This window comes from Dipodomys spectabilis, unplaced genomic scaffold, assembly GCF_019054845.1.
Source record: "Dipodomys spectabilis isolate Male_0828 unplaced genomic scaffold, ASM1905484v1 ptg000131l, whole genome shotgun sequence".
NCBI lineage: Eukaryota > Metazoa > Chordata > Mammalia > Rodentia > Heteromyidae > Dipodomys > Dipodomys spectabilis.
Window position 1 is genome coordinate 1,898,278 of NW_024870808.1, and position 72,089 is coordinate 1,970,366.

At 38.7% G+C, this 72,089-nt stretch overlaps 1 long non-coding RNA gene across 1 annotated transcript; it reads right to left on the minus strand.

Moving 5' to 3' along the window:
• Positions 1–29,640: 29,640 nt before the first annotated feature.
• Positions 29,641–51,801, minus strand: LOC122116337. The gene is made up of 3 exons (XR_006148942.1): positions 51,361–51,801; positions 40,023–40,026; positions 29,641–29,651 (listed from the first exon to the last, which is right to left on the minus strand). It is a non-coding gene; the product is annotated as an uncharacterized LOC122116337 (long non-coding RNA).
• Between the last annotated feature and the right edge of the window lie 20,288 nt (positions 51,802–72,089).

Here is a 72,089-nt window from a genome sequence, read left to right on the forward strand (position 1 = left end):
TGTGAGGTCCAACCTAGGAAAGTGTGGCAGACTCCTCCCTCCTCTTGGGCAATCTCAGCCCAGTTTCTGCATCAGGACAGTTGACTGGCTCCATGTGAGCCAGTTACCTAAGTGGCACAGGTACTTGGCAGAGACTTAGTCTCTTGTTGTGCTGAAATTAATGGCATGCTTCAACATGATCCACTAATTTGTTGAGATTGGGACTTCCTAATTTTTTGGTTAGCCTATGTTCAAATGGTGATCTATTTATTTCTGATTTCTAACCAAGATTATAGATGTGAACTAACACATCAGACCACTCAAAGTCCTTTATCACACATGGAAGATATGAAGTTTATTTTCCCAAATGACATACAAGTTGACAGACAGCAAAAGTAAGCCCTTAATTTTGGTCGAGATGTGTTTTTAATGTGAAATAAAATTACTTAGCAAAATATCTGACTACTGTGATTATACTTTCAAACTTACTCTACATTTTTATATCAAATCACCTATATTAATCAATGATTAACTCAAATTACCTGTAATCATTTATTTCTGTCATATCTTTTAGAAGTAGGCAGAACTGGAGCTTACACCATAAAATAAAGTGGTAGAATTTGAGAGGATCACAGTTCTGAATCAGTCTAGGAAGGAAAAGAAACACTCATATCAACCTACTAGGTAGGGATATTGGAATGCAATCATAATCCCTGCTTTCTGGGATGGGTGCAAAAATTGCTACTCTAGGAGTAAAGTAACTTAAATGAGAAAGGATTGATGGAGTGGCTCCAGTGTTGGAGTATCTGTCTGGCAAACAGAACATCAAAACTCAAATCAACTTCCTAAAGATAAAATAAGAAAAAGAAAGAAAAAACAACAATACTGACCATGTGTTCAATATAAAGATTTACACTAAATTATCATAGTAATAAATGCCATCATTTATTTCTAGGGCCAAACATATTTTGTGTCAAGCCTAAATGGAAAAATAGCACACTATATAAAGCTTTGGTAAAACACAGGTCTAGCTTACAATGATGAACACTTAAGTTTGCATGTGCAGTGGTGTTGCAGGGTTGTTAAGGTTTATGGAAGTCCATCCTTTTGATGAACTTGACATGATGAAAGTACCTAACCATACATAACCAGACAGTTTACTGGACAGATACTGCTGATACACACACACACACACACACACACACACACACACACACACTTGTATGTATTTATATATTAACATGTAAATAAAAATAAAAAATTTGTAATGAATAAATTAATTGAACAGATACCTTTCTCAAAGAATTATTTTATATGAACCAATTCATGTCTTCAAGTCTCCAATGCTATATCACATTTACATGGTTGCTGATCGCTTTCAGCTTTTTTAGGATATTGTTTTTTCTTTGTTTTTCAGATGAAAAGAGCCTGCCAATATACATACTTGTATGACATTCCTTTCTTTAGAAAATGAAAAGCACGTTGCGTTATGTGGCTCTTTATGTATCATCAAAATATTTTTTGATTATTTCAAGTAGGTATTGTCTTAGACTTAAATCTCATTCATTTTCTTCCAATAGTATCTATGGGAAGGAGAAAATGAAGGATCATACTGTTACTTTGGGAGCTTCGATTATTAATCACTGAAATAAATATTATGAAAATGAAAAAAGTTATTTAGAGAGATGAATTGAAAGTTACCTTTCCACACACTCATGCTACTCGGTCAACTATATCATATAACTTAAAATAAGTACCATTTTAGCTGTGTGCCAGTGGATCATTCTTGTAATCCTAGCTACTCAGGAGCTGAGATTTGAGGATGGTAGTTCAAAGCTATCCCTGGCAGGAAACCTCTGACACTCTTACCTCCAATTAACCACCAGAAAACTGGAAGTGGCTCTGAGCCCAGGGACAATGCCCAGACCCAGAATTCAAGCCCCATGACCAAGAAAAATAAAAAAAGCAAAAAAGGAGGAAAAAGTAACATTTTACAATTAATGTGCACATATAACATATACACAAAAATTTTCTAGAAAGAAAACTATAACAGTCCATGGACTGGCAAAGAAAAAGAGATTAAAGTGAAATTGCCTTTAATCATTCATTTAGACAATCTATACTGAGGGCAGGCTACTGGAACTCACATCACTAATTGAAGAGCTAAAACTTGAGAGCATCACAGCTCAGAACCAGTGCGCAAGGAAAGTAATAAGAGTCTCATATCATCCTAAATCCTGGCATGTTGGAATGCATTTGGAATCCCAGCTACTTGGCAGACAGAAATGGGGAACTTAGCCTCTGTTTGGCCCTCAGCAAAATTGATAACCTATGAGCAAAGTAACTAAATCAAAAAAGAATGTTCTAATGGTAGTATACTTGTTCAGCAAATACAATATCAAAATTCATACTCATTTCCTAAAAGAGGAAAGAAAAATGAAGAAAGTAAGGAATAAATAAAAGAAAGAAGGAGGAATAAAGAAAGGGAAAAAGAGAAGTATAAACAAAAACCTCACCATGCGTTAGATGTTAATAATGACTTTAAGTAATTTTAGCTATAAATGTCATCATTTAATTCTGGGCTGAGACATTTTGTATCAAGCCTGAATAAGCCATAGCATGCCACATACAAAGCTTTGGTAAAATACTGGTCTGGCTTACAATGTTGGACCAATAGGAATGTAAGTCTAGTGGGTGGGGTCTTCATAATAATTGTGTTCTAATCTCAAAATGCGTCTTTATTTCTGGCATTTTACCTGAGTAATCTCACTTCAGTCTTTTCCAAAGGGCACTTTAGTGGAAGGAGGAAAATCATTGATTCTGGTATACAATTTCTGTTACTAAAAACTCCAGTATATTGTAAGGGAAGCAACTCCAAATTTATTCATTAGAGAGATGAGTTGAAAGTCATCTTTATACACACTAACTCTTTCCTCAAAAAAGCCAGAGGATTTAAAATAACTAATATTTTTTAAGTTAATGGGCACAAATGTGCATGAATTTTCCAGAAATAAAATGATCACTCATGAAATCTTACTAATACTTCAAAGAATGTTTTCCAATTAGAGGAATCATCTTCATACATTTTCACACAATGTGTATCTGCTTGATAACAGAACCTACAACTAGACTAAGGCATCTAATAAAATTTATGAGGTGGTGTGGGGTTTCTGGTGGAGCCCTGTCTGGTTCAAAGGAGGAGTTGGTATCGGCACAGTCCCTGTGGTGGAGCAGGGCGGGGCTTTGAGATGAAGGCCAGTCTGTGTAGGACTTTGAGATAGTAGGGAGGGGACAGGAAGGACTAGACTTCTGGAATAGGTGGAACTTTAGGATGGAGGCTGGCAGGTAGACAGGTTTTCAGTGGAAGAAGACTGGGTCCCTGGGGAGGAGGCTGTTTGGGGAAGAGCTTTGAGAAGGAAGAACAAGGCTACAAAGGAGGAGGTTATTTAGAGGAGGGGTTCTGGTGAAGCACTGTGAGTTCTAGTAGGATATTTAGGGTGGGGTTTCCTATAAGGCAGGGAACAGAATGGAGGCAAGAGGCTGACAGAAGGTGGGGTTTCTGGTTCAGGAATACGGATCTATGAGGGAGAGGCTTTTCAGGGTCTGGCTTTAAGACGGCAGGGCAGTGCTAGGAAGAAGTGGGCAAGTAAGAAGCATGGTTTCTGGTGGAGAATGGCAGGCTTTTGGGAAGTGTGTTAGGGTGGAGGTGGGGTTTCTGGCAGAGCAGGATGTATTCACAATGTATAGAGAAGCTTTTCAGGACCAGGGCTTTGTTAAAGCAGAGTTAGGATCCAATGGACTAGATTAGTTAAGACGGCTTTCTGGTGTAGCCAGTCACCACTTCAAAAAGAGGAGTACGGTTGGGTGGGGATTTCAGTGTTACAAGGCAGGACAAGGACTTTGGACAGGGTTTCCAGTAGTGCAAGGCAACCTTCAAAAAGGGACTACGGAGGGACAGGGATTTAGAGTTGAGCATGGTGAGGCTTCCAGAAGGAGGCCAACTGGTGCAGTGGTTTCCAGTTAAGCAATGTGGGTGTCGAGAGATGGGATAGTGTGGTGGGGTTTTTTTAGTGGGGGTTTTGTAGAGAAAGTCAGGGCTTAGAGCCCTGGGGCTAATTGGAGGAAGGGCTTTGAGAAGGAGTAGAAGGTCTACAAAGGTGCAGGATAATTATGGGCAGGGTATCTGTTGGAGTACGGTGTGGATCTGAGGGAGGATCCAATAGGGTTGGATTTACCTGGGGAGCAATCCAAGGCATTGAGAGAGTAGGTATGGGAGGTGGAGAGACTTGTTGTGAAGCAGAGCTGGCTTTCCAGGCAGGAGATGGGCTATATGAGAAGCTTCTGGCCAACCAAGGCTGGGCTTCAAGGGCAGTTATACGGAGGTGGAGGGTTTTTGTGTAGCATGATTGGCTTTGTGGGAAGAGTTCGGGGCTGTGTTTGACAAGTTAGGCCACTTAGAAGCAGACAGAGAGGGGCAGAGTTTCTGATGAAACCAGAAGGGACTGGAGGGAGAAGTCTGGTTGGGGGGTGGGGTATGAAAGAGAAGGGAGGAGTTTGGAGGTACTAAGATATGGGATCAATGGGTTTATGAGGAAATAGTGTAGTTAGGGGCTGGGTATCTGGTGGATAAGTGAGGATTCGAGGGAGAAGCCCGATGTAGGCTGGGTTCTTGGTGGAGCAAGGAGAGACATAGAAGGAGGAGATATGGATGTGGCCTGGTTTCTGGTGGTACAGAGCAGGGATTCCAGGAAAGGGTGGAGTTGAAGAAGGCTTTCCCTGTAGCAGAGGAGGGCTTTCAGGAAGTAGTCTGGTTGCAGTCAGGCCTTTGAAAGTTTACAGCAGGACTACCAGTGGGTAGGTTAGTTAAGGTTGGACTTTTGAATGAGGAGGCTGACTGGAAGTGGGTTTCCAGTGGATCCAGTCATGTTTTATGGGAAGGGGGATAGGAAAGTGGAAAGACTTAGTGAAGAGTTGGTCGACAAAAAATAAACAGTTACTCCAAATAGGAACACCATTTTCTGTCAGTATAGAATTGTATTACTTTTATGTATGCGAGAGATATTGGAGAAAGTAACCAAGTAATAATTCCTTCCTAGTGAAAAGTTTCTTTATTCCAGTTGAGCGAAAACAAAACCATAGGTCACATCAGGCTCAGAGGCACACAGTAGACTAAGACACATGAAGCACTGGACTTGATTCCCCAGAACAACTTTTAAGAACCACAAATAAAAATTTTTAAATGTCTCACTTAGTAATAATGGACACTCTATTGTCTTAAAATTGTAAATGAATGAAACTTTTACTCTAACCATTTTAGAAATCCTAAACCTATGTAAGTAGTAATAATGTTTTAACTTTTTATAATATTGGAAGGTATACTAAAATTAATAGGAAAATATAAAATTGTACACAGATTGTTCGTTCTCCAGCATCAACGTTAATCTAAAAGAATTTAAAACAATAAAATTGCCATATAGTGAGGTTGCAGCATGGTTTTTTTCCAGTCATCAAAATGGTGGCTTAAACAATGTGTATGTATCTTTGGATGCATCGCTGTTAAAACATATCTAAGAATGTAAAGCACTTATATAGAGACCCTGAAGAGACTCAAAGGATCTGTGAAATGATGTTGGAATAAAATTAATGACTAATTACAGTAGGAATTGATTTTCTCTAGGCCCAAAATTATTTTCCAGAAGAAAAGGCTGCATTGAAAAATAAACAAAACAACGAAAAGGAAGCAGGTAGGCAGACCTTGAAGTAAACATTATCCAATGAATAATATCTATTGAAGCATGATTGCAATCTTCTTTTATTTAAGTTACAATTACTGACCTATGTTCTTCCCTAATGCCAAATAATAAAGCCATGAAAATGCAATAATTATTTTCAAGGCCTTATACTTTACAAAAAAATTTCGATGAAAGTATTGGTAGAAAGTAAAGATAGATGTCTGAAATAAAGAGTGAAGAACACATCCCCAATTTCTGGCTCTTCAAGATGAGAGGGATACAAGCCAAAGCACAAAGGGAATGGACAGAAGTATATTACCAAGATGCAATAATTAATATAACAGGGGAGAAAATCAACATGACCATCACAGGATTTAACACTGGAGAGTAGAGTGAAGAACAGTGAAAATGAATGGAAAATTACAAAGGATGCCCTTGCATATTTGGCAGAAGAGTGCGTGGCATTGAGGTCTAAACTATGTGGAGGTTTTATAGGAAACTACCTGTGCTCATATGGTGCCACAAGCAGTGAAGAACTTATGATTTACAAGACATTGAATAATCATAAAAGTCTTGCTTCAGTAGTACAGAGTTAAACCTTGATAAATTCTGTTTGGAAACACCTAACAAACTATAAAACCAAGACCAGAAGATTCAAATTGTATATAAGTAGCTTGACTGTTCACAACAATAGAGTTCAAAAAATCAAATCATATAATGTGGATGCAAAAGCACAACATTATTAAGGTAACCGTTAAACCACACACATTTTATGGGAGTAGTCCTTATTACAAAAGATTTGTTTTCCTTACACATTTTGGATGTACAAAACCAACAAAAAACAAAAACAAAACAAAGAAAAGACAATTGGCAATAGAGCTGGATGCCAGTGCTTCCTCCCTATTCCTAGATAGTCACGAGCCTGAGATTGGAATATCATGGTTCACAGATGGCTGGGGTAGCAATTCATGAGACATTTATGTTCAATTATTCAATCAAAGATAGAGTTAAACCTTGGTTCAAATACTACAGACTCAGTCAATCATGAGTGAAAAAAACCAAGCAAGAGTTTGAGGCTCTGAGTCAAGTTTCATTAGTGTACGTGTGTGGGCGTGTGTGTGTGTGCACACACACAAATGGAATAAGAGAGGAAAAAGGAGAGAAAACAGGGAATATTAAGAGTTTAAGGACTATCCTAAGCATATATCAATTAATAAAAATGAGGGAAATCATGGAACCTAGGTTTCTTTGAGTCTGGCTTCCTTCACATAATATGATTGCCTTCTAAGTCTTTCCATTTTATTATGAAAGGGGCTGTGTCATTATTTCTGATAGAAGCATAAAATTACATTGTTTATATATACCACATTTTCCTGATCCATTCATCTCTTCAGGGGCATCTTGATTGGTTCCAATATTGCTCCCAAAAACATAGTTGTAGATTTAATGGGTTTTAGCTTGAGATCATTTCTACAAATGCCCAGGAGTGGGATTACTGGATCCAGAGGTACGTATATTTGACCTTACAAAATGAAGCTAATTGAAATGTACTCCAAAACATGGAAAAAACCGTCTTTTTTCAGATGTCAACCTTGATGTCGGTAGAGTATCTAGATCTTATTTTATTTCATTTGTCTTTTACCAGAGATTACCTGGCAATCTCTGTCTTGATTCTGGTTCCTTCCATCTTGTATATACATTTACTTGATTTGGAGAAGGAAAGGGAAAAATATAATGATGAAAGAATTAAAAAGAGTAACTCATTGCAACAATGATATTCACAAGATATTATATAACGGAAATGCACTTTACAACTTTGGAGTGGGTGGGAGGTATAGGTGGTGGGAAGGGATAGGAGAACAACAATGGAGTGGGTAATAATATTCAGTAAGGAATGCAACTTACTCATGTAACTGTAACTACTCTGTCCAGTATTTTTGAAATAAAATAAAATTTTAAAATTGAGCATATCCTAGAAAAAATATTGTTTTCAAAATAATACATCTGTCACAGACCTTGTGAGTGATTCTAAGTCAAGCTGTTAGACTTGGAAAAAGATAGATTGGGAAGCCATCTCAAATAGCAATTGAAAGGCTGAGAGCTGTGCTCTTGAAAGGCCAAGCAGTCAAGGGAACACAGGGGTATGATTTATTACCTCAAGAGTATTTAAGTTCGAGCTGTTGGACACTAAAATATTAAGACTTCGGAGACAAGATGGATGTCTGTGTTATGGTTGGAATGACTATTATTCCCTTCTGTTCCCTAACAATAAGGGATTCAATTGTCACTATGTCTACAAACAATATTTCATGTTAATAGTTGTAACCACAAGCTATATTGATGTCTTTGTTTGTGGACATACCTGCAGCCACTGACCAGCCCCCCCCCCCCCCCCCGTCAAGCAGGATTTAGGGATCCAGAAGTTGGCAATGACACTTTGGGTCCTCTGGTGATTTCTTTCCTCTCACTTCCTGTGATTTCTTACTTCTTTGTCCAGGTATCCCATCATCTTGGTTGTCGCATGGTTGCAGTTAGTGACAGTACTGATATTCTGAACACTTCAAAACAAACCATGAAAAACACTTCCTCAAAGAACATTGACAAATGTATAGGAGCACCTGGAAAGATACCAAACATCAGCAGCCACCCTATGATCCTCTAGCAAGAAAGTACAATTCAGGAGTATCTTTACTTCTGATAATATGAGATAGATAATTGTCCCTTTTGGTATTTGGTATTGCATACATTTTTCAGAAACACATATACATTGTGAAACAATGTCATTTTTTTCATAGGTCACAGGCCATGTGACTGGAGTGATGACCCTAATACCTTATCTCAGTTTCCTGATTCAGAATTAGATGAGTGTGAATTGCCTAATTATGAGCATTTCTCCATGAAACTCAAGACACAAAATGAAGTGTCAGGGTCAGGCCATTCCATACCTGTAAGGATTTTACATATATTAGAGTAATATATGCCTACACTGCTCAGCATTCATGGCACATTGGTGTGTTATAATGGTCTTCAGATCAGAAATATGCTAAAGCTTAAAGTAGAATGATGGGCTATACATTTTCAACGCAAGAGTGATGATCACCCCCTGCAATTATTCTCAGTGGAGAATCCTTCCTATACATTTTACTGACTTAGCATCTATTCTGGGCTTTACCATTATCAGGCAGGGTCACACTGGATTGAGCTACAATACTGCAGAAACCTTAGCTGCCTTTGAATTTTATCTCCAATATTGATACCAAGGTCAAATCTGCAACTCTAATCACATAGTTAGTGAACACCTGAACTTTTCAAGCGTGGTTAAATATTCAGCTATCACTGCTCATTGCCAGTGTTAAAGATCTCACTCCTTCAGATTTATTGTGTATCTTCTTGTATTTCCAACACTGCTTTAGATGTTGGATTTTTAAATAGAGCTTTTAGTTTGCATTTGATTTATGGAGGTGCTAGTGGTGCCAGTTGAACTGCATATATTATAATGTAAGTAATTTGATGTTTTGACTTATGAATTTAATTTTGGCAAATGAGGAAGTGAATATACATGACTCACAAAAGTTTTTTATGTGTATTGGTATTGCTATATTGTGAACTTCCTAAAAGCCATCCATGGGAACACCTGTCCCTAATCCCATCACTTCTGTCACTGAGATAAGGCTTGAAAGGTCCAGACCACTTAGCGCTTCATAGTCAGAACCTTTCTACAAAGAAGGGGGAGAGAACAGCGAAAAGAGAAAATGAATCTTCCAACTGTTTTCATACATATTCTTTAGACTTAGCCATTGAGACCACCATAATAGTATTGTTTATGACTTCTTTCCTACATTTTTCCTGTTCTTCGCTGTTTTATTTATGGATCTCTAAAAATCATATAAGAAACACATAAGAAATGTATATAAATCATATCAGAAATCATAAAAAATAGTTTGTTAGGGATATATAATCCAAAAAGAATAATTTTAGGAAAATAATAAGCACATAAAATGTAATGCATTGACATTGTTGAAAACTTCAGCAGTTATATTTTATTTACTCTGATAACAAAGTTTATACACTAAGTTACAATAGTATTCCAAATGGAAAACAGAACTAGGAACATGAAGGGTAGCACTAAAGAATGCTACTGCTACCACTAATAGAGTAAGAATGAAATTTAGGCAAAATTCCTTCAGAGTAAAAGCCACAGGACAACCCCAACATTACTTTCATTGTTCATATGAAGAAAAGAACTTTTTTGGTAGTAAAGACAAATTTTCACAGATATTAATATCAATTGGGTATATATTTCTTAAGGCCTTCAGGAAGGATACTGTGACCATGTTGGTGGAAACTGACTTCTTTGAGACCTACTTCACAATGGGCAGACACCATTCCAAGCACTGCAGTTGCATTAGGGTAATTTTAGTGCTCATGTGTGTTCTTCAAGTTAGGAAATGAATTAAGTATTTTATTAAAAACAGAAGTAGGCAAGAAGGCCAAACAAATTTCCCAAGTACCTAAGACTGATCAGTTGTAGACCTGTAATTCAAATCCAGGCTTCCACCAGGCATATCTGAGGCTATTCTCTGTAACATTCATTATCTTTAAAGAGTTATGGAGCAGATGAACTCACATTATCTTCCTAATTATGGTTATAAGGGCAATAACAATGCTACAGAATATAAGCATTTTTAAATGAAAAGGGTGTGGATAATGAGAGTGTAAGTGATCTTTATACCAAGTAAAGATCGGTTTAATTTCTACAAAAATACCTGAATGAACATCACTAACCGTCCACTGTTTATTATTCCTGGAGTAATTCCTTAAGGAGAACAAATCCACTTTTTCTGATGATCATAGGTTTTTATCATTAAGTACCTTGAATACACAGGGAATAGTTTTTATGGATATATAATCCAAAAGAAATAATTTTTGTGACTAGTTACTTTCTTGTTGTACTAAAGAAAATCTATTCCCTATTCTAAAACTTATATCAATTTAATGGATATTAGTTTTATCAGTATAAATTAGGTGTGCATAATATATGTAATGTATTCTATTACATAACATATAAATGATATATTTGTAATACATGTATCATTATTGATATTCTATAAATAATATTCTATAAATATTCTATAAATATTATGAATAATATATGTATCAAACTGGTTTTAGTATTATACTGTGAAGGATACAAGGAATGACAACTTTATTTAACTAAATATATTTGTATGTTTTAGTCACATAATTTATTTTTGTGCCAGTACTGATACTTGAACTATGGTCTGGGTCTTGTCCCTGAGCCATTTCATTTAGACTGGCTTCATATAGCTATCTTCAGATCTCAGCCCCTAAGTAGCTGGGATTACACATATGAATCATGTTATATATTTTTTATTGTGAAAATACTGTACAGAGGGGTTACAATTACATGGGCAAGATAGTGAGTACATTTCTTATCAAGCATTGTAGGCTCCTCATTTGTTTACCCTTCCCATTCCTTCCCATCCTCCCTCCCCCCACACCCAATCCTTCACCTCTCAAGTTGTAAAGTTCGTTTTTGACATGACAACTTGTACTTCTCATTGTTGCAACAGGTCCTCATGTTATATTTTTTGAATTCCATCCTTGGCATGTTCCTACATAATTATTTCTGAATGTTCAATTATGTTATGATATTCCATTTCTAAACCAATTCTGAATAAATAACTACTTATTGGGTAAAACGCTATGTTGCAATCGAACTTGTAAGGACCCTACTTTACTATCAATTTTCAAAGACATTTCTAATTTAATTCCTGGACAGATGAGCAGAGAAATTAAATTATGTATGCATAATATACGTAAAATACTATATTACATAAAATATAAATGATATATTTATAATATATGCATAATTAGGGATATTCTGTAATTACTGTAAATAATATATTATAAAACTGGTTTTATTATTATACTGTTAAGGATACAAGGAATGTCAACAACCCTATCTTAACTGTCTCATTTTCAACAGTATATAAATTATGCTAAGAACATATACCTCAAGAAAGCACACCTCTGTAATCACATATTCAATTTCAAATATTCTCCTCATCATTATGAGGACAAGAAGTGGCACTGTGGCTCAAGTGGTAGAAGGCTTCCCTTGAGCTGAAGAACTCAGTGATATGTTAACACTCAGGTCCTGAAATTAAACTCCAGGACCGACAAAAATGCAATTTGAAGAATTAAAGCATTAGGGCTGGGAAGGAGACTCAGTGGTAGAGTGCTTGTCTTGCATTCATGAAGTCCTGGGTTCAATTCCTCAGCACGACATAAGAAGAAAAAGTGGAAATGGCTTTGTGGCTCAAATGGTAGTGCACTAGCTGGAGATGAAAAGCTCATCAGGGACAGTGTTCAGACCCAGAGTTCAGGCCCTCCTACCACCACCACCAACAACAACAAATTAAAGGATCAAACAACCTGAAGTTCTTGTCCAGAATAATGAGGGCGGCATTATCCGTTTACATGACTTAGTGACTTTAAGCCTAGTTTACCAGGGGAGGTAGTGGACAATTGTGTGTTTACCAAAACCTGCAAAATTCTTTTGTACTTTCCCAAGGAGGGAGCAAGTAGGGAATGTGGGGAGAGGGGAGGTGTTTGGTGACCTTGCCTTTTGGTGCAGTGATTGTTTTCTGGAGTAAATTCAGAGAAATTCTGCTTGCAATCCTAGTTGCATGGGGAATGAAGAAGCCATGCCCTGGAAGTGTTTTTATCCTGTCCTTGGCCTGGTTCCAACCACCACTGTATAGTCCAAGTACCACTTCAGGCCCAAGAAGCTGTGAAGACTACTGATCCACTGGACAGGTGGACCTAACCACAGCCAGAAAAGGCAAAAAATGCAATGCCTAGGACAGCACTGGAAATCTACACCAGGAAAAGATTTTTTTATATTTTTTTATTGTAAAAATGCTATACAGAGTGTTTACAGTTACATGAGTAAGGTAATGATTACATTTCCTATTGAGCATTGTTACCTCCTCCTTTGTTTTTCCCCTACTACTTCACTCCCCACCTCTCCAACTCCTTCCTCCTTGACTCCTGCCTGACATTATAAATTCATTTTCGACACAGTGTCCTGTACAACTCATCGTCACAATGAGTCAACCTGCATCCCCATTTCAGCATTCTGCTATAACCTTTCCACTCCCCAAATTACAAAAATGTATATAAAAGATGCAGAACGCTAGAATCAAATGCAGTGAAAACAGGAATTATACCATGGGGGTATGAACCTACAAAAGAATCACATAGTGCATTATAAGTTTATTAAAAACAAAAGGCAAGGAAGATAAATCCACTTGTGTCTCTGATTTGGGGTATATTTCGCTTAACATCATCTTATATGGTCATATGTACATAGCCTTTGATCTTCTGTGCTTGTTCTAGACATGTACTAGTCCTTCCAAACAAGGGAAAACATGGGACCTATGTTTCTTTGGGCCTAGCCTTACTTCACTTAATATAATACTTACCAATTCTTTCCATTTCCTAAAAATTGCGGCAATTTCATTCTTTCTAATGGAGGCATAGAATTCAATTGTGTGTGTGTGTGTGTGTGTGTGTGTGTGTGTGTGTGTGTGTGTGTATCACATTTTTTTGATCCATTCATGTACTGAGGAGCATCAATGTTGGGTCCATATCATAGTTACGTGGAATAATGCTGCAGTAAACATGGTTGCACTTGCAACTTTGGTATGACCTTGTTTGTGATCATTTGGGTAAATGCCTAAATGCCCAAAAGTGGGATTGCTGGGTCATAGGGAAGCTTTACCTGGAGTCTTTTCAAGAACTTCCATACTGCTTTACAAAGTGTTTAAACAAGTTTACACTCCCACCAACAATGCAATAGGAGTCCTTTTAGCTACATCCCCTCCAACATCTGTTGCTATTATATTTCTTGATTATAGCCATTCTAACTAGAGTAAGGTGCAATCTCAATGTTGTCTTGATTTGCATTCTTTTGTAGCTAGAATAGTTGAGCATTTCTTCATGTGCCTAATGGCCATTTTTATTTCCTCTTCAGAGAACTCTCTCTTTAAGCCTTTAGCCCACTTAGTTATCGAGCAGTTGTTTCTTTGAGGATTTGCTGTTGGAGAATTTAATTTTTTGAGTCCTAAGTATATTTTAGATGTGAGACCTTGTCCGTTTTATGTCTCATGAAGATGTTCTCCCAGAACGTGGGCTTTCTATTGATCTTGCTAACTATGGCCTTTGCTTTGCAGAAGCTCTGATGTTTCATGTAATCCCATTTGTCCAAATTTTCTTTGATTTCTGTTTTTTGACTATTATAATATGTTTATTGTATACAGACTCCATTAGCACTTGGAATTTATAATTCCATCGCATCTTGTAATAGCAAATTACTAGTTTCATAAAGAGATAAATTAAAAAATGAATTTCTTAATTTATCTTTCTTTACTCTTTGTTTCTGACTCTCTTTAAATAAATTTCAGCCTGTACTAAAAAGCTCTAGAGTTTATCCTATTCCTTCATGCAATGTTTTCATGGTGTCTTCTTTTATTTTGAGGTCTTTGATCCATTTGGAGTTGATTCTCGTGCAGGGTGATATATACAGATCTAGCTTTAGTTTTCTACAGGTGTTTAACCAACTGTGCCAACATCATTTACTCAAAAGGCTGTCTTTCTTCCATTCTATTTTTTGCTCCCTTGTCAAACATTCAGTGGCTATAGGTCAGGGGTTCATTTCTGAGTCTTCAGTCCTACTCCATTGGTCCTCAGGTCTGTTCTTGTGCCAGAACCAAGCTGTTCTTATTACTTTTTGCTTTTCTTATTACTTATTGCTTTTTAGTAGAGTTTGAAATTTGGAACTGATATTGCTCTAGTGCTGTTCTTTCTTCTAAGGATTGACAAACCTAAAGCTATCATTATACTTAATGGTGAAAAGTTAAGGACATTTCTTATAAATTCAGGAATGAGATAAGGATGTCTGCTCTCTCCACTACTCTTCAACTTAGTATTAGAATGCTAGATGGGGCAATAAGACAAGATGCTAACTTACATGGGATCCAAATAGAGAAAAATGAAGTAAAACTCTCCATCTTTGCAGATGACCTGGTCTTGTATTCAAAGAACCCCATGTACTCCACTCCCAAGTTACTTGAGCTGATCAGAAACTTTGGCAAACTAGCCGAGTATAAAATTCACCCTCAGAAATCAATGGCTTTCCTGTATTCCAATAATGACACGAGTGTGGCTGAAATTAGGAAAGCAACCCCGTTTTAATACCCGCACAAAAATAAAATACCTAGGAGTTAACTTAGGAGGTGAAGGACCTCTATGATGGAAATTTAAAAACCTGAAAAAGAAAATGAAAGCAGAACTCAGGAAATGGGCAACCTCCCACGCTCATGGATTGGGAGGATTAACATCATGAAAATGGCAATACTGCCAAAGGCTATATCCAAATTCAATGTGATACTTATCAATATCCCAATCTCACTCTTCAATGAAATAGAAGAAGCAATCCAAAAAATCATATGGAACAATAAAAGACCCCTAATAGCAAAGAGGTCTTTTGTGATAACCCTGCCTGGAGCTCACAAAACACTTAAGTCTTAGGTCTGGACGATTGTACCTAGATAGTGAATTACTTAATTGTAATTTGAACGCATAAAACATGCATACAAAAATAGCACATTTTCATCTCATGAGAAAACAACCTTTGTTCCATCTCAAATTTATTTCCTGAAAGGCATTTTTAGAGAGAATCTATTTTCATTTTTAGAAGAAAGACTTGTAGGAAACTATGTTCATAATCTGGCTCCTCCTCCCGCACCTCAATACCTAAAACACCAATTTCACAATGAATTTACAAGAAACAATAAAAAAAACCAAACACTGGGAATGCTTAGATGCAGAACGTTTTTACAAAACCCAGAATATAACTCTGCTGTCTGAGGGAGGGGTTCTCTGAATAAATTAACAAGCAAACAAAAAAAGCAGCCAGGAGTACAAGATGTGAGTGTCCCTGGCTGCTACTCCATGGACAAGGAGGATGAAAGGGCTTCCTGAGCCTGCTGGAGAGAGCATGGAAGAAAGTTTCCTTGCCAGCCTGAGTACAAAAGTTGGCATCACCCCTCCTGGGCCTGCCTTTCTTGTCTTCTGCCCACAGCATAACAGAATATTCTTGTGCTCCACGAAGGATAAATATTGTACAAGCTGATCCACAGACTGGCTTCTGTTCAATCTGTACTCCTTCCTAGGTGGGCGGTCCCTGCCCTGTGGTGTGTGTGCTCCCAGGGGCTGATCTTCAGGGCCCAGGCCCACGGGCAGGCATGTGCTAGATATGAGTCAGTGACATTGTGTCATTCAAGCAGCAGCTGCCGGGTTGCTGCCCTAGTCTGACAGCAGGTGCACCCTGATCTTCTCCTACAGTCCCAGGAGAGGTGCACACAAGGGTCCCATATGAAGATGCTGCAACTAGCATCCTACTTCACCAGACAGACCAGCATGCCAGATGAAGTGGCTGCCACCTGAATTACTAATTAGTTTATGGAGCAGTATTAAACAAAGCGATACATACTACTGTATGATATGTAATGCTCTATCCTTGAGTCTCTAGTTCAAAATCATTGAACTTTTTGCTAGCAAGAATGGATTTTATTGTTTGTATTCATAAGGCCATAATGGAAAACTGAAATAAAAGTACAACAAAACTCTTACCCGTAAACACGTGATTAAATCTCAGAATTTGAAAAAAAATTGTATGTAAGTAGTACAAATAAAGTTATACTAGAATAGTAAAATACACACAAAATATATAACATTAGTTACATTCAAGTGTAAAGTAAGTAATTACAGACAGAATTAGTACTGGATTAAAAAATATTTCAATGGTTTAACAGGTGGAAGTGATATAGTTTATATATTTTGTTTTTATAAAACTTATTTTATCTCCCAGTTCTGTTTTTCTCAATAAAGGAAAGTGTTAGAAAGTAGATATTATATGTGCCACCTCTTGCTTTCAGTACCACGAAGGGGAGTGGCACTTCCTATTGGGAGTCCTGGGATGAAACCCACACCCAGCCCATGTAGACCCATCAGAGGTCCATGTGGTGACCCTAAGGGGGCCCAGGACACTGCATTGCTGCTGCAGCAAGTATAGCACTTGTTGCGGTGGGCTGTAGCCAACAAGTCTCCATTAGTGACCAAATCAAGCAACCCAGACTCAGATGTCAAAGCCAAGGGAGAAGGCAGGGCAGACGCCAAGTCCTGCCTTCCATCTGTGCAGACTACACTGCCAAGGCCAGGCCCATTCCCCTGCTTTGGAGAAAAACGAGGGTAGGGGGTGAGCCCATTGCCTCCAAATGGAGTATCCCTGGAATGGTACCCAGAGCTGGGCCCATATGGGCCAGAAGGTTGACGGAGGAGACTACACAGCAAAGCCAAAGGGGTTTCAGTCCCTCGGTGCTGCAGCTGGTGTGCTGCAAATCCAGGCTCCTCTGGCATGGATGGGCATATGTAGGGTTGGACCTGTATCCGACTCCACAGGGACCAGAAAATGGAGGTCCACAGAGATGCTGAAGGGGCTCGAAATTGCTGAGCTGCTGCAGCTGTCACAAGCCGGCTGGCAGAGGGGCCAGCACATGGCTCCAGTCCCCAGACTCCCTTAAAGCCTGATGAGGTGAACCAAGGTTGGGCTACCTGGCCCCAAGGAGGCAGACTGCATGCTCAGCCTTCCTTTACCCATGGACTGTGCAGTGTACAAACATGGTTTCCCCCACCCCGCACTCATGGGGACAGGCAGTGACTCCAGAACAGAGTCTCCGGAGGATGGGCCACGCACTCAGGAGCACAGAAGACCAGTACTAGCACAACTGGAGGAGGAGAGGGCAGCAGTGGCCTCAACTCTAGCCCCATAGCTGCCAGTTGCTGGGTGAAATGGAGCAACTGAGACTGGGAAGTTAAGTGGGAAGTGTGGGCGGGGTTCATCTAGCAATACTGGGGAGCATGCACACACATCCACTCACAGCACATCCACCGTAAGGGAGTTGGCCCCACATTTCAACGGGTGACCTAAGAAGGCACCCACACCCACAGGGACTACAGAAATGGAGTTTCACGTAGTGACTTGGAAAGGGGCTTCAGGGCACAGCCTTGGAGCAATGAACAATTGGCAAAAAAAAAAAAAAAAAAAAAAAAAAAACGAAAAATGTCCAGGAAAACTATTCATTAATGATAACCTATTACACTTTAAAAACAGTTTTGCTTTCCTCTTGTCCTATATTTTTCAATGGGGACCTCTGAATTAACCAGAAATCTCCAGGATTTCTTCATGCATAGTAACACCAATACATATAGCTTCTATTATTTTTTAATTAAGAGAAGTTGCATTTAGTCCTTTCCCATGTTTGATTCATGTAAAGAAATCCTGAAGTGTATCTGTAAAACACCAAACTCAATATTTCTTCTGAATACCTCACTGAAGAAAGAGAATAAAATGACCAAGCAACAGGTATCACCCATATTGTCACCTATCTAGCTATTTCTCTGATTAGAAAATAATCCTGCCTGCACATGTAGATCGCTTATGCAAAATATTTTCCAACAGCTCTTGTTGTTATCTTACATTTATCTTCCTCTTCCTGCCTCCTCTCCTGCTCCTCATCCCTAGGTTCCTGTTTCCCTCTTCCTTCTCTCCTACCTCTATTTTCTTCCTGTCCCCTCCTCTTCTCTCTCGTGCTATGCCCTTTCTCCTCTCTTACCCCTTCCTCCTCCTTTCCTTTCCTCTTTCTCCTACACTTTCACTTTCTTCTACATCTTTATGGTCCTGGGGGTTGGACACACACTAAGCAAATGCTCTGCTGCTCACTACGGCCTCCTGTCTGGACTTCATTTCAATGACACTCTATTTCTTTGCTACAAACCCAACAAAGTGTTTTGATTCAGGATTTAATTCATTGTACATATTCTACATCATGAATAAGTGCTACTTCATACAGTGTGGCTAATAGGTTTGGATTATACTTTGGGCTTCAGTTAAACTCATCAGAAACAATGTTGAAGGCAAGCTAATGTGATCCTGTTACTCCCACATTAATGAACTGGTTACTTTGTATCTTGCACAAGTACTTCCATATTGCTCCCAGTTTAATGAACTGTCACTTTGTGGTAGCACCCACAGTAATACTAACCCAAGGATTGCTGAGGATCAGAAGATTAAGTCCAGACAGGAAAATCCATGAGATATGCATCTGAAATTAAATATTAAAAAGCCAGAAGAAAACTTGTGACGACAGGGCGCCCCCGCCACACACACACACACACACACACACACACACACACACACACACACACACACACACACACACAATTTCCCAGCTAGAGCAAGTACAAGATCTGTTTTCCCAATGATATATCTGAGTTCCAATCCTATGAGTTTGGATATTTTTGAAAGCTGTATCATCAACTTACCTAATTTTAATAAATGACATCCTGCTCACTATTATTTAATGCTGGTTGGAAAATATTTTAAGACACATTTTCATGTAGAAAATTGAATTTTTCCCCAAATCGTGACTGTCTTAGTTTATAAGAAAGAAAGAATTGTGCCTTTAATTCTTTAGTTCATAAATTAAAAAAAGTAACCCTAACCCTAGAACCACTTGCCTTTGCATTCAAAAAGCCACACAAATATATTAAATTTATACATCCTATCTTTGATTCAACTCATCTTTCTTAAAATAGTTTCTAGTTTTATTCAATATCTTGTCATTTTTCTAACACGAACCCTAACTGGAACATTCAGGCTAATCCTCACACTAATCATATCCCAATCCTAATATTATTAGCAGTTTTGTATTTCATATTCATCCTAATTCTATCTTGACTTGTTATACGAAGATTTACTTTCAGTTTGACCCTAAATTTTCCATTTCCCTAACACTAAGCCCAGCTGGAACTGAAACCTAACTTTCAACCTAATAATAGTCCAAAATTAATATTAAAAAATACTCTAGTTTTTATTCATTGGAATGAATATTCCAGTTTTCACTCTGGAAAGGAGTTTCAATTTGCCCTAATTCCAACAAATTTCCTGACTCTTTCTCTGAAGTTATCTTGTTCCCTAACATGAACCATTATATTACTTGTCATCAAATTCTCTTATCAGAAAAAACACTGTAGTTTCCATTGATCCTACCTTTTCCTGAACCACTGTATCCTAAAACAATTTCATATTTACTTATCCTCTAGTCCATTACTCAATGCTAACTCTCAACCTAAACCTGGCTGGAAAACTCTCATTAATCATTACAAGAATGATCACTGAGAAATATATATATATATATATATATATATATATATATATATATAATGGTAATGTTCTAGTTACTATTCAGTCTCACATTTTTGTTTTTACTTGATAGTGAAAACTCAATTTTTACTAAAACTTTCCTATTCATAACACTAATCATAATCAGAACAAAATACTGACACTGATTTTAATCCAAATTTTATGTCAATACTAACACTTACTAGTTCGTTTTACCCTAGTTTTCATTCATCCTAACTTGATTCAAATATGCCTTCCAAACATAGGTTTCAATTTTTTTCCAATATCTTAGTCACTTTCTAACCCTAAACTTAATCTTAACTGGAATATTGAGAATAAATATAAGCCTAATTGCAAGTAGATTCTAATATCAATAGCAATACTCTAATTCAAATTCATTCTAATTCTTACCAGACTTATTCCAAAATTTACCATCAATTTGAGCTTCATTTTTTTTTCTCCTGGAATCCTAACCATACCCTTAACACAAATGGTATCGCAATTCTAAAATTTATGAAAAATACTGGTTTTGTGCAATCCTAACTGAAATTCCACTTGTAATTCTTGAAATAAATTGCAAGTCTTCCTAAACCCTACAGATTTTCTCACTCTTATTTCTGAACCTATCCTGTTCCATAAGAGGAATCATTAAACCAATTGATCTCAAATCCTGATATTATGAAATACATTATACGTCCATTATCCCAGCTTTTCCTGAATTCCTAGAACCTAAAATAAGTTCAGATTTAATTAACATTTATCCCATTCCTTTTTTTTTCTTTTTGTTGGTTGTGGGGTTTCATCTCTGGGTCTGGGCTTAATCCCTGAGTTCTAGGCATGGGCATGATCCCTGAGTTCTTTAGCTCAAGGTGTGCACTTTACCACATGAGCCACAGCACCACTTTCTGGTTTTCTGGTGGTTAATTGGAGATAAAATTCTCACAGACTTTCCTGCCAGGGCTGGCTTTGAAATGCGATCCTCAGAAATCAGCTTCCTGAATAGGTAGGATAATGGACGTGAGCCACCAGTTTAATATATTTCTTTACTCAATCCTTAACCTCCTTTAACCAGAAACCTAATCCTAATCACAACCTGAATTAACACCAAATGGTTAATGTAAGGAAAATTGTCTGGATTCTATTCAATCACACATTTTTTTGCTTCTACTTCTTAGTGGAAAACTAAATTTTACCCTAAAGCTTATCCTTCCCTAATCCTAACAAGAACTAAAACAGTAACACTTTAAACCAAATTATATATGAATGTTTAAAATAACACCCACGCTTGTTTTCATTCATTCTAACTTTGATGTTATTCATTCTTCTTAAAATATGTGGCAGTTTGACACAATATCTTACTTTTTTTTCTCATCCTAAACCCAGCTCTAACTGGAACAACTTGCCTAATCCTAAACCTACATATAACCGAATCATAATGTTAATAGCAAGCGTCCATTTCACAATTATGCTATCTCTTGCTCAGCGTGTAGGTCTAAATTTTATTTGCATTTTGACCCTAAATTTTAACACTGTTTTTCTATTTCCTGTCAAGTTTTATTTTTCATTTCTTTTTAATTTTATTTTATTGTAATGAGGCTTACATAGGGATTACAGTTACATGTGCAAGGTAATGAGTACGTGTCTTGTTGAGCATTGTTACCCCCTTCTTTGTTGTTGTCCCACTATCCCTTCCCTCTCCAACCTCCATTACTCTTCTCTCCCCATGGTGTAAAGTTCATTTTCAGTCCAGTGTGCTATGAGTATTATTGTTGCAATAGGTCATCCTGTGTTGAGCCTAAATTTTCTATTTCTCTAACCCTAATTCTAATTCTGTCTGGTGTCCTAACCCTAACCATAATAATAATGATAACTCAATTCAGAAGTTAACTGAAAATACCCCTTTTTGTTCAACCTGATAATCCACTGTACGTCTTGGATTAAATTGCAGTTTAGCTTAAATCTTCCAAATTACTTTATATGTGCATATAAAAAGCTGTAATTTTATGTGAAAAACAGAAGATCTTTGGAGAAAGGAGTAACAAAAAGGAAATAGAGGGAGTAAAATCAAATATTTTAATATATTATGGAAAGAGCAAAATTAAACTGCCACTTCTGAAAATGAATAACCATTAACAAAACAATAAAATGTTTCCATTCTTAAAGTGCATTATACTTCAATATAAAGTTTATCTCAAAATAGAAATTCTGCATCTAATCTAATGTACGTTTGCATGCACAAAATTCTGTGACTTCTAGTCTTATTATGTGATATTAATTATATTTTTATTGTGAAATGATCCCTACTTATATTTATTACAAACTTCTGTAATTATACAAATCATGCCTGTACATGCTAATTTACGTAATTTAATACACAAACAAAAGTATCTTTTTTCTTGTCTCCCACAGGGAAGGATGAAGTGCTGAAATATACTAAATAGAAGCACTCTAACAGAGAGTCTATAGGGAATGGAAATTTGCAACGTGAGGATGGGAACATGAGCACTTTCTACTTGGCTGAACAAGAATTCTTGTTTCTACAGTACTTTCTTGGCATTTAGTCACACAGGGAAAGCCACAAAATTTGAAGTTCATATGAAAGAATTACATTCCTAAAAGTTGTGTCAACCCTGCTCAAAAGCTCAATTTTATCACTAGTTCTTCGTGCTTGCTGGCTGATCAGTTTCCCTATCATATTTACATATTATTAAGCATATTAGTCATTGAACTGGCAGTACATGGCAGAAGACTCCTGAAATCACATCTATTGCAGTGTAATATTTAGAAGAGAAGAAAAAGATTATATTGATCTCCAATTCCTCCCTTTGGCCTTCAATATAGTAATTAATTGTCAAAACAATCACATAAGATGTTAGTCTATTTTCCAAATTTAATTAGAGATTAAGCAAGTGTTTTTTGCAGTAAAGTGATGACAGTAGTATCACAGCTCTGATATGGGCACCTCCTTCCTAACAAGTAATGCTCTATGAAGTGTAAATATGGACGCCACACTAAATTCTCTCTCTCTCTTTCTCTCTCTCTCTCTCTACACACACACACACACACACACATCGGAGATCAGTTCCATTCCTCTGTAATTATAGTTGATTGATGTTTGTTCCCTTGCTTTTCTTTGATTCAGGATCTTACTTGGACCTGTATGTTTCCCCGATATCAAGTCCCTTCTTTGTATACCGTGTATCTTTGTATGTTTCAGGTCAATTAACAGTACCTTGAATACAACATCTTCAAACTTGACATTCAAGTCAAACTCCATGAATTCATATTACTATTCCAAAATACTAAAATGTATTGGATCTAGGGACAAAATGCCCACCTTGTTATTTTAGAAGGAATTGACATCATGAAAAAGAAGAATATTAATCAGGAACCGAGGTAAGAGAATGGGAGTATGTGGGAAAATGTAGAATACTGTATGTGTGTTAGAGATACAGAATAATAGGCTCATTTATTGAAAATTTGCCATCCTATATTGAAAGCTCAATTTAAGCATACAGTTTTCCAGTTACTTTGCATACCTATCACTTCTGATCACAAATCCTCTTATGAATGTTTATATTATCTTTGAATAAATCACACAATTTGCAGGTACTTATCATCATAAGGAAAGACTGTCTGCTTCTAGGTTTTTCATTATATGTGACAAACCCTTATTTTTTGTTTCCCTGTTTGCTGAATAAATGTATTCCTGGAAACAGGTATTGACAACAAATCTGAGTGTAATTTTCATTTTATAAATTTCGAATATAATATAAACTTCGTATTGACTAGTAATTTTTTTAAATGACTGATATTGATGAACACAATATTTTGGTGCCTTTAAGTCAATTGAGAATTGCTGTGGTAGTTCTTATGTCTAATTGACTTAACCATTATGTTATTCATGTATAAACATTGCATTGCACTTTTTTATTTTTATATATAAAATAATCCCTAAGGGTTTTCTTTAAAGTGATAATGGGGGGAGATTGTCTTCTTGTTCCAAACTTTATATTTACGTCAGTAAAACTACTAGAAACACATTCTGTTTACTGGAGCAATATAAAAGATGAGAACATATTTCTAAAGAGAATGGATTGATTGATTAAAACATAGAATAGAGTAAAATAGTCAGGTTTCTTGTTTGAGACTCCATAAATTTCATATGAATGTAGCTCAAGATAAGAATCAAAGATAAATTCATATTTATATTACTGAGATTTACGTCACAATATAAGAAATATACGTATTTTAAGGAATTGGTTATTCAAAGCCTTAGATACCTAATGGATGAAGAATGGAATTGAAAAAAAAGCAGAGGAAAACAATTCAACATGCATCTATTATGATTTTATAATACTAATATGAAAGCAATGGAGCTTTTGCCTTTCTGAAGAAGAACATTTAGGCAGTAATTTCAATGTAAGTTAGCAATTGCAATGAGTCTAAAGCCTTTTCTTCCAAGATATCCAAGAATACTATACTCATCCTTTGAAGAGTAAAAAAGTAATTATTTTCATTAGCTTTGCTTAATATGAATTTATTTGTAGTAAATAGGTTAAAATGTCTTCTTTCTCTCAATGTAATAAGATACATTCTGTCTCTTTCTGTTTCTTCATACAAGCCTGAAATCACTACTTCAACGTAATATAAGCAGAAAAACAAAAATAACCTGATACAACAATTACAAATCCTAAATTATGTGAAAACATACACAATATAAAAAATAAATCTGAGGAAGAGGAAAAACAATGACAGAATAACAACAGAAAATTACCCTAGCAATCTCTAATGAAACAGAGGTTTATAGTCCTAGGAGATACTCCACTTCTAGAGGGTCACATCAAATCAGCTATAATTATAGATATGCAGCTATAAAAATTGACATAACTATAAACATATAATTCATAAGAAGATTTTATACTGTCTTCACAAGAAAACAGAATTCTATGAAAAGGTGCCAGCCAGGTAGTTGACTGCTATGACTGTGTTGGCCAACACATTCAAAAGCACATCTGCAGTCTGGAAATAAATGGGCAACATGGAAAAAAGCAGGAACAGAAGCATACATCAGAGAAAGCCACATCCGTACACATAGACAATTCACCATACCACTGGACATTCCGAACTGTCACTGGAACCACAAATATTAACATCACAACATCTCACCACAACTGATTTCTATTACTACACTTAATGGACCTGACAAAAATGCAATTCCAGAAAAACAAATCATAACAGGAGACCAAACAAAGACCTGGCAAATCAACCAAGAACATAGAGAGTCACCTATTAAGGTCATAGATCCTCCAAAGAAAACCTCCAAATGGACAAAACAAATCAGAAAAATACAAGAAAAGTGACCTCAAGGTAGTATAATTCACACAGTAAATAACCAGGCATTAAAACAGACAATCAAGGACCTAGAAGAGAGTTATCAAATGTATTACAGATACTGCTGAAAAATGTGATTAATGGAAAGATAGAAAACCTCTACAAGGAAATTTGTGAACAAATGAGACCAACCAAAGATTAGCAAAATAATTCATGAAGACTACAAACAGAAAGATAAATAAATTCTGAGAAGTCAAGGGAGTTCAAGAAAAAATGGATGCCTAGTTAAAGATATGAGAGAAGACACAGCTAAGAAAACAACGCTTGCAACTCCCCCACCCAAAGAAAAAATGTACAGAGGGCTGGGAAGGTGGCTCAGTGGTAGAGCACTTGTCTTGCATGCCTGAGGACCTGGGTCCAATTCATCAGCACCACATAAGCAAAAAAAAGAAAAAAGAAAAAAAGAAAAAAGAAAAAGAAAAAACCCGGAAGTGGCACTGTGGCTCAAGTGGTCGAGCGCTAGCCTTGAGCTGAAGAGCTGAGAGACAGTGCCCAGGCCCAGAGTTAAGCCCCCATGACTGGATCAAAAAAAAAAATGTACATAAAGTCCATAAAAGACCTAAAACAAAGGTTTAATAGAGAGACAGAACCCCTAAAATATCACCAACTAGAAGACGGGGAAATCAAAAACAAAGTAGAAAGTCTCCACAGCAAATAGATGACATAGAAGATAATCTCAGGGCCAAATTACAAAATAGCTCTAATAGGGAAGAGGAAACAATCATTTAGAACAAATCCAAGAAATAAGAAATGATCTTGCCACAACGTCAAGACTCAGTTAGAAGATCAAATTTTGAGGAGATAGGTATCAAGAAGGAGAAGAGCAGGAAACTAAATGGATGGGAAACATATTACAGAATTCTAGCAGAGAACATGCCAAACATCCAAAGAGATAGGCTCATTCAGAGAAGAGAAGCCTTTAAACAAACACAGAATTCTAGAACTGAACAATCCACCATGACATCATAATCCATTAGAGGATCATTAACGATCAAGGAAAGGATTCTTAAAGCTGCCGTAGAGAAAAGATTGATTATTTATAAGGGATATACAGTCAGAATAGAAACAGATTTCTTAGCTGATATGGTAAAAAAAAGGAGAGCCTGGAATGATGTATGACAAACACTAAAGGTAAACAACTACCAACCGTGAATACGGTCCCAAGCCAAACTTTCCTTTACATTTAAAGGATAAATAAACATATTTCATGACAAAGACAACTTGAAACAACGTATTTCCATCAAATCAGCATGATAGAATTTAATCAAATATATCCTACATAGAGAAGATCAAGAAGAACAGGAACTGGTTATATAAAATGTTCCCTACAAGAGTTCAAGGTAAATTTATTAAGAGTACATCAGGCACAGCTCCTAACAACAGGTGTATAACATAGCAGGACTTATCAGATATTTCTGCCTTAACTCTCAATAGCAATGGACTTAAATTTCCAAATAGAAGACATAGATTAGATAGCATTTAAAAACAAGATGCATCCATCTAGTATCTATGAGAGACACATTATCAAACACATTCTATGAAGCTAGAATTAGACTCTTCCCCAAATCACGTAGGGACTCACCAAAGAAAGAGAACTATGGACTCAACTCTTTGATTAGCATTAAAGAAGAACTTCTTAATAAAATTCTCACTAACCAATTTCAGCAACTAAAAAAAATCATATGGTATGATCAAATAGGATTCAACTTGGATAAAAGTCGATTTAATATTCTTGTGAATAAACATAATACAAACTATCAGCAGAAGCAGGGTCAAGAAACACATGATCGTCTATAGGGATGTAGAAATAGCTTTTAACAAGCTCCAATACCGCTTTATGATTAAAAGGTCTGAGAAGCTAAGAATGCGTGGAACATTCCTCAATATAACACTGAGTATGTATATGACACAGATAATTAGCATTTACCTCACGGTGGAAGCCTGAAGACATTAACATCAGGAATGAGACAAGATGTCCACTCTCTCTACTACTCTTCAATATGGTAGTGGAATTTCTTGTAAGAACAATAGACAAGAGAAAAACATCAAGCAGATCCAAATATGGAAGAAGTAAAACTATCCCTTTTTACAGATGAAATGTCGCTGTATTTAAAAGACCCTGTGGCTTCCTCCCTCAAGTTAGTACAGGTGATGCTAACCTTCAGCAATGTAGCTGGGTATAAAAATCACAAGAATCAGTAGTTTTTCTGTTACCAACAATGGGAAGATCCACGCTGAAATTCAAAATACAACCTATATGTATTAGCCTCAAAAACAAATTAAATCTACACAGAACAAAACAACAACAACAAAACTAGGAATTAATTAAATTAAAATTGTGAAGGACCTATATGTGAAAACTTTAAAAATATACAAAGGGAAATTGAAGGAGATTCAAGGAAATAGAAAGTCTTTCAATGTTCCTGGTTAGAAGAATTAACATTTTAAACATTGCAATATTTTCCCCAATTTTGCAATGCAATACTCATCAAAATCCTAACAATATTCTTCCATGCAGTAGAGAAAGCAATCCAACTTCAATATGGAATTACAAAATTTTAGATGATACAGAATGCTTAGAAATGAATTCATGTGCCTATAGTCATCTTACACACACACACACACACACACACACACACACACACACACACACACACAATGGGATTATATTCACCCATCAGAAAGATGACTTTTCACCAGTGGTAAGGAAAATAAAAAGTTTGGGAAAATTATATTAATAGAAAAGAGAAAGGAATGCAGACACAGAGCAATATAGGTTTCATGGATTCATTCATTTATTGAAACTAGAAGGTGCATACAAATCTATAAGTAAACAAGACAGATTCTACCTCGTCCCAGTTAATATGGCCATTACCAAGAAAATTAAGACTAGCAAATGCTGGACAATTGGGAACTCTATTACACTGTTGGTGGGAAATTAAACTCGTTCAACTATTGTGGAATGCAGTACGGAGTTTCCTGAAAAGACTAAACCTATATCTCCCTTAAGACCCAGTAATTTCCCTCAGGGGCAGTAATCCAATCAATAACAAACAGCCTCACATGAAAGCTACAGTATATCCATGTTCAGGGCCCAGGCCCAGAGTTGAAGGACTGGAAAAAATTTACCACTGCTGGTGTTTGTTTCCGCAAATATGAACAGTTTGATATAAGATACCAAATCAATCTATTTCCAGTAGCTAGTTTAGGACTTAAAGGTAGTGGGGGATAAAATGGCTCCTTTGTTGAATGTTAGGAGAAGATGTAGGCAGTCCATGAAATGAGGATTTGTTGTTGTTGTTCGAGGTGCTTGAAGTCTGGGCTTGGGAACTGTCCCTGAACTCTTCAACTCAAGGTGAGTGCTCTACCTCTTGAGTGAAAGTGCCTCTTCTGGTTTTCTGGGGGTTAAATGGAAATAAGAGTTTCAGGGCTTTCTTGCCCAGGCTGTCTTTGAAATGAAGTCCTCAGATCTCAGCTTCCTGAGTAGCTAGGATTATAGCTGTGAGCCACTGGCACCAGGTAAAAATGGGGGATTATTAGAAAAGAAAATCGCCCTCTTCACCTGTATCTAAACCACAGATACTATTATTAGAACACTTCACCTTTAACTCATTTCATCAGACATTTGTAAATTTTCTCTTTTCCTTCATGTGGGAATACTGCAGTCAATATCAACTCAGCTGAGGGACTGGATCAATTGTATGGTAATTGCTAGCACCTAATTTAAGAACTTTTACATCAAAAGAAATAAAACCCTCATTTGGAAGAATTGTGTTTTCTTTTTATTACAAATCTCTGCTAGATTACTTATTAATGTGATATTGGACCTCCTAAGAGAATGATGACATTTTCTTTCTCTTCAGCCTTCTCCCACATATGGTCAAATATTTAAGAATTCAAAGATTTGTATTGATAGTTGATTAAGCTGACTACTAAGAAAATGTGCATTTCTGGAATTTGATCTGCTGTCTTGTTATTACATGCAAAGGCTTTCTATGATTTATTTGTTCTACAAGGCATTCTACTTTCCAATCTTTGTGTGACCAATTTTAGTGTCTCTGATCAGTCTTTCTTACTCTCTCTCTGGAGTCACATTTGAGTTTGCCTCATAAAAAATATTTTAGTTATCAGCTAAATGACTCTCAGCTTCTGTTTTTTGCCTGATTTCATTTAGGCTGTGATAGTAACCCTGCCTGGCTGTGCTTACTGGAGTGCTTTTTGTGTATTTGTTAGTGTGTGTGTGTGTGTGTGTGTGTGTGTGTGTGTGTGTGTGTGTGCATGTGTGTGTGTGTGTGTTTTGTTTTAGAGGTCTAGGATTACTATTCAAGGTAGTAGTTTGTCTTGGCCCCTGTGATCCCCTGGCCTAGAGTCGATGGGTTTTTCTAAAGATACAAAGAGCAGCTTACTAAATTCCTGTTTTAATTGTCCCACAATGAGGCAATCAGGCATCCTTGCAAAGCCATCAATAATGCTTTGTAACCACTTACAGAAGTTGTCTATCAAGTTGGCGTTCCAAGGTTGACTGTGAAAATTGTTCATTTCCAAGCAGGCACCATAAAGCATATCACATTCCTGGAATCAAACATTTGGAAGGAAGGTTCCCCTTCCTTCCTTCTCTTATAATAGATCAAACCATAATATTCTTCAGTTGTAGAGCCTGGAGCACATTTTCTCAAGAATATTCTGTAGTGATAAAAAGGACCAACTTTCAAAATAAAGGTGAAAATACTTGTCTACAACAGACTGGTTTATCTTGCTTATATCTGTTGTTTTTTTCATTAAATCAAACACATGGATAATTTATATTGGTATTAGACAAGTGGCAAAGGATTAATGGGATAAGCATTCAGTTTACTTTCATATATCCAATATAATACACTTAGCCCATCATGAAAAATTAACTACAACTGTAGAAAAAATGTCAGGAATATAAAATAAGCCTCAAGATAAGGTCAGGAAGATGGCGGAGAAGAAGCTGGAGGCTAAACAAGCTCTAGCATAAAAAAGCAGTTTTAGTGTTCCAGTGAACAGTACTAGGCCAGAGAATTACACCAAGTGTGCCATCACAGTACAGAGAGTTTTGCCAGAGAGGGAAAATCAAGGCAAAGAGACAGATCTGAGCACTTGCCGCTCCTGGCAAGTGCTCAGATGTGTCTCTTTGCCTTGTGGCAGCAGCAGCGGCGGTGCCCGTAGCCGTCATACCTGCAACACAGAGGGTCTGGGACAAAGGCACCAGATGCAGCGGGCAAGCTGATTCTACACAACACCAGCAAGAACTGACAAGGAGCAGATATCTTCACACTGCAGATCACAGACCAGAGACGACCCAGGAACCAAGACTCCGGCAGCGTGGAGTAGAAGCCTGACATCCTCACTCCTTCTTAGGGATCAGAGGAGGGAAGGCATTCATGCCCCACCCCATTACTGGAGATCTCCATCTTTGATACTGACAAAGGCTTGGCTGAGTTGCCAGTTCCAATTCAGGCCTTGGGAGAAAACAAGACAGCTATTTGGCAGGTCACATGAACCTGGCCAGACCTGCCAGGTTCAACTCCACCCAGGAAAAAGTCACCCACCCCAGGCAGAGTAAATCTGCCCCCTGGGAGTGGCTTTCTTCACTGGGTAAACAGAGCCAGAGCCTGTGCCTCCCTAAAGCAGCTTAGACATTCTATTGAAATTCAGTAAACATAAACTCTGAGAAAGGCTGCAGGCTGTGCTCTGTGAGTGTCTCAGAAGCTAGCCCCTCAGGGAAAAGCTACTGTTTGCTGAAAGGCCTCAACTCTACCCAGAACCTAACCTCATCAAAGCATCTCCAAACAAGAGAAAACAGACATCTCCCTCTTTTGCAATACTCAGAACAGATCCCTCTCCCACTGAACTAGCCTGAAAGGAGGATCACAAAGCAGAGCATTTTTCGGCTTGCCCAAACAAACTGCCTTAAGTAACAAATCAAGCCACAGGAAAACCAAACACCACAAGCCGACCAGGGACTCCACCAAGAGTCTGGTTACTGACACAAGGGAAATACAGAATCTTCCTATCCCCCAGCCCACAAAAAAAAAAATGAAAGAACTTTCTTTTTGTTTTTGTACGTTATTTTTAATTTTTTGTTTTTTTAATTTTTGTTTTTATTGTTTATTGTTTTCTTCCTCATATAATTTTTATTTTAGGTGAATATGTGTGTGTGCTTATTTTTTAATCTCTACTGAACTTTTGTTCCCTTTCTTTCTTTTTTTCTTTCTTTCTTTCTTTCTTTCTTTCTTTCTTTCTTTCTTTCTTTCTTTCTTTCTTTCTTTCTTTCTTTCTTTCTTTCTTTCTTTCTTTCTTCCTTTCTGTTCTCATTCTTTTCACTTCTCTTTTATTCGTTTCTGCATGACTTAATTTCTGTTGTGGTCAACCTCAAATATACCCGTCATCGATTATTAGATCTTATCCTACATTGTGTACATACTTAATCCAGAAATTTATTACTCAATTCAAAACCTCTTAGAGATAAATTCTTTAATAGCAGTATTACCTATTTATACCCATATAATATTTTAAAACATCTTTATTTTTCGTTTTTCATGTCTCTTTTCTATGCCTCCCCTCCTTTCATCCCATCCCCATTCTTCTCTGAATACTACTTCTTCAAACTCACAGTTTTTAAGGGTTTCATTTTTTAATATTAAATTTGTGTTTTTCCATTTTTTCTTGTCTTTTTTCCTTTTTCTTTTTTTTCTTACTATTTTTTCTGTAGCTGCTATCATTCTCTCCAATCAATTTCCCTCTTTGAGATGAGGAAACGGTTAATTCCACTCTCCCTCACTTTCCCACATCCCTCCAATCCTATTGTTCCCCAAATTTTACCTAAACCTAATAATTTCTGGTTGCCAAATTCTCCTTTGCTGTTCTTAGGCCATAAAGGCATAGTTGTTTGATGTTCAATAGATTGTATCTCTTGAACCAGATTGTATCTGCAGACTTTTGACTGTGCAACTACGGACTTTGGTTTATGCTTACCTTAAAATCGTGTTCTAGCAAAAAACGTGTTATTCTCATCCCAAATGGGCAGAACAAGCCGGAAAAACACAAGAAAAATGTCAAGCCAGGGGTTCTCAACTCCCATTCATGACAATCAGGGGAGAAAAGAGATAATGAGTAATCCAGAGGAGAGTTCTCAAAAAGCTCTACAAACACTACAGGTAAACATGGTAAATGAAAATAGTTAAAACCTGCAAAAGTCTCAATGTGAGCATGATAGGGAGAAAGAGGAGGCAAACCAAAGATCAATACAGGAGAAGCATTAGCTTGAGGAAGCTACTCAAAGATTGATACAGGAATTTCATGAGCAGATTGAGAACACTCAAAGAGAAATAAAGGAATTGTGTGAGCAGGTTGAGATCAGTCAAAGAGATAGACAGCAATTACGTGAGCTGGCTGAGCACAGACAAAGAGAAAGTCAGGAATGGCGTGAATAGGCTGAGGACACTCAAAGAGAAATTCAGGAAATGTGTAAACGTGGGGATGCTAATCAAAGAGAAATACAGGAACTGAGAGATCGGGATGAGAACGGACAAAGATCAATGGAGGCATTAGTGGAATACAGAAACAGAGAGCTGAAAGAAATCAGTGAGATGGCAAAGGGAATGCTCATTCGAAAACAACAGAAGGAATGCGAGTCCTAGGAAACCATAACCAATCAACTAAGTGATTTGAGAATAAACACTGAGCACCAAAGTAAGGAAGTAAAGAAGTTCTTACAAGATCTAGAACAAAGTTCCAACAAAGAATTTGAAGTCATCAAAGTCAACCAATTAGAAGAAATAATAAAAAACGAAGTAGAAAGTCTTGACAGTAGGTTAGACCATGCAGAAGATCGAATCTCAGGGATTGAATACAGCCTAGATATTATAGAGAAAGAACATAAAACCATCCAAGACAAATCCTAGAAATATGATATATCTCCTCAAATCTATTTGGAAAACACCATCAGAAGGCCTAATCTGAGGATAATGGGTGTAGAGGAACACCTAGAGACAGAAGTTAATGGTCTAGGAAATTTGTTTAACAAGATCCTAGCAGAGAACTTCCCAAACATGTAAAAAGACAGGGCTATTCAAATACAAGAAGCTTTTAGAACTCCAAATAGACCAGACCAGAACAGGACATCCTACCGTCAAATTATTATCCGCACAGGATCAATTCAGACCAAGAAAAAAATCTTTAAAGCTGTCAAGGAGAAAAGATCAATAACCTATAAAGGGAAACCAATGAGAATCACCTCAGATTTCTCAGCAGAGAAAATTAAAGCAAGAAAAGCCTGGAATGATGTATACCATCCCCTAAAGACAAGCAACTATCAACCAAGAATACTGTACACAGTTAAACTCTCCTTCATATCCGAAGGTCAAATAAAAAACTTCCATAGTAAAGAAAAATTGAAACAATATATCTCCACCAAACCAGCTCTACAAAGACACCTAAAGATGTCCTACACATAGAAAACCTACAAGACCACAATAAACACCAAGAAACCGCACCCAAGGTGAGAATCCAAGAACCATAGGAAGTACTCAGTTGTGGCAGCCTTAAAGAAGGTGAATAAAATGGCAGGAACTCCCAAATACCTCTAAGTCCTATCTCTTTACATTAATGGGCTTAACTCTCCAATTAAGCGACGTAGACTAGTTGGATTAAAAAGGAAGATCCTTCTACCTATTGCCTTCAGGAATCCCACCTTGTCCATAAAAACAACACATTTTGAATGTGAAAGGCTGGAACAAAATCTACCAAGCAAACAGCTCCCTATAAACAGGCAGGAGTTGCAATACGAATATCAGATAAAATAGACTTCAAATTAAAATTAGTTAGAGGAGATAAAGAAGGTCTCTCAATACTAATTAAGGGATCTCTACTTCAGGAGGTTATTACAACTCTAAATCTCTATTCGCCAAACAATGGATCATCCAAATTTATGCAAAAAACACTACTTTCTCTCAAATCTCATTTAGATCCAAATACATTAATTGTCAGGGACTTTAATACACGACTATCCCCACTAGATAGATCAACTTGGCAAAAACTCAACAGAGAAACCGGAGATATAAACAACTGCATAGAGCAACTACATTTAACAGACACCTACCAAATATTTCACCCAGCATCATCAGAATACACGTTCTTCACAGCAGCACATGGAACATTTTCCAAAATAGACTACATTTTAGGTCCCAAAGCAAACTTTTCCAAATTCAGGAACACTGTAGTAAAACCTTGCATTCTCTCAGATCACAAGGGAAAAAAATTAGAACTCAACATCAAAAGCCACCAAAGAAAGTCCTGTAACATATGGAGGATGAACAACACACTGTTGAACCACCAGTAGGTCATGGAAGAGATTAAAAACGAAATTCATGTGCTCAAGGTATTCAACATAAATGAGCACACAAACTACTAGCTCCTCTGGGACACAGCAAAGGCAGTACTCACAGGCAAGTTATATCTTTGAGTTCTTACATCAATAAATTCGAAAGATCCGAAACTAACAATTTAATGAGACAGCTGAGCCTCCTTGAAAAAGAGCAAGATGAACCCCAATCTTGTAGAAGGAAAGAAATAATTAAAATTAAATCAGAATTAAATGAATTAGAATAAAAAATAGAAAGAATCAACAAAACAAAGAGATGATTCTTCTAAAAAATCAACAAAATAAATAGACCCCCAGCAAATCTTATCAGAAAAAGAAGAGAATACACCCTAATAAATAAACTCAGAGATGAGAATGGAAATATCACCACAGAAACAAACAAGATTCAGAACATCATAAGGGAATACTTCTCAAACATTTATGCTAATATGTCTGAGAACTTGGCAGAAATGGACCTTTTCCTAGCAAATATCAACATGCCAAAACTAAATCAAGATGAGTTAAACCATCTTAACTAGTGCATATCAAGCATTGAAATAGAAACAGCAATGAGACCTCCCATCTAAGAAAAGCCCAGGACCGCATGGTTTTACAGCAGAGTTCTACAAGGAATTCAAAGCAGAACACACACCAATACTCTTTCAAATTTTAAATGGAATTGAAAGAGAAAGTTCACTACCAAATTCATCCTATGAAGCTATAATAACCCTCATCCAAAAATCAGGCAGGGACTCATCAAAGAAAGAGAACTATAGACCCACTTCTTTGATGAACATTGATGCAAAACTTCTCAACAAAATTTTGGCCAATCAACTTCAACAATTCATCCAAAAAATCATATGCCACAATCAAACAGGATTCATTTCAGGGATGAAATGCTGGTTCGAAATCCACAAATCAAATAACATAATTCATCACATCAACAAGAGCAAGAATAAGAACCACATCGTTATCTCAATAGATGCAGAGAAAACATTTGACAAGATCCAACACCCCTTTGTGATGAAGGTTCTGCAAAGACTAGGAATCCATGGAACCTTCCTCAATAAAATAAAGACTGTATATTAAAACCTCTAGCCAGTATTATGCTCAATGTTGAAAAATTAACGCCATGTCCTCTAAACTCAGGAACGAGACAAGGATGCCTACTCACTTCATTGCTCTTCAATCCAGTATTGGAATGCTTAACGACAGCAATAATAAAAGATACAAACATCAAGGGGTTCCAAATAGGGAAAAAGAAAGTAAAACTTTCCCTCTTTGCAGATGACATGATCTTGCATTTAAAGAATCCCATGGATTCTGCTCTCAAATTCTTCAAGGTGATTCAAAACTTTCGTAAAGTATCAGGGTATAAAATTAGCCTTCAAAAATCAATGGCTTTTCTATATGCCAACAATGAGAAAAGGGTAGCTGAAATCAGGAAAGCAACTCCATTCGTAATAGCTCCACAAAAAATAAAATACCTAGGAATTAACCAAACAAGTGAAGGACATCTATGATGAAAACTTTAAAAACCTGAAAAACGAAATCAAAACAGAACTTAGAATGTGGCAAAAACTCCGATGCTCCTGGATTGGAAAAATCAACATCGTGAAAATGGCAATACTTCCCAAGGCTATCTACAAATTCAATGTGATACCTATCAATATTCCAATTTCATTCTTCAGGGAAATAGAAGACTCAATCCAAAAATTGATATAGAACAATAAAAGACCCCGAATAACAATAACAATCTTTAACAGAAAGAACAGTGGTACTGGCACAAGAGCAGACTGCAGGACCAATTGAATAGACTTGAAAACCCAGAAATGAACCTAAAGACATGTAGCCATCTAATTTTCAATAAGAGAGCTAACAAAAATAGAATGGAAGAAAGACAGTCTCTTCAGTAAATTGTGCTGGCAAAATTGGTTAACTACTTGTGGAAAACTAAAGCTAGATCCTTATATATCAACTTGCACCAGAATCAACTATAAATGGATCAAAGACCTCAGAGTCAAAGCAGATACTCTGAAAACATTATAGAATGGAGTAGGAGAAACCCTAAGCCTCCTTGGTGCAGGCCGAAATTTTTTTAATAGAGACCCACAAACACAACAAATGAAAGAAAGGGTGGAAAATTGACATTGCATGAAATTTCAGAGCTTCTGCATGGCAAAGGATAAAGCTAGCAAAATCAATAGAAAGCCCACGGATTGGGAGAAGATTTTTCACTAGCCATACAACAGACAAGGGTCTCATATCTAAAATATACCTGGAACTTAAAATTTTAAATCCCCACAAAACAAATCTTCAAACAAACAATTGCCCAATAAATAACTGTGCTAAAGACTTAAAGAGAAACTTCTCTGAAGAGAAAGAAGGATGGCCAATAGACACATGAAAATATGCTCAAGCTCTCTAGCCATAAAAGAAATGCAAATCAAAACAACAATGATATACCACCTCATTCCAGTTAAAATGGTTATAAACAAAAATTCTAATAACAACAGCTGCTGGAGGGAATACGGAGAGAAGGGAACCTTACTTCATTGTTGGTGGGAGTGTAAACTTGTTCAACCACTTTGGAAAGTAGTATGGAGGTTCCTCAAAAGACTCCACATAGAGTTCCCTTATGACCCGGCAATCCCACTTTTGGGCATTTACCCAAATGATCACAAACAAGACCAAACTAAAGTTTCCAACACGACTATTTTTATTGCAGCATTTTTTACCATAGCTAAGTTATGGAACCAACCCAGATGCCCCTCAGTAGATGAATGGATCAAGACAACGTGGTATATATACCCAATGGAATTTTATGCCTCCATCAGAAAGAATGACATTGCCACATTTGTTAGAAAATGGAAAGACTTGGAAAAAATTATATTATGTGAAGTAAGCCAGACCCAAATAAACATAGGTCCCATAGTTTCCCTTATTTGCAATATCTAGTATATGTCTGAGTCAAGCAGAAAAGTTCAGGTAAGTTGATATTAGTGGAATGAACCCCAAGATAAGTATTCAAATTTTTTTGTTTTTTTTTCCTTTTATTCAATTGTTTCTATCATATTTATAAGATGATGTTTGTCTTGAGCTTCCCTCCCTTTTTCGTGTTCTTTGTTTTGTTGAATGTTGCAGATCTGATGGGAGTATTCTTCTGCTGGTGTTCTTGTAGTTGTTCTTGTCCTCAGCTCTCTCACGGAATCTTGTTGTATCAGACATCTGAGAGCTGTGATGGGAAAGATGGGATGGCCACATTCCCAGGCTCTGGGAAATCCTTTCTTCTCTCACTCAGTGACTAGGCGTCAATATCCTAACCTATTCCAAAGTTTCCTCGAATCTCTTGCTCACCACTCAGCTACCTCTACTTTCCTCAATGGCCAGTAGTGGTGTCAACCAACAGAGGGAATTCTGGTGCTACAGGGCAGCATGGAATGTGGGCGTGGCCAGCATTCTTGAATCCCATTTGGTCAAAAAGAACCATGAAAGAATGGGGTTGTGGCTGGAATCCTGTGATGCAGGCAGCATGGGCGGAGTAAAGATGACACCAGCTTCGCCAGACCCTTTCCCAGGGAACTCTGTCCAATTCAGTTGGGGACAAAAGGGTGACCTGCTTTATCTGGATGGCTGCACAAATTGTTGTGTATGTCTGTTTGTTGCCAGTCTTGGACCTTAAACTCAGGATCTGGGCACAGTCTGTGAGCTGCATTTGATCAAGGCTAGTGTGAGACACACGTCTCTTCTTTTTTTTTTTTTTTAATTTATTTTTTATTGTGAAAATACTGTACAGAGGGGTTACAATTACATGGGCAAGATAATGAGTACATTTCTTATTAAGCATTGTAGCCTCCTCTTTTGTTTACCATTCCCATCCCTTCCCATCCTCCCCCGCCCCCCCCCACCCAATCCTCCCCGCCCACTCCCAACAAAGTTGTAAAGTTCGTTTTCGACATAAAGACTTGTACTTCTCATTGTTGCAACAGGTCCACCTGTATCCTTATTTAAACGACTTGTTTTTCCCCTTCCCCTCCACAAATGATACCAACATCAACACGTCTCTTCTTGTGGCTTTGTTGCCACTTAAGTTGGACAGTGGTCTCAAGGACTTTCCTGCCTACGGTGACTTTGAACATGACCCTCCTTTCACAGCCTTGTAAGTATCAAGGAGGACTGCTGACAGCCAGTAGTGCCTAGCTAATCATTGGTCTTGCTGATGTTCTTAGACAGACCAGTGAGTTCCCAATCCTCAGGTTTAAGTGGTGGGAGCTGGTGCCCACAGTTTGAATCTTGGTCCTGCCACTTCCAGATGGCAGGAGATCCTAAGAAACTCATTTCATCCATATGAATACCAATGGAATATGATGTATGTCATGATTTAATGGGCAGTTCTTGAATGATTCCAGTATAAAATTATACACAATTATATTATACAAAACTGATCGATTTTAGTTAATACTTTATTAAGCATTTAAACAATCACATTCATTAAATGGAGGCAGAATGAAATACCTAAGAATTGGGTGTCATATTGCATAGAGATGCCATTTTTCTGCCAGGACTGGGATTTGAACTCATGTTCTTGGTAACTCTGTTTCACTGTGTGGGAAGGAGAGGCTTGCCTCCTTGAAGTCAAGAAATTCAAGTCTGTTCCTTAGGCCTGAAATCGAGCCTCTGCACTAGATACAATCCTATTCACGTACATTTTAAATATATGATTTATATTTACAGACATATGTATGTACATATTGAGTTCAGTATATTTATTCATTTTATTTTTTGTTTGTTCATGTATTGACTATTTATTTTATTGTCTATTATGGCACATAGAACATTGATTACGTTGATTACATAGGATATAGGTGTGCATATGTATCCTACTTCAAATGTGACACCCAGGACTTTCACAGAAAAGGAAAACATGTGTCACCATCAGCTTTTTACTCCACGATTCATTGTTTGGGAGTTCTGGCATCTGAACTCATGGCCTACAGAACCAAATTCATGAATGGGTCAGTGTCAACATGCCATCCTGGGGCAAATTGAGCTGACAGGAAGTTCCCAGGGCCTGAGATAGAGCCCCAGCGGTTGACAAAATAAGAACAGATTGACACTCAGATGGTAGTACGCTAATAAATATATATCTTTATAGAGTGCCAGAGATGTCTATCCATTATTCAGTTATATAGACTACATTCCTAACAATTCTTGGGTATTATTATACCTCCATGTAATTAATGTTATTGTTTTCATCCTCAATGAGATGTACAAGTCGTTATGTTGAAAACTAATTTTACAACTTTGTTGAGGGGGTGAGGTGGGGAAGGGGGGGTGGGGAGGATTGAGTTGGGAGACAGGAGAAGGATGGGAATGAAAGGGAAGGGGAAACAAAAGAAGAGGCTACAATGCTTGATAAGAAATGTACTCATTATCTTTCCCGTGTAATTGTAACCCCTCTGTACAGTATTTTCACAATAAAAAATAAATAAATAAACTCTTAAGAAAATCGGTGTCCTGAAATCATTGCATCCCTGTAAGAAAGAGTATTCTAGCCGGGCGCTGGTGGCTCACGCCTGTAATCCTAGCTACTCAGGAGGCTGAGATCTGATGATCACAGTTCAAAGCCAACCCCGGGCAGGAAAGACTGTGAGACTCCTATCTCCAATAAATCACCAGAAAACCAGAAGTAGCGCTGTAGCTCAAGTGGTAGAGCGCTCGCCTTGAGCTGAAGAGCTGAGGGACAGTGCCCAGGCCCAGAGTTCAAGCCCCACGACCGACCAAAAAAAAAAAAAGAGTATTCTTTTAATGTTTCATATTATATAAAATCAACCAGACGACTGAAACATGATGTCTAATTTTATACGAGTATCATTCACGAGCAACTCATTTAACTATGACATTTAAAACATTCCATCGTTATTCTTATAAATTGGAACGAGTCTCTTAGGATCTCCCATCATCCAGAAGTGACATGACTTGGAATCGACTCTAGCCCTATATTGCCATGCAGGACTATGGCCCAATAGCTCAATAGCCCACCAGCCTTCAGCAATGTAAGTTGAATTACCCTTTGGAGCTGTGTCATTCCGACCCAGATGGTCATGGTGCAAAATCTAAAAAGACCATCCCACCACTTATTTTCGGTGCATCCCCCCCCCCCCCCCCGCAAGGCCTGGAGGTCTAGGATCCCAGGATCGTCTGTTGTTCCAGTGGCTGCACCCCAGCCTAGGGTGATGGAAGCTGAGGCAGAGTTGCCATGATTTGAGTTCAAGACCTTGCTTGGCAAAAAAAAAAAAAACCAAAAAACAAAAACAAAAAAAACTCCCTGGCTTGCAATTGTTGCCGTTTTATCTGTAAGGCTTTGGATTTGAATTTAGGGTCTGGGTAACTCTGCAGCACTGTGGATGAAAGGGAAGCTCACCATGCTTGAGGACAAGAAAGTCAGGCCTGCTCCCTATGCCTGAATTCATGACCCAGCCCTTGGAAACACACTATTTATATACATTGTAAAGATAGGATTTGTACCTACCTATAGATGTTCAGTCCATATCTTGTTTGTTGTGGTTATTTATTGTATTTCTGTTTTATTCATTTATTTACCACTTATTTTATTGACTGTGATAACAGACATTCCATTTATTATATTGATGACATTATATCACATATATCTAGATTTGTATACATTTTCTCCTTCATGTATTACACCCAGGACACTCAGAGAAAAAGAAAACAGGTGTTATACTCCACTTCTTACTCCACGATCCAGTTGTTGGCAGTGCTGGGACCTGAACTCAGGGCCTAGCAGACCCAATTCATGAATGGGTGTGTCAACATGGCAACCTCTAGCCCACGAAGCTGCCAGGCAGTTCCCAGACCATGTAATTGAGCCACAGCACTGGACAAAATAGCCATACATGGATAGGCAGCTGGTAGTATACCAATAAATATATATTTGTATAGAGTACCAGAGACATCTGCCTAGGATTCAAGTATATCAACTACTTTCCTACCAACTCTTAGGTAGTTATTATGCCACCACTGAAGGAATAGGATTCTTTTCATGCTTAATAGACTATTCATTAAGATCAATCAGCGTCCTAGTATCATTGCATCTAATTTTAGACTAGACATTGATGCACTCAGAAACTTCTCATTTAATCATGAGTTTGCTCACGTTCCATTGGTATTTCGATGCATAAGAACGAGTATCTTGGGAATTCCACATATTGGTAGGTGTCAGGACCAGGACTCGAACTCAGGGCCTACATTGCTGCATGGGCCTATGGCTTCCTCAATAGCCCACTATCCTTCACCAATGCAAGGTGAAGTACTCTTTGTAGGCATGTTATTAAGACCCAGGATGGTCACCTTGGAAAGGAACAAAATGTAAAAATTCATCCCGCGGCTTTCCTCTCTCTCTCTCTCTTTCTCTCTCCATATATATATATATATATATATATATATATATATATATATATATATATATATATATATACATATATATATATACATACATACATATATATATATATATATCATACTCTGTGTGTGTGTGTGTGTTTGTGTGTGTGTGTGTGTGTTTTCCTGCAAGACTTCAGGGCCTAGTATCCCAGGATCGGCAATGGGCCCATGGCAGCGCACCACCCTGAGGTGATTGAAGCTGAGGCAGAGTTACCACAAACTGAGTTCAAATCCTTTCCTTGGGAATAATAATAATAATAATAAAACCTGGCTCAGAACTCGCACCATTTTTCTGCCACAGCTGGGATTCCAACTCAGTTCTGGGTAAATCTATAACACTCTGGGGGAAATGGAAGCTCACCATCCTTGAAGACTACAATATCAGGCCAGGTCACAGGTCCTGAATTGAAGCCCCAGCACTGGAAAAATTAATGTACCCACCTATTTTACACATAGGATCTCTATTTACATATATGTATGGAATGCATCATGAGTTCAGTGTAGTTACTCTTTTTATTGTGTGTCTTAGTCATGGATGCATTTGTGTTTTATTGAGTATGATGACAGACATAACTGGGCTGACACAGATAACAAATTTTTCCTATGGTTATAGAGTTGCCTATTTAGAATTCTCCATCCTCCCTGAGACCCAGGACATTCACAGGACAGGAAAACAGGTGGATCGATGGGCTTCTCACATTAGGTTTCATCTTTTGGCTGTATTGGGATTTGAACTCAGAGCTTAGCAGGCCCAATTGGCGAAAGGGTCTAGGTGAGGATACCAGCCTGTGAGCAACTAAGGAGCTAGGGGGTTCCCGGGACTTGAGATTGAGCCCCGGAGTGGGGGTGGGGCACAATATTCATCCATTCATAAGCTGAATACCTATTTGGATAGAGTAGGAGTTGTGGCTAGCTGTGTTAGAATCCCACCTACCATGTTGTCGGGTCTTCATTCATCCCACAAAAGATGGACAGGGTCCTAGGAAAGGTAAGTGCAGCCACTCGCACGTTCCCCAGCCTCCCTCATCCTGGGAGACAATCAGATGCAGCAGGGAGTCAACTCAAGCAGGGAAACTCGTTTATTAACACAGAGCAAGCCGTTTTTAAAGCAACAAAGAGTGGGTGGCATGGGAGGGGAGGAAGAGGAACCAATCACTGTCAAGGTCACACCCTATCATGCACCTAAGCTTCCATGGTCTGATTACTTACTGTAAAGCAAATCGGGCTCTGCCCACTCCACTCCCCTTCAGTGTCATCTTTGCTGCCCATGTGCTCTATAGATTCCCTCTTTTTTGTTTTAATGGCAGACCCACCTCCAAGTTAGTTATCTTTTCCCCTCTGCTGTAAAGGTTATTTTAAAAGGATTCCATTGGTAAGGATAGCATTGGCCATGCAGGGGGTTTGAGGCAAGTCTGGGTGTTGAGATTCACCAGACAAGGATAAGGAGGGCCCTTGTGCATGAGCCAAGAGGCCGTCCCAGTTACCTCACATCCCCATCTAGGACAATAATAAACATCAATCCCACGACAGTTAGAAATGTCCAAAGCAGTTCAATTAATTCCTGGGCATATATAAAAGTCAGTATCTCGTAAGGTCATCCTCTTCAGAACCTGGGAGAACCCTGGGTATTGGGAATTCCACACATGCGGCATGGTGCATCCTCGTGGGTGCCCACACTGCCATTCTACTATAGTGCAGAAAAATAAGGAAAATTTAAAACCAATTGCAGACATAGCAGAGCAATACTGGTCACCTGGTGTCTTTTAAGTAAGCCAGTTCCTTGTACGTGCCTTTAAGTGAGCACAGGGGTCAAGATGACTTTGAGCTTTACTTTAAGCTCCAAATGGCTCCCAGCATCTCCCCTGTCTTTGTTTAAGGAAGCGAACCCGCCTATCTTAGGTTGGATGGATCGCCTTGTCTGCCTGATCTGTCATCGGGAACTTCTTCAGAGCGAAGCTGAAGGCCCTGTCTTAGGTTGGCCAGACTGACACCCCCTCTTATCCATCTCTGGCTGCGATCCCTATCGGGGGAAATTTATTCACTTGGAGCTTGATCTTATGTAACTGGCTGGCTAAGCTCATAAGAGTTTTGCAGTGCACGTATAAAGCAAGTAAGGCATAGAAAACAATTAGCAAAAGCGTTCCCAGGCCAAGCAATGTCATTAGCAGTCCTTTAGCATTAGCCAGGGATGGGAGAGCAGTCTTTACCACTTCAGAGTCCAGAGGTGGGGGTTGTTCTGGAGCAGATTTTAGACATGTTTACAGGAAAGCATAACAAAAGGTGGTTGTACAAGCAAGTAGTAAAAGAACAATTAGAGCAAGTAACACAAAATAAGTTGCTCCTACAGAAATATTAAATGGTCCATACATAATGACATAGGGTGGTAATCAAAATGAAGGTCAGGCCTCCAGGTTAAAGGTACATCTTCTCTTGTGGTCTATTGATGATTTCTGCATTGTCAGCGCTGATCACTGTCCAGGTCACCTGTTGGGTTGATCATCAGAGAGAGGGACTTGCAAGAGAGACACTTTAAGAAGGACTGCTTACAACAATCCCCCCGCCAAACGGCTGGGGGGGGGGGTGGGAAATTACCCCCTACACCCTGCAAGTCCCTCTCCCCGATGATCTTGGGGTTCCTCGGCCCTGGGCTGCCAGCCCCTGGGCATTAGCCTCAGTCATTGCAGATGTCTGAGCCTGTAAAGGTAAAGCTAGTGATTGGGACTGGTGCTGTTGCATCCCCACAACCTGTGAGGTCACCACCCATCTGCTCAGTGAATGCTCTCTCAATCCCGCACAGGCCATGTAGTGGTCTGAATTCATCCCTTCCCAGACTAGTAGCTTTACAAACTGATCTCAGAGGTTCCCTGCTGGCAGCTTGTGGTGAATGCTCTGTTGGACTCAGTCTACAAACTCAGCTGGAGGCTCACCAGGTTTTTGCCTCACTCCTGCTATGGAGGACTCAGTAGGCCATCATCCAGTTTGTACCACGCAGCCAGTCCTGCTTGCCTCACCTGGTCATGGTATGGGCCAGGTATTTCTGCCTGTTTGACGCCAGTGGAGTACCCTTCCCCGTCCCTGTTAACATGGAATAAGTAATAAGTATCGTGGATTGAACCTGACAATTATTTTCTACTTGCCCTCTGCATTCCTCCTTAAAGAAAGCACACATTTAATAAACTGAGAACTGGTGAGGACGGCTTTAGCCACATCCAGCCAGGCTTTAGGGACACCTGGGTGGTAAGCAATGTCCTGTAATAAGCTCTGGGCCCAAGGAGAGTTTGGGCCATCTTCCACCACTTTGTTGCAGAGCTCTTTAAGATCCTTAGCTTCCCATGGATACCATTCCAAGGGCCTGTTTGCTCCTGGTGCCAGATTGACCGGATACGCTTGGGGAAGCAAATCCTGTGGCCTAGGGTCCATGTTCTCAGGTGGCCCTTCCCTTCCAGGGTAGACCTCCTAGTAGGTTACTTCCCCAGCACTCCGCCCCTCTGTTGATGGTTTGTAGGTGTCCGCGTCTAGCAGGTATCTCTCACAGATCGCATAGGGTTCCATACATCCCCTCCAATTGGGGGAATAAAAAGGGGACCTATGACCATCAGGGGCATCTGAATCAGAGGAACTAACTTTGCCCCTCGTTTTGACTTCCATGGTGCATGTGTGTTCACTCATGCAACTTCGCTGTCAAAACACTAATCCTATCATCAATATTTCTATGAATTCGAGCATCCTACCCACGCTTCCGTTACGACCAACTAATACATTTATTATGAAAAAATTTCTTACCACTAACACTAGCCCTATGTATATGGTATATTGCTATCCCAATCTCCACAGCAAGCATCCCTCCAATATTATAGAAATATGTCTGACAAAAGAGCTACTTTGATAGAGTAAAACATAGAGGTTCAAGTCCTCTTATTTCTAGAACTTTAGGACTCGAACCTAACCTGAGAATTCAAATTTCTCCGTGCTACCAATTACACCAAATCCTAGTAAGGTAAGCTAATTAAGCTATCGGGCCCATACCCCGAAAACATTGGTTCCAACCCTTCCCATACTAATTAATACCATTGCATTTATTCTAATTATATTCACTATGATTCTAGGCACTGCCATTGCAATAACAAGCTCACACTGAATACTCACATGAGTGGGTCTAGAGATCAACATATTATCTATAATTCCCCTCATAACAATAAAAATCCACGATCAACCGAAGCTGCATCAAAATACTTTTTAACCCAAGCAACTGCATCCCTAATCCTAATATTCGCTATTACAAACAACTTTCACCACTCGGGACAATGAGATATTCAACAACCACCCAATCCACTAACATCCCTAACGTTACTAATCGCCCTAGCAATAAAGTTAGGTCTAGCCCCATTCCACCTGTGAGTCCCAGAAGTTACCCAAGGCATCCCCCTGCTATCCGGATTAATTCTGTTAACCTGACAGAAGCTAGCTCCAATCTCAATCTTCTACCAACTCTCCCCATTCATAGAAAAAAACCTAATCCTACCCATAGCTATTCTATCAATCTTGTTAGGAGGCTGAGGAGGCCTAAACCAAACCCAACTATGAAAAATCATAGCATATTCATCAATCGCCCATATAGGCTGAATAATAGCAGTAATAATCTACAACCCCTCTACAATAATCCTCAACCTAATCATCTATATTATCCTCACTACAACCCTCTTCATCTCACTAAACTCCCTATCCATCACAACTACCTCATCACTTACTTCAACATGAAATTCACACCCCCTAATAACCCTAGCAACCCTCTTATGCTTAATATCCCTAGGAGGTCTACCTCCCCTCACCGGTTTCCTACCAAAATGATTGATCATCCAAGAGATAATCTTCAATGACATAATCACAACCAGTCTAGCCATAGCAATAATAGCCCTTCTAAACCTATTCTTTTACATATGATTAATTTATTCAACTTCCCTCACCCTATTTCCACTATCCAACAATACCAGATTCAAATGACACCATCTGAACCAAAAAGCCCCAACAACAATCCCTACAATATTAATTATTTCATCCTTCTATTTACCTTTAACACCAATAATCACAACTATTATATAGAAATTTAGGTTAATTTAGACCAAGAGCCTTCAAAGCTCTAAGTAAGTCCATAAACTTAATTTCTGACCATAAGGACTGCAGACCTTCCATCTACATCTAATGAACGCAAATCAATAGCTTTAATTAAGCTAAATCCTTTCTAGATTGATAGGATTTTAACCTACATATCTTTAGTTAACAGCTAAACACCTTAATCAACTGGCTTCAATCTACTTCTCCCGCCTAAAAAAAGAAAGGAGGCGGGAGAAGTCCCGGCAGGATTGAAGCTGCTCCTTTGAATTTGCAATTCAACATGCGATGCACCTCAGGACTTCACTGGTAAAAAGAGGAATTAACCTCTGTAGTTAGATTTACAGTCTAATGCCTTACTCAGCCATTCTACCTATGTTCATTAACCGTTGACTATTCTCAACTAATCACAAAGACATCGGAACCCTTTATATAATCTTCGGTGCTTGAGCCGGAATAGTAGGAACAGGACTAAGCATCCTAATTCGAGCAGAACTAGGTCAACCTGGTTCCCTATTAGGAGACGACCAAACTTACAATGTAATTGTTACTGCCCACGCATTTGTAATAATTTTCTTTATAGTAATACCCATTATAATCGGTGGGTTCGGAAACTGACTAGTCCCCCTAATAATCGGCGCACCCGACATGGCTTTTCCATGAATAAATAATATAAGCTTCTGACTCTTACCACCTTCATTCCTTCTCCTATTAGCATCTTCCATAATTGAATCCGGAGCCGGAACAGGATGAACTGTATACCCACCTTTAGCAGGAAATCTAGCACATGCTGGAGCTTCTGTCGACCTGACAATTTTCTCTCTTCACTTAGCAGGAGTATCATCTATCCTCAGAGCTATTAACTTCATCACTACTATTATTAATATAAAACCACCCGCAATATCACAATATCAGACACCCCTATTTGTCTGATCTGTCCTTATTACAGCTGTCCTTCTTCTGCTATCCCTTCCAGTATTAGCTGCAGGAATTACTATGCTTCTAACAGATCGTAATCTTAACACAACTTTCTTCGACCCTGCAGGAGGCGGAGACCCAGTACTTTACCAACACCTATTTTGATTTTTCGGCCATCCAGAAGTCTACATTCTCATTCTTCCCGGATTCGGAATAATCTCACATATCGTTACATATTATTCAGGAAAAAAAGAACCCTTCGGATATATAGGCATAGTGTGAGCCATAATATCTATTGGATTCCTAGGATTCATTGTATGAGCACACCATATATTTACAGTAGGAATAGACGTAGATACTCGAGCCTACTTTAGATCTGCTACAATAATTATTGCTATCCCAACAGGAGTGAAAGTATTCAGCTGACTAGCTACTCTCCACGGAGGAAATATTAAATGATCGCCAGCCATATTATGAGCACTAGGATTCATTTTCCTATTCACAGTAGGTGGACTAACCGGAATTGTTCTATCAAACTCATCCCTAGACATCATACTTCACGATACATACTACGTAGTAGCCCATTTCCACTACGTTCTTTCTATAGGAGCTGTATTTGCCATTATAGGAGGCTTCGTTCACTGATTCCCTCTATTTACCGGCTATACACTAAGTGACATATGAGCTAAAACACACTTCACCATTATATTTATTGGTGTAAATATGACCTTCTTCCCTCAACATTTCCTAGGACTAGCAGGTATACCACGACGATACTCCGACTATCCAGACGCCTACACTACATGAAACACAATTTCATCTATAGGTTCATTTATTTCCCTAACAGCCGTAATCCTAATAATTTTCATAATCTGAGAAGCATTCGCATCAAAACGTGAAGTAACAACAGTGCAAATAACATCAACAAACCTTGAATGAATCCATGGATGTCCACCACCATTCCACACCTTCGAAGAACCAGCCTATATAAAACCGGCCAACTAAGAAAGGAAGGATTTGAACCCCCTAAAACTGGTTTCAAGCCAGTCCCATATCCAATATGTCTTTCTCAAAATGAGATATTAGTAAAATTAATTACATAACTTTGTCAAAGTTAAATTATAAGCCTAATACTTATATATCTCTATGGCTTACCCCCTTCAAATAGGACTTCAAGATGCTTCATCTCCAATCATAGAAGAATTAACTGACTTCCATGACCATACTCTCATAATCATATTTCTTATTAGCACCCTAGTCCTATATATCATTTCATTGATATTAACCACTAAACTCACCCACACTAGCACTATGGATGCTCAAGAAGTAGAAACTATCTGAACAATTCTTCCAGCCGTTATCCTAGTTATGATTGCTCTACCCTCCCTTCGCATTCTTTATATATTAGACGAAATCAACGACCCAGCACTAACAGTAAAGACCATAGGACATCAATGATACTGAAGCTACGAATATACCGACTTCAACGACCTTATATTTGACTCCTACATAATCGCCACATCTGACCTTAAACCTGGAGAACTACGTCTCCTAGAAGTAGACAACCGAGTCGTCCTCCCAATAGATCTACCCATCCGCATACTAGTTTCCTCAGAAGATGTACTACATTCGTGAGCAGTACCCTCACTAGGAATCAAAACAGATGCTATCCCAGGACGACTAAACCAAGCCACCCTATCATCTACACGACCAGGACTATTCTATGGCCAATGCTCTGAGATCTGCGGTTCCAACCATAGTTTCATACCAATTGTCGTCGAAATAGTCCCACTTAAATATTTTGAATCATGATCAACAACAATACTTTAGACCCCATTATGAAGCTATTAAAGCATTAACCTTTTAAGTTAAAGACAGGACACCAATTGTCCCATAATGATATGCCACAATTAGATACATCACCATGATTTGTTACCATTATAGGAACCACACTTACCCTATTATTTTCCAATTAAAATTTAAAACCTTCACTTTCCACCCACAACCACAGACCAAAAATTTTCTATACACCAAAGCATCTAATCCTTGAGATCTAAAATGAACGAAAATTTATTCACCCCTTTCACTACCCCTACACTCTTAGACCTACCCCTCGTTATTGCAATCATTATATTCCCATCCATCCTATTTCCACAACCAAAACGACTAATCAATAATCGTCTCACTACTTTCCAATCATGACTCATAAACGCAATCATTAAGCAAATAATAAGCATGCACAGCCTAAAAGGACGCGCCTGAACACTCCTACTTACATCCCTTATCATCTTTATTGGTTCCACAAACCTTCTAGGCCTCCTACCTCATTCATTTACTCCCACTACCCAACTCTCCATAAATCTAGGAATAGCTATCCCGCTATGAGCAGGAACTGTCCTACTAGGATTACGATACAAAACTAAATCATCACTAGCCCACTTTCTACCACAAGGAACTCCATTACCATTAATCCCAATACTTATCATCATCGAATCCATCAGCCTATTAATCCAACCTATAGCCCTCGACGTACGACTAACAGCCAACATTACAGCTGGCCACCTCCTAATTCACCTAATCGGAGGAGCTGCCTTAGCAATCTATTCTATTAGCCCAATCGGATCGCTGGCAGCATTCATTATCCTCACACTTCTAACAATCCTAGAATTTGCAGTAGCCCTTATTCAAGCCTACGTCTTTACCCTACTAGTAAGCCTATACCTACATGACAACACCTAATGACACACCAAACACATGCCTTCCATATAGTTAACCCCAGCCCCTGACCATTAACTGGAGCTATATCAGCTCTCCTCCTAACATCAGGAATAGTAATATGATTCCACTATCAATCCGTCACGCTCCTCCTCATGGGTATCCTATCTAGTGTCCTTACTATATTCCAATGATGACGAGACGTAATTCGCGAAGGAACATTTCAAGGCCACCACACCCCTGTAGTTCAAAAAGGCCTTCGCTACAGTATAGTCCTATTTATTATTTCAGAAGTGTTTTTCTTTGCATGCTTCTTCTGAGCATTTTACCATTCCAGCCTAGCCCCCACTCCCGAACTAGGGGGATGCTGACCACCAACTGGAATCACTCCATTAAACCCCCTAGACGTACCATTACTCAATACCTCTGTCCTTCTAGCCTCCGGAGTATCAATTACATGAGCCCATCACAGCCTCATAGAAGGTAACCGAATCCCAATAATTCAAGCCCTTTTCATTACTATTATTTTAGGAATTTACTTTACTGTTTTACAAGCCTCCGAATACACAGAAACCTCATTTACCATTTCAGACAGCGTGTACGGCTCAACATTCTTCATAGCAACAGGCTTCCATGGCCTACACGTAATAATTGGAACAACATTTCTTATCGTATGCTTAATCCGCCAAATCCAATTTCACTTCACATCCACTCACCATTTCGGCTTTGAAGCAGCAGCATGATATTGACACTTCGTAGATGTTGTCATGCAACATGTGTGTTCTAGGTTGTCATGTGTGTTCTAGGTGAAATTTGACCCATTCCTTTTCCTTCTCACTTCCCAAGTCCTCCTTTACTCCTTCTAGGCCTAATGTTGCCTCCTCTTCCTTCTTCTGTGAGATAGCATTGCCCATACTAAGGGTTACACTTACCCTGACAGACTGCTTAGCCTCTGTCAGTATTTTTCCTTTCATGCCCCATGTTGGGAGCCAGATGTTGGGTCTTCTTCCATCACACGAAAGACAGACAGGGTCCGAGGAAAGCTAAGTGCGGCAGCTCGCCCGTTCCCCAGCCTCCCTCAGTCCAGGAGACAATCAGACGCAGCGGGGAGTCAACTCAAGCAGGAAAACTCATTTATTAACATAGAGCAAGCCATTTTTAAAGCAAAAAAGAGTGGGTGGCATGGGAGGGGAGGAAGAGAGGAAACAATCACTGTCAAGGTCACACCCTATCATGCACCTAAGATTCCATGGTCTAGTTATGCACTGAACATAAAGCAAATCAGGCTCTGCCCACTCAACTCCCTATCAGCGCCATCTTTGCTGCCCATGTGCTCTACATCATGTGAGTACTGATTCTTGGATCAGTACTCCAATTTCTGAATGTGATTCTTATTGTCACACTTCATGAACTCTTAATTAAAAATTATTGTTGTGCCATACGTCTTGCCTATCATTTCCTATGAGAATCATGAATGAACTAAACTCTTCCCTAGGACTCAATTCAAGCACCTCATAACATTTATAGACATGTCAAATATACGATTTATACTTACATCTATATATTAAGTCTATATTGTGTTTGTTGTAGTGATTCATTATGTTTTATTATTGATTTAGCATTTATTTTATGAACTGTGAGTGCACCCATAATATTTATTACATTTATTCCAATCTATTCCATAGCATGTAACTTTGCAGACATGTTATGAACTTGCACAGAAAAGGAAAAAAGGTGTCACACTTGAAATCTTACACCAGGAAAAAATTTTTGGCCATGATGGGACGTGATCTGAAAGCCTGAGAGGCCCAATTCTTGAATGTGTGAGTGTCAGCACCATAGCCTCTAGTCCATTCAGCTGCCAAGTCGATCCCAAGACCTGGAATCAAGCCCCTGTTTGGCTAAAATCGCAGTAACTTTCTGTGACGATGGTGGTACATAAATAAATATAAATACCTAAATTTGGCCAAAATCACAGTAACTTTCTATGACGATGGTGGTACATAAATATAAATTTAGATATTTAGGTACTGCCAGAGGTGTCTATCTAGTATTCAATGACATATACTACGTTCCTACCGATTCTCATGTATTTAGTGAGGATTCCATTTAATCAATAATATTCTTTAAATGCATAATAAACTATGAATTAAAATCAATCTGTGTCCTGTGATTATTGGGTCTAATTTTATGCTAGACTCATTTTGAGGGACTACTTATCCAACCATGACATTGATCACATTTCTCTGGTGTTCCTATGGACAGGCAATAGTTTTTTAGACTCTCCAGCCCCTTTTAAGTGGCATGATCAGGATTCAAACTCAGGGCCTAGCGTCCACTGACCTACAGCTTCACTGACAGCCCGCCAGCCTTCAGCAATGCCAGGTGAACTACAGGTTGCAGCCATGTCATTCAGACTCAGGATGGTCACCTTGCAAGGAAGAAAAGTAGAAACTGCTGACCTTCTGTAGTTTGATGCTTTTTTTTTTGGTGGTGTTTTCATTTTGTTTTCCTGTTAGTCCCCGAGGCCTAGGATCCAGGATGGGCTGTGGGTCCATAGGCTGCACCATCCCAGCCTAGTGTGATGGAAACTGAGGCAGAATTGCCACGACCTGAGTTAAAGCCACGTGCATGGCAAAAAATAAATTAATTAATTAATAATATTACTAAAGCTCCTTGTCTTGAATTTTGTGCCATTTTGTTGTTTGCCAGGCAGGGATGCATCTTGGGATCTGGGTAACGCTGATGCACTGAGGGGGATGGAGGAAAAGAAAGATCTCCTCCATTGAAGACAAGAATTCAGGCCTGTTCCCTAGGACTGAATTCAAGCCCCAGTCCTGGAGAACATAACATTTATAGACATGTTTATTATATGATTTATACTTACATCCATATATTCAGTTTATATCGTGTTTGTTGAAATGATTCATTATATTTTATTATTTATTTATTTACTTACCATTTATGTACAGTACCATTATGTACTGACTGTGAGTGCACCTATAACATTTATTACATTCATTGAAATCTATTCCATAGCATGGAGCTTTGCAGACATATTATATACATCATACCTGACACCCAGCACTTGCACAGAAAAGGAAAACAGGTATCACACTTGGAATCTTTCTCCAGGAAGACATTTTTAGCAATGCTGGGGCCTGAACTGAGGCCCTAGGAGGTCCAATTCGTGAATGGGTGAGTGTCATCATGGCAGCCTCTATCACATTCAGATGCCAGGTGGATCCCAAGACCTGGGATCGAGACTCAGGTTTGGCCAAAATAGCAATACTTTTCTATGCAGACGGTGGTATAAAAATAAATATATATTTAGAAATTTAGATACTTCCAGTGATGTCTATCTAGTAGTATTCAATGACATATACTAACTTCCTAGTGATTCACAGGTATGTAGTGAGAATTCTATTTAATCAATAGTATTCTTTTAGGGGCTGGGAAAGTGGCTCACTGTGAGAGTGCTTGTCTTGCATGCATGAGCCCTGGGTTTGATTCCTCAGCACCACATGATCAGAAAAAGCCAGGAATGGTGTTGTGTCTCAAATGGTACAGCATTAGCTCTGAGCTGAAAAGCTGAGGGAGAGTTCCCAGGACCAGAGTTCAGGCCCCACTACCGACAAAACACACACACACACACACACACACACACACACGTATTCTTTTAATGCGTAATAAACTATAAATTAAAATCAATCGACATCTTGTAAATATTGGGTTTAATTTTATGTTAGACTGATTGACAAACTACTCAACCAACCATGACATGATCACATTCCTCTGGTATTCCTATGAACAGGCATTAGTTTATTAGGCTCTCCAGCCCTTTCTAAGTGCCATGACAGGGATTCAAACACCTAGGTGTCCAGATTGGGCTGTGGGTTCGCTGCCAGCCTGCCAGCCTTCAGCAATGCCAGGTGACCTACAGGTTGTAGCTGGTGTCATTTGGACCCGGGGTGGTCACCATGCAAGGAAGGAAAACCGAGAAACCTCCTACTGTCTGCAATTCGAGGTTATTTTTCAGTACTGTTTTCAATTTGTTTTCCTGTCAGCCCCTGAAGCCTTGATTCCTAGGATGGGCTGTGGTCCCAGAAGCTGCACCATCCCAGCTTAGGGTGATGGAGGCTGAGGCAGAGTTGCTACAACCTAAGTCCAAGCCCCGTGCCTGGCAAAATAAATGAATTAATAAATAAAATATAATAAAATTTAATAAAGTATATAAACATAAAATATTTTTTTATTTTTTATTATTATTTTTTATTGTGAAAATACTGTACAGAGGGGTTACAATTACATGGGCAAGATAGTGAGTACATTTCTTATCAAGCATTGTAGCCTCCTCCTTTTTTTACCCTTCACATCCCTTCCCATCCTCTCTGTCCCCCACCTAATCCTCCCCCCTCGAAGTTGTAAAGTTCATTTTTTTTGAGTAATTATTTGTATTTATTTATCTCATTTATCAAAAAGAAATAAAATATCACACACTTCATGGGGTAGTAGTTTAAACCACACAGGTTAATTACTTTATACACAAATCAAATTAAATTATCACTTTACATATCAAATTGAGGTGAAAGTTATTTTCCAAATAAAATTTTTATTTATCACTTACATGAAAATGTTGCTGATCCCCTGTCAAACATAAAATTTACTGACAGCTTTGGTGGAGATATGTATTATACTTCTTTTAGGAGAAAACTAATAAAATATATTTTTATCACCTAGAAAGATTGGAACTGAATTTGTCTAAATATTTGTCCTTTCCCTGTTATGTCACTGACACAAATAGGAGAAATCAAAATTCTTATAACTAAAATATTGCATTTTTGCCCGTGTATATTAATCAGAGTTCAGAATGCTATCCTATACACTTCTCCACACTAACATGCATGCGTAATTTTTGTCAACATACAAACAATATTTGTGGTATTAGTAGAAATAACTAGCTTGTTGCATTTTAATTACTGACACTCTGTTTATGGCAAAAGTCATACTTGCTCTCAGTCACTTGAAAATGAAAAGTGGGTTGGGCACCGGTGGCTCATACCTGTAACCTAGCTACTCAGGAGGCTGAGATCTGAGAATCATGGTTCAAAGCCAGCCTAGGCAGATAGACCCAAGACCATGAGGCTCTTATCTCCAATTAACCATTGGAAATTCAGAAGTGGTGCTGTGGCTCAAGCGGTAGAGTATTCTCCTTGAGTTGAAGAGCTGAAGGACAGCACCCAAGCCCAGAGTTCAAGCCCCACCATCCACCAAAAAAAAAAAAATCTAAAGTGGACAGCTGAAAAAATTGACACTTCCCTTGAGCTGGGTGGGATTCCTGATTTTATTTTTGTCAGTCATTGGACTTGAAATCTGGGCTTGGGCTCTGTCCCTCAGCTTTTCAGTTCAAGGCAAGTACTCTACCACTTGAGCCACAGTACTCTTTCCAGTTTTTTGGTGGTGTATTGGAGATAAGAGTCTCACGGACTTCCCTGCCTGTCTTTGAACCTCCAGCCACAGATCTCAACCTCCTGAGTAGGTAGGATTACCGGCATGAGCCACTGGTGCCCTGCTCATGAATTCTTTTTTTTTTTTTAATTTTATTTTATTTTATTTGAGAACATACTGTACAGAGGGGTTACAATTACATGGGCAGGATAATGCATACATTTCTTACCAAGCATTGCAGCCTCCTCCTTTGTTTGCCCTTCACCTCCCTTCCCAGCCTCCCCCCTCCCTCCCACCCAATCATACCCCCCCACCCGCCCCCCCCCACCGACATTGTAAAGCTGGTTTTGACATGACATTTTGTACTTCTCATTGTTGCAACAGGTCCACCTGAATCCTTAAACGACTTGTTTGTCCCCATCTCCTCCACATGTTATACTGACATCAAATATAGTGAAAGCGGGGGTTACACTGTGGGGGAGGGACATACAAAGCAACAAAGAAATAATCTTATAAATGCGTTAGAAACACATGCATGAAAGAAACAAAAACATTAAAATACATATTTGAGGTTTCATTATCCTAACATCACATTTTCTGACTTTTTCCGCTTGACTCATACCTATACTAGATATTGCAAATAAGGGAAACCATGGGACCTATGTTTCTTTGGGCCTGGCTTACTTCACTTAATATAATTTTTTCCAAGCCTTTCCATTTCCTAACAAATGGGGAAATGTCACTCTTTCTGATGGAGGCATAGAATTCCATTGTGTATATATACCACATCTTCTTGATCCATTCATCTACTGAGGGGCATCTGGGTTGGTTCCATGTCTTAGCTATGGTAAATAATGCTGCAATAAACATAGTTGTGCTGGTAGCTTTAGTGTGGCCTTGTTTGTGATCATTTGGGTAAATGCCCAAAAGTGGGATTGCTGGGTCATTGGGGAGCTCTATGTGGAGTCTTTTGAGGAACCTCCATACTGCTTTCCAAAGTGGTTGAACAAGTTTACATTCCCACCAACAATGAAGTAAGGTTCCTTTCTGTCCACATCCCCTCCAGCATCTGTTGTTGTTAGAGTTCTTGATTTTTGCTGTTCTAACTGGAGTGAGGTGATATCTCAATGTTGTTTTGATTTGCATTTCTTTTATGGCTAGGGATGTTGAACATTTCTTCATGTGTCTATTTGCCATCCTTCTTTCTTCTTCAGAGAAGCTTCTCTTTAAGGCTTTCGCCCACTTACTTATTGGGCAGTTGTTTCTTTGAGGATTTGTTGTTGGGTGGTTTAATTTTTTGAGTTCCAAGTATATTTTAGATATGAGACCCTTGTCCGTTGTATGGCTAGTAAAGATCTTCTCCCAGTCCGTGGGCTTTCTATTGATCTTGCTAGCTATGTCATTTGCCCTGCAGAAGTTCTGCAACCTTATACAATCCCATTTGTCCAGCCTTTCTTTGATTTGTTGTGTTTCCGGGTCTCTATTCAGAAAATTTCGGCCTGAGCCAAGGAGACCCAAGGTTTCTCCTATTCCATCCTGTAATGTTTTCAGAGTGTCTGCTTTGAGTTCAAGGTCTTTGATCCATTTGGAGTTGATTCTGGTGCAGGGTGATATATAAGGATCTAGCTTTAGTTTTCTACATGTAGTTAACCAGTTTTGCCAGCACCATTTACTGAAGAGGCTGTCTGTCTTCCATTCTATTGTTTTAGCTCCCTTATCGAAAATTAGATGGCTATAGGTCTGTAGGTTCATTTCTGGGTTTTCAATTCTATTCCATTGGTCCTGAGGTCTGTTCTTATGCCAATACCAAGCTGTTTTGATTACTATGGCTTTATAGTAGAGTTTGAAATTTGGTATTGATATTCCTCCAGCAGTGTTCTTTCCGTTGAGGAGCGTTTTTGCTATTCGGGGTCTTTTATTGTTCCATATGAATTTTTGGATTGCCTCTTCTATTTCCTTGAAGAATGAGGGTGGAATTTTGATAGGTATTGCATTGAATTTGTAGATAGCCTTGGGAAGTATTGCCATTTTCACGATGTTAATCTTTCCAATCCAGGAGCATGGGAGGTTTTGCCATTTTTTAAGTTCTGTGTTGATTTCCTTTTTCAAGATTTTAAAGTTTTCATCATAGAGGTCCTTCACTTCTTTAGTTAAGTTAATTCCGAGGTATTTTATTTATTGTGGGGCTATTACAAATGGAGTTGCTTTCCTAATTTCAGCCACACTTTTCTCATTGTTGGCATACAGAAAAGCCATTGATTTTGGGGGGTTAATTTTATAACCTGCTACTTTGCCAAAGTTTTGAATCAGCTTGAGTAATTTGGGAGTGGAGTCTATGGGATACTTTAAATACAAGATCATGTCATCTGCAAAGAGGGAGAGTTTTATTTCTTCTTTCCCTATTTGGATCCCCTTTATGTCTGCATCTTGTCTTATTGCTGTAGCTAGGCATTCTAATACTAGATTGAAGAGGAGTGGAGAGAGTGGGCATCCTTGTCTTGTTCCTGAGTTAAGAGGAAATGGCTTTAGTTTTTCACCATTGAGTATAATGCTGGCTGTAGGTTTGTCATATACAGACTTTATTGTATTGAGGAATGTTCCATGGATTCCTAATTTTTCCAAAACCTTCATCATAAAGGGGTGTTGGATCTTGTCGAATGCTTTTTCTGCGTCTATTGAGATAACCATGTGGTTCTTATTCTTGCTCCTGTTGATGTGATGAATAATATTAATTGATTTGCGTATATTGAACCAGCTTTGCATCCCTGAAATGAATCCTGTTTGATCGTGGTGTATGATTTTTTGGATGAATTGTTGAAGTCGGTTGGCCAAAATTTTGTTGAGAAGTTTTGCATCAATGTTCATCAAAGAAATGGGTCTATAGTTCTCTTTCTTTGATGAGTCCCTGCCTGGTTTTGGGATGAGGGTTATGATGGCTTCATAGAATGTGTTCGGTAGTGAGCTTTCTCTTTCAATTTCATTGAAGAGTTGGAGGAGAATTGGTGTGAGCTCTGCTTTGAAGGCCTTGTAAAATTCCGCTGTGAAACCATCTGGTCCTGGACTTTTCTTAGCTGGGAGGTCTCTTATTGCTGTTTCTATTTCAATGCTTGATATGGGCCTGTTAAGATAGTTTGCCTCATCTTGGTTTAGTTTTGGCATGTCAATATTTGCTAGGAAGAGGTCCATTTCTGTCAAGTTCTCAAACTTATTAGCATAAAGTTTTGAGAAGTATTCCCTTATAATGTTCTGAATCTTGGTTGTTTCCGTGGTGATGTTTCCATTCTCATCTCTGAGTTTATTAATTTGGGTGTGTTCTCTTCTTTTTCTGATAAGATTTGCTAAGGGTCTGTCAATTTTGTTAAGTTTTTCGAAGAACCAACTCTTTGTTTTGTTGATTCTTTCTATAGTTTTTTTGGATTCTAATTCATTTAATTCTGATTTTATTTTGATTATTTCTTTCCGTCTACTGGATTGGGGTTTATGTTGCTGCTCTTTTTCAAGGTGGTTTAGATGTGTCATTAAATTGTTAGTTTCAGATCTCTCCAATTTGTTGACGTAGGAGCTCAGAGCTATAAACTTGCCTCTGAGTACTGCCTTTGCTGTGTCCCAGAGGAGCTGGTATTTTGTGTGCTCATTTTTGTTGAATAGCATGAACATTTGAATTTCCTTTCTAATCTCTTCCATGACCCACTCATGATTCAGCAGTGTGTTGTTCAGCCTCCATGTGATACCGGACTTTCTTTGGTGGCTTTTGGTGTTGAGTTCTAACTTTATTCCCTTGTGGTCAGAGAGAATGCAAGGTATAACTTCAATGTTTCTGAATTTAGACAAGTTTGCTTTGTGGCCTAAAATGTGGTCTATTTTAGAAAACGTTCCATGTGCTGCTGAGAAAAACGTGTATTCTGATGCTGCTGGGTGAAATGTTCGGTAAATGTCTGTTAAGTCTAGTTGATCTATGCAGCTGTTTAAATCTGCGGTTTCTCTGTTAGTTTTTGCCGAGTTGATCTATCTAGTGGGGAGAGTGGTGTGTTAAAATCCCCAACAATTAATGTCTTTGGATCTATATGGGATTTGAGGGAAAGTAGTGTTTCTTTGATAAATTTGGGTGCTCCATTGTTTGGCGAATAGATATTTAGAATTGTAATATCCTCCTGAAGGAGAGATCCTTTAATTAGTATGTAGCGACCTTCTTTATCTCTTTTCACGAATTTTAATTTGAAGTCTATTTTATCTGATATTAGGATTGCAACTCCCGCCTGTTTATGGGGGCCGTTTGCTTGGTAGATTTTGTTCCAGCCTTTAACGTTGAAAATGTGTTTGTTTTTACGGGCAAGATGAGGAGCAGATAGAAGGGTCTTGTTTTTTAATCCAACTAGACAGTCTATGTCGCTTAATTGGAGAGTTCAGTCCGTTAACATTAAGAGATAGGACTGAGAGGTATTTGGGAGTTCCTGCCATGTTATCCACCTTCTTGGGGGCTGCGAAAACTGGGTTCTTCCTATGGTTCTTGGATTCTCAGTTTGGGTGCAGTTTCTTGGCCTTTATTGCGGTCTTGTTGGTTTTCTATGTGTAGGACAGCTTTAAAAATCTTTTGTAGGGCTGGTTTGGTGGAGATGTATTGTTTCAATTTTTCTTTGCTATGGAAGGTTTTTATTTGGCCTTCAGTTATGAAGGAGAGTTTAGCTGGGTACAGTATTATTGGTTGATAGTTGTTTGTTTTTAGGGCATGGCATACATCATTCCAGGCTCTTCTTGCTTTGATTGTCTCTGCTGAGAAATCTGAGGTGATTCTAATTGGTTTCCCTTTATAAGTGATTACCCTTTTCTCTCTGACAGCTTTAAGGATCTTTTCCTTGGTCTGAGTTGATCCTGTGTGGATTATAATGTGACGGTGGGATGTCCTATTCTGGTCTGGTCTATTTGGGGTTCTAAAGGCTTCTTGTATCTGGACAGGCCTATCTTTTTGCATGTTTGGGAAGTTCTCTGCTAGGATCCTGTTAAACAGATTTCCTAGACCATTAACTTCTGTTTCTAGGTGCTCCTCTACACCCATTATCCTTAGATTAGGCCTTCTGATGGTGTCTTCCAGGTGTTGGATAGATCTATCATATTTCTTGGACTTGTCTTGGATAGTTGTATGTTCTTTCTCTATAATATCTAGGCTGTCTTCAATCCCTGAGATTCGATCTTCTGCATGGTCTAACCTGCTGTCAAGACTCCCTACTTTGTTTTTTATCTCTTTTCCTTCTAGTTGGTCAGCTTTGATGGCTTCAAGTTCTTTGTTGAAGCTCTGTTTTAGGTCTTGTATGAATTTCTTTACTTCCTTAATTTGGTGTTCAGTGTTTGTCCTCAAATCACTTAGTTGATTGGTTATGGTTTCTTTGGACTCCCATTCCTTCTGTTGGGTTCCATTCAGCATTGCCTTTGTGGTCTCCCTGACTTCCTTCAGCTCTTTGTTAATGGATTCCATGAATGCCTTCAGTGATTTTTGTGTGTTCTCTACCTGGTCTCTCAATTCCTGTATTACTCTTTGATTAGCTTCCTCCCGTTCGTGGGATTCTTGCAGATCTCTTTGAGTGTTCTCAGCCTGCTCACGCCATTCCTCTCTTTCTCTTTGAGTATTCTCAAGTTGTTCATGCAAATCCTGTATCAGTTTTTGAGTAGCTTCCTCACGCTTATTATATTCCTGTATAAACTTCTGGGATGCCTCCTCTCTCTCCCTATCATGCTCGTACAGAGTCCTTTGTACGTTGTCAAACTTTTCATTTATCATGTTTGCCAGCAGTGTTTGTAGAGCTGTTTGGGAACTCTCCTCTGGATTATTCATTATCTGTTCTAACCCCTGATTATCAGGATTGGGAATTGAGATACCCGAATTTGCCATTTTTCTTGTGTTTTTCCGGCTTACTCTGCCCATTTGAGATGATGATAGCACCAGTTTTGTGCTAGAACACTATCTTAAGGCAACCATCAATCAAAGTTTGCATTTGTACAGTCAATAGTCTACAGATACAATCTAGTTCAACAGATACATCTATTCGACATCAAACAACTTTATGTTAAAGGACTTCGAACCGCAGAGAAGAATTTGGAAAACCAGAAATTATTAGGGTTAGGGAGAGATGTGGGTAAAAAATAGGAAAAGATTGGTGTGGGGAGGCACAGGGAGAGTTAACTATGTCCTAATCACAATGCAGGAAATAGGTTGGGTAGGATGTAAGTAGAGAGAGAGAGAAAAAGAAGAAAGGGAAAGGGGAATGAAGAGAGACCAGAAAATAAAATAGAAACGTAAAAATTAATGTTATTTTAGAGATTAAAAGACCATCTATTTATAGAGGAATATGAATATGTTGAGAGAAAGGGAGGGACATAGAGGAGATGAGAAAAACTTTAAAAAAAATGCTTAAAATATTATATAGGTATAAAGACGTAGTACTGCTATTAATGAATTTAAGTCTCAGAGGTTTTGAATTGAGTAATAAGTTTGTGGATTAAGTGTGTACAAAATGGGGGATAGGGTCTACTGGTTAACTACGGGTTTATCTGAGGATGTGCAGGACAAGAGTTAAGTCACATAAAGATGAACAAAGAGGAAAAGATGGAAAGGATAGGAAAGTGAGAAGAAAAGATCAGAAGTTCAGTAGAGCTAGAAAAAAAAACAAAAAGATAATTAAGAATGAAAGAAAAAGAGAAAGAAGACACGAAAAGAAAAGAAAACACACATTCACGTATTCCTAAAATAAAAATTATAAGAGGAGAAAAAAAAAAAAGTTAATGGAAAACAATTATTTTTTCAGAAGAGGCAAAAATTAAAGATTAATAAAAGTTTTAGAAAAGCAAAAAAAAAATTTATATATATATATAAGGTAACAAAAAAATGAAAAAAACAAAACAAGAAAAAGAAAAAAAAGAAAAGAAGAAGAAGAAAAAAAAAGTTCTTTGATTTTTTTTTTTTTGGGAGGGGTGGGAAGAGTCCTGTATCTCCCTTTTGTCTGTAATCAGAGTCTGGTTGTAGTCTCTGGTCAGCTTGAGGTCCTGTGGCTTGATTGGTTTCTTAAGTCAGTTTGTTGGAACAGGCAGAAAAATGCTCTGCTTTACCCAAGATTTTGAGATCCCCCTCCCAGGTTAGTTTACTGGGAGGGTGATCTGCTTTGAGAATCACAAAAGAGGGGGATGCAGTGATGAGGCTAGGTTCTGGGTAGAGTTGAGGCCTTTCAACGAACAGTAGCTTTTCCCTGGGGCTATTTTGTGAAAAAAAAACTCACAGCACCCAGCCTGGAGCCATTCTCAGGGTTTCTGTTTTTCAATTGATTGTGGTGGCTGCTAGAGGGCGGGGCAGCCTCTGGCTCTGGTTACCCAGTGAGGAGAGCCACTCCAATGGCTGGCGCCTGAGCTGGGTGACTTTTCCCTGGATGGAACTGAGTCTGTGAGGTCACTTCGCCGTTAAGTTCTTGTGACCTGCTAAATGACTCGTTTTATTCCAAGGCCTGAGCTGGAGCTAGCCGCTCCTCCGAGCTTTGTCGGTATTCAAGATGGAGATTCCCGATGCTGGGGGATGAGAGGTGGCCTTCCCTCCTCTGCTCCCAGAGAAGGAGTGAGGAAGTGGGGCTTCTACTCACACGGAGTCTTGGATCCCGGGTCGTCTCTGGTCTGCAAAGTGCAGGATGAAGTTGTCTGCTCCTTGTCGGTTCTTGCTGGTGTTGAGTAGAATCCGCTCGTCCGCTGCGTCTGGCTCCTTCGTCCCGGACTGCGTCTCAGGTATGCCTCCGCGGCGGTGGTCGCCGCTGCGACCCTGCCGCCGCAGCGGCAGCTGCTCAGATGTGTCTGCTTGGCTTCCCCTCTCTTGACTAACTCTCTGTCCTGTGATGGCACACTTGGTGTGATTCTCTGGCTTGGGACTGTTCACTGGAACTCTGAAACTGTTTTCTATGCAAGAGCTTGTTCAGATTCCAGCTTCTCCTCCGCCATCTTCTCGGAACTCTCTGTAAAGTTCATTTTTGACATGACAACTTACACTTCTCATTGTTGCAACAGGTCCACCTGTATCCTTATTTAAATGACTTGTTTTTCCCCTTCTCCTCCACAAATTACACCGACATCAAATACAGTGAAAGCAGTGGTTATACTGTGGGGGAGGGACATACAAAGCAACAAAGAAATAATCTTATAATTGCATTAGAAACAAATGCATGAAAGAAAAATACATTTAAAATACATATCTTAGGGTTCATTTTCCTAACATCACTTTATCTGACCTTTTCTGCTTGACTCATACATATACTAGATATTGCAAATAAGGGAAATCATGGGACCTAAGTTTCTTTGTGTTTGGCTTACTTTACTTAATATAATTTTTTCCAAGTCTTTCCATTTCCTAACAAATGGGGCAATGTCATTCTTTCTGATGGAGGCATAGAATTCCGTTATGTATATATACCACATTTTCTTGATCCATTCATCTACTGAGGGGCATCTGGGTTGGTTCCATATCTTAGATATGGTAAATAATGCTGCAAAAAACATAGTTATGCTGGTAGCTTTAGTGTGGTCTTGTTTGTAAACATTAGGGTAAATGCCCAAAAGTGGGACTGCTGGGTTATAGGGTAGCTCTATGTGGAGTCTTTTGAGGAATCTCCATACTACTTTTCAAAGTGGTTAAACAAGTTTACAAAATGGAGCTCCCTGCCTTGGAATTCGTGTCCGTTTTTTTCTGCCAGGCCTGGGATTTGAACTCAGAATCTGGACTCTCTAATGCACTGTGGAGAATGGGGAAACTCACCCTCTTTGAATACAAGCAATTCAGGCCTGTTCCCTAGGCCTGAATTCAATCCCCAGCCCTGTTATGTAATATTCATCCACACTTGAAAAAAATGATTAATATCTACATACTTATGTTTACTGCATACTGCATATTTATTTTTTTGTATTATTCATTCATTATATTCATTGACTATTACTACACTTACAACACGTATTAAATTTATTACATATTATGAGAACTATACAGATTTTCATATGTATTATATATCTTACTTCAGACCCAGGACATTCACTGAAATTCTCCCATGCTTAGAAAAACAGAAAGAATACACCAACCAAAGTCTAATTTATCCCTAGGCACCCCAGTGGCTCACATCTGTAATCCTAGCTACTCAGGAGCCTGAGAACTGGATGATGAAATTTCAAAACCAATGAAGGCAGAAAAGCCTGACAGAAATCATCTCCAATTAACTGGCAAAAAGCCAGGCTACAGGTATGGCTGAAGTGGTAGAAAATCAGCTATGAACAACCAAGCCGAGAAAGAGCAAGCTGAGTTCAAGTTCATGGAGGGAGCGAGGGAGATAAAAGGGAGAGAAATCCTCCAAAAACAGAGAATAAAACAACAGTAGAAAATCCCACATAATTTATGGCACCAACCAAACTGGAAAAAAAATAATGAAGCTTGTGCAGTTGTGTAATTTTACATGAGCACATATGCTCTTAGGTACACTTCAAAGCTACGTTTTTAATAATATATGTATATATATATATATATAATGCATATATATATATATAAAATATATCTTTAAATAAACTAAGAAACCAGTCAATGAATAAATACTTCTGAATTAGTGCCTTAAACATAGCATTATAAATTATGTATACTAAAAGTATATTCCAGGTTTCTTTTCTCAAAATCAATCTTTAAGAAGTTTGTGCACGTGCCTGGCACCGGAGGCTCATACCGATAATCCTAGCTAATCAGGAGGCTGAGAGTTGAGGATGCCAGTCAGGACAGGAATGTCCGTGAGACACTTAATTCCAATAAATCACTAGAAAACCGGAAGTAACATTGTGATTCAAGCAGTAGATTGCTCACATTGAGCTGAAGAGTGCAGGGATGACCCCTGAGTTCAGACCCACGACCAAAAAAAAAAAAAGTTTGTTCATACAGATCATAAAATTCTAACACTTTGAGCTTTAGGAAACATTTATGCCAGAGTCTTATGATCTTTAGGCAAATGCTCCACTTCTGACTACATCCCACTCCCAATGTTTTTGTTTTTCATTTTACAATCCAGTTCATTCCCAAAATGCTTACAAGTACCTGCTGTCCTCACAAAAGTGAGTTTTTATTCAGAAACCCAACTTTTTGTGCTATCACTCCCCTAGTGTATTTCGTTGTAGGCACTGAAGAAAACTAACATGACACAAATGTAGAGAATTTATAATTATAGAAATAACTCTAAATATAAATAAAATCAACTGTCCCAACCTTCTAGGGAGAAATGGTGTCCTTATTTTCATGTTCACTCTTCATGGAAGATGGTCAAAATAGAAACACCAATGTGCTATGCTGAAATGTAAAAGTTTAAACCTCTTTTTTGAAAAACTCTAGTGTTATAAAATCAAAATGTATCAAACAAAGGTGAAGTGAACTTAAAAAATACTAAAAATGCTAATGAAGCTCCCTTGTTTGGAATGTTTGGCATTTTTTTGTCTGTAAGGTAACTCTGTTGCACTGTGCGGGAAGGGGAAGCTCACAGTGCTTGAAGACCAGAAAGTCAGGCCTGTTCCCTAGGCCTGAATTCATGGCCTATCCCTGGAAAGCATACTCCTTATATACATTTTAAAGATAGGATTGAACTTCCATACAGATGTTCAGACTATATTATGTTTGGGGTGGTTATTCATTGAATTTTTTGTTTTATTCATTTATTTACCATTTATTTTATTGACTGTGATGACACCTAACAATGTATTATATTGTTTGCATCCTATCACATAGCATCTAGATTTGTAGATGTCTTCTCAATCATGCCTGACACCCAGGACTCTCCCGGAAAAGGAAAACAGATTGGCTTCTTAATCCAAGATTAAATTTTTGGCAGCTCTAGGATCTGAAATCAGGGACATGCAGTCCCAATTCATGAATAGGTGAGTGTGAGCACAGCAGCCTCTAGCTAATGAAGCTGTCAGGTGGATCCCAGGTGCTGAGATCTTGCCCCAGGATTGTGCAAAACAGCAATACATGGATAGGCAGACAGTGGTATACAAATAAATATATATTGGTAAAAAGAGCCATAGCCGCCTATCTATGATTGAATGACATATACTATGTTCCTATCAAGTGGTAGGTATTTATTATATCACCATTAAAGGAATAGTATTCTTTTCATGATTAATAAAGTATTAATTGAGATCGATCAGTGTCCTAGGATTATTGCATCCAATTTTAGACTCGACCGATGCACAAACTTCTCCTTTAATCAGTATTCCTATGCATAGGAATGAGTCTCTTGTGATCTCCTGCCATTGGCAGGTGTCATGACATGGATTTGAAGCCAGGGTCTATGTTGACAGGTTGTCCTATAATTTCCTTGATAGTACGTCAGCCTTCAGATATGGCAGGTCAGATCCACTTTGCAGCCATCTGATTCAGACCCAGGATGGGCACTGTGCAAAGAAAAAAACATAAAACCCCCAGCCCTTTGCAGCTCCCCACTTTTCGTTCTATCCCACTGTTTTTTCATCTTGCAAGCCCTCTGGGCCTAGGATTCCAGGATTGGGTATGGGTCCCAAGCAGCACCTAGCCTAGGATGATCCAAGCTGAGGCAGAGTTGCCACGACCTCAGTTCAAGCCCCATGGATGGCAAAAAAAAAAAGAAAGAAAAGAAAAGAAAAAAATTAATTAATTAACTAAATTAAAAAAAATAAAGCTCCCTGATTTGGAATTTCTGTCAGTTTTCTTTCCTAGCCTGGGATTGGACTTCAGGATCTTGGTAAATCTGTAGCAATGTGAGGGAAAGTGCAGATTTGCCACTACTGGAGTTCAAACCCCATGTAAAGCCAAAACTAAAAATAAGTCACTCAGCTTGGCAGGGAGAGTAGTTTTGGAGATGGGAGGGAAGGGATGGTAAGGGGTAAACAAAGGAGGAGGCAAAAATGCTCAATAGGAAATATACTCATGACCTTGCTCAAGTAACTGTGACCCCGCCGTACAACATTTTTACAATAAAAAACATACAAAAAAAAAAACAATGTAGTGTTCAGAGAAGCACTTTGGGAGTAAGGGAAGGACGTCTTTATAGCTGTACAAAATTCTACACTGCTTTTTTTAATGTTCAGTATGTAACTGAATAAACATAACTGCTTTCATTAAAAAACTAAGTCACTATCTTGGAACTGGGCCAATATTTTTACCATTGCTGGGATTTGATCTCACCATCCAAGTAACTCCTTTGAACCATGGGTGAAGGCGAAATTTACTGTCCTTGACGAAATGAAATTCAGGCTAGAGTTCCCATGGCCTGAATGGAGGCCCTGCAATGGAAAAGGTATTTCTACACATGTGTAAGATAGGATATTACTTACATAATTATGTTTATTACATATTATGATTTTTATTATTGATTTTGTATTTATTTTATTTTTTATTTGATTCATTCATTTATTATGTATTGTAGTTAGTGTTATCATACACATATTTATTGCATTTTGCACATCTTTTATAAAATTATACACAATAATTTAGGACATTGATTCATTTTTCATTAAAACATTTTTTGTTGAAACATGATACATAATTAAATGGAGGCATTTGTAATAGTTTTCACATGTTTAGAGTCTGTGTCTCAAGTATGAATTTTGTCTTATTTATCTTTGAACACCTTCCTATAGGAATTTCTTTACTGATTTATACTCAGAAGCCTTTTTTTTTCAGGACAGGCAAGTTGTGGGATAAGATTGTAAGGGCGAGCCTAGAAATATGGCTTAGTGGTAAACAGCTGGTTCAACATGCATGAATACCAGGGTTTGAATATTCAGTGCCACATACTCAGAAAAAGCCAGAAGCAATGGAGTGTCTCAAATGACAGAGTGCTAGCCTTGAAAAAAAATAAGCCCCAGGACTGTCAAAAACAATTGGCCAGATGCGGGTGGCTCATACCTGGAACCTCAGCTTCTCAGGATGCTGAGATTTGAAGATCACCGTTCAAAGACAGCCGAGGCAAGGAAAGCCTGTTAGACTTATGTCCCATGTACCACCAAAAAAAGAAACCCTAGTGGGGCTGTGGCTCAAGTGGTAGAGTGTTAGCCTTGAGCTGAATTGATCAGGGACAGGGCCCAGGCTTGATACAAGACACACAACAGGAAAAAAGTAAGGGTTAATCAAAGTACTTTTCCTATCTGCTAATTAGGAGAACATTCCCTGGAAAATAAACACTGATGTAAACCAGAATTGGAGTCAGAGCTTAAGGCTCAAGTGTAGCAGATCCACTTGCCCAGCCTCTCAGATTCTAGCATTATAACCTTGTGTGCTAAAGGGATCTGAATGGTCCAATATTGAAAGGCTTAATATGCTTCCCAAGCCATTTGTGATAAGCAGTTGACTTGTATTGTCAATGTCATTACAGTCCTGAACCTAGCAGAACACCAGTAGCTCACACTCATCAACCTAGCTAAGGAGGCTGAGGTCTCAGGATTACAGGGTGAAGCCAACCAGGACAGGAAAGTCTATGATACTCTGACTTCCACTTCTGTAAGGTCAGATGTTCAACAGCTTCTTGTGTTTCCCTTGGTGATGAGAAGTTACTTGAACTCTAAATGTTATTAGAATTCTTGTGCTATAGAAGAAGGAAAGAAACATCATTGACCCATGCAAGGTTCAAATGAAGTTCTCAGGATTCAAACCCTAGCCCTGTTAGCAGGAAGAACTCCATTGTAACACTGTATTTGAAGGACAGAAAACAGTATCAAAAGCCAGGCTAGGTGGAGAGAGCTAGGCTTGTAGGATAAAGAGGCAGAAGATACACACTCAACTGGGAAGTGAGCTGCAAACCACTTCATTCATTCATTCCAGGCACACCCAGCAATGAGGGGAAACCTGAAACATTTGTTAGAGTTATACCATTGTCAGGCTTTCTCAGCCTCTTCAAACAATGAATAACCTTCCTCCCTTAGGTGAAGGGAGCCTCAGGCTATCTTTAGGTTACCAATCGAGAGTCAGTTTAGTGAGAGAGAGGGCAGGAACAGAGCAGAAAAACCCTGCTCTCTGTTTGTAGGGAGTGGATTTTTGACTCTACATCTGTCAGATTTCAAGGCCCTTCTTCTATCTCTGCCAGTCCATTCTCCTTCCTTCATTGTCCATATCATTAATGCAAATCCCCAGTCCAAGGACAGGGAGGGCCGTTTCTCTTCTGTTTCCAAGCACCTGAGTTAGAACCTGGCTTTGCCTTCTTGGCTCTGGGGCCTTCATCTGCCAGAGAAGTGGGAAAGAGACAGTGTTCCTGTTCTGTGGTTGTGTGAAGGCGATGCTGGTGTCCTGGCACACTGCAGAAGGCCTCATGACTAGGAATTGTTCCCTTATTTCCTCCTGACATCCAAGACCAGATTCATGTATCATTTTTCTATCTATCTATCTATCTATCTATCTATCTATCTATCTATCTATCTATCTATCTATCTATCTATCTATCTATCTATCTATCTATCTCCCTCTCTCCCTCCCTCCCTCCCTACCTACCTATATATCTTTTTTGACATTTCTTGGGTTGAACTCAAAGACAGGGCACTAGCTCTAGCACTCTACTACTTGAGCCACAGCACCAATTCTGGATTTTCTCTGTATATACTAGTGAAGAATAGAACCCAGGGCTTCTTGCATGCTAGGCAAGCACTCTCTCACTAATCCACGTTCCCTGCCCCCTCATCTTTTATTCTTAATGGTAGTTTTTACATAAGTATGCTACAGATTGTGTCCCCAAGTGTAATTTTCTGAATACAGGTTATTTCTATAAACCCTGATCTTCTCTTCCCCTGCCTTATTTGTGACTGTTCCTGGATTGGCCTCATAATAAAATGTAACTATAGGTTGCTGAGAGCTGCAATGTGCATCGTATAAGGACAGAAGCCTGGAACCCTGGAAGAGCAAGGCAATGGGGCTGAAATAAAGAGAATGATACAGTATGCGTAACAAGCATATCTGTAAAATAAATCAGTATATGAAAGCAGAAGCTTTGCATACGGTCTGTTTGCACTCAAGGAAGTAACATACCCAAGTAAGTAAGTAGGGCACTGATACATAAAGTTGGACTTCTCTTTTTGAATTTTATTTTTTGGACATCTCAGGGCTTAAACTCAGGGTACAATGTGTTTCTCAGCTGTTTTGCTCAAGGCTGAGCTTCTACTACTTCCATAGCTCCACTTCCAGCCATCTGGTCATTAATTGGACATAAGCACCTCCCTTACTTTCCTGCCTGGTCTGGCCTGTATCTCCTGCTAGGCTTTCTCTCCCAAAACTGGAGCTCTACCCTCTCGGCCACTGCTCCACTTCTGGTTTTCTGGTAGTTTATTGGCAATAAGAGTCTCACAGACTTCCTGCTTGGGCTGGCTTTGGAAGGCGATCTCCAGAAGAGGCTTCAAGCAGCTTTCCTCAGGGATATGCCAAGGAGCCGCTCCACACAAACCTTTAATCTAAATCTCAGGAGGTACTAGCTAAAAATAGAAATGTGCAGATACTTCTAGTGTGTTCTAGATAGTTAAGATTGGAGACGCACAACACTTATAATTATTAGATCATTTTATAGGCAAAAGGAGCAATGCAGACAGTATCAAGATCGCTCCAGCTTTT